A 72,089-nucleotide genomic window follows, 5' to 3' on the forward strand; every position below is an offset into this window, starting at 1 on the left:
AGTATGTCGCAAGAGCTATATTCAAGTTCAATCATAGTAGAGATGAAAATTAAACTTACATGAGCATATTAGTTCTAGAATCACTTTTTAAATAATTTTTTATTTTTTAAAATCTCAACATTTAAAAAAAATTTCAAACACAAAGCAAAGTTAAAACAGTTTTCCATGAAAACCTGTATACTCACCCTTAGATTCCACCATTTAATATACTATAATTGTTTATATCATATATCTATCCAGCCATCCATTTGTCCATCTTATGTTTTTGACTCACATTAAATTGTAGCCAGTATACTTCTGCCTAAATACTTCAATCTTCATATTATTAAAGTTTACAATTTCTTTACAATTTTACTTTTGCTGTAAAATTCAGCAAATGAGATGCACACATTTTAAATGTATATTTGATAAGTTTTGACAGATGAGTACATCTGGGTAACCCAAGCCTCTATGAAGTTATAGAACACTGCCATCATCCCAGAAAATTTTTCTGCAGGTCTTTCCTAGTCAATGCCACCCCCACTTTTCCAGAGGCAAAGATGTTTCTGACTTTTTTTTCATCATGGATGAGTTTTGTCTGCTCAAGAACTTCCCATAAATGAAATAATAATGTACTCTTTTACATAAGGCTTCATGTCACTCTTCTGCTTAAAATTCCTGGGTGGATCCATGATCATAGATCATGAATCTACAAATCCCATGGTACATAAAGCAAATACCTTAACTCTTCATGATCTCCAGGTTTGCTTCTTCTACATTGTCATTCTATGGTACTGTTCCTCAAATGCACCATTCTAAGTTGCTTTTGAACTTTCAGGTATAGTTTCCTCCACCTGGAGCACTTTATTGACTCCATCCCATGCCTTCACCTGATATAGAGGTTGACCGTTGCTTTTGTGGGCCCAGTGTCTCTTTTTTTCCTCTGGTGACATCAGTCCGTCCTCCACGTGTGCACTACCTCTCTATTCCCCACACGATTCTGTCGGGCTTTCAATGGCAGTTCCCTGCCTTCCTGCCCTCAGTTCCTGTCAGTTCATAGTCACTCATCCCATTAACCCTGGTAGTTCGTTAAGGGGTTGGGACATGTGACCTAAGCTGGACAAATCATAGCCTTTACAAAGATTTTATGATGAAAAAAAGTCAACTTTACAGAGAAATTGAAAAATGTGAATTTCCATTATCTAGATTCTACCATTAACTTTTGTTCTACTTGCTTTATCACATACCGTTTCCACTACCTGTCCGTTCACTCCTCTGTTATCCATCAATCAATCCATCCTATTTTTTGGTATGCATTTCCAAGGAAGCTGCAGTCATTGGTAAACTTCACTCCTAAGCAGTTCAGCATGGATCTTATGAACTATAATTCAATATTTGTTTATGGTTTTGAGGAGCAAACTTTACATACAGTAAAATGCACAAATCTTAAGTGTACCACTGGCTAAACTTTTGACAAGTTTTCAACACAAACCACTATGGAGACATGGAGGACATTGCCATCAGCTCCAAATGTCTCCTCTTGCCCCTCCCCAATCAATTCTTGCCCTCATTTCTACCTAGAGACACCACTCACTATTCTGATTTTTTTTTTTTTTTTTTTTTGAGATAGTGTCTTTCTCTGTTGCTGAGGGTGGAGTGTAGTGGCATGATCATGGCTCACTGCAACCTTGAACTCCTGGGCTCAAGGAATCCTCACACCTCAGCTTCCTGGGTAGCTGGGACTACAGGCACATGCCACCATGCCTGGCTAGTTTTTGTATTTTTTAAAAATAGATACGGGGTTTTACCATGTTGCCTAGGCTGGTCTCGAACTCCTGGGCTCAAGTGATCCACCTGCCTTGGCCTCCTAAAGTGCTGGGATTACAGGCATGAGACACCATGCCCAGCCCTGAATTTTTTTTTCAACCATAGATTAGTTTAGTTTCTTCTAGAACTTCACATAAATGGAATCAATCAGCATGTACTCATTTGTGTAAGTCCATTGTAATGTTTTGGACTTCGTAATGTTTTGGACATCGTAATGTTTTACTTGTTTTTTTTCAAGTTTTTCCAGTTTTGAGTCAATACGTTCCCTTTTAATGCTTAGACAATTTCAAGTTGGCTTCTTATGACTTACAATCTGAAGAAACCTGGCTAATCCACATAGAACACTATCACTCGTCCATCAGGCCTCGGGTTAAAGGCTATTACTTATGCCTATTAATTCAGGTTCTCCTTTCTATGTACTTTCATAGGACAAATCGTTTCTGTGATCTATTTGTTTTTTGGTTTGCCTGATAAACTGTAATCTCACTGAATGCAGAGACTTTGCCTAATTTGCCAAATATTGGCGAACTGCCATGCCACCAACCTCCTAAACAGTTTGCTTTTCTCAGCGATTGTTTAATAAATATTTGTCCAAGGAATAAATGAATGATTGACTGCTCTTAGCTCTTCTAGTGGGCATATTGTAACTCTAAGTCTGCATTCACCACAAAAAATCTAAAAAAATTACTGGTCAAACAACTCAAAAATTAGGTTTATAAAATGATGATTTCCTTCACCTTTCATTTGCCATTCCTACTCATTTTTCTTTTGATGGCTTCTTGCTTTCTTAGAAATATGTTTTCTTGACTTCTGAACTGAAAGACAATATACTTTCTTTTGCCCTTTATATCTTAGGACACTTACTCTTTTATACAAGATTTGCTAATACGTTCTGACATTCTGATGTATTAATGACTGCTCATCAATAAGTGTATTTATCTTTGTATTTTACTACAGTAGGATTCTTTTGTGGCAATGCATTAGCTTAAAGATGTGACACCCAGGTTACACCTTTTTTTTTTTTTTTTTTTTTTTTGAGATGGAGTCTTGCTCTGTTGCCTAGGCTAGAGTGTAGTGGTGTGATCTCCACTTACTGCAACCTCCACCTCCTGGGTTCAAGTGATTCTTCTGCCTCAGCCTCCTGAGTAGCTGGGATGGGATTACAGGCACCCACTACCACCCCTGGCTAACTTTTTTGTATTTTTAGTAGAGATGGGGTTTCGCCATGTTGGCCAGGCTGGTTTTGAACTCCTGACCTCAAGTGATCCACTTGCCTTGGCCTCCCAAAGTGCTGGGATTACAGGTGCGAGCCGCCGTGCCTGGCCCCAGGTTACATCTTTAAGATGTAATGATTTCTCATTGATAGGGTTGCTCTTTGGGATCAGGGGCTCTACTTTGCTTCAGTTTTACATATTTCATTCCTTAATTTCCTCATCCACAGGAAATCTCCCAAAAATAAAGTTAAAAAAGATAGATGAATCAGACACATGAGTTTTCCTTATGTTGTGGTAAAAAAATAGCCCTAAGATCTCATTGGCTTAAAACAACATTTATTTCTTGCTCATATAAAGTCTTCCATGGTTTGCATGACTTTTTTTTTTTTTTTTTTTTTTAAATTCCAACTTTTATTTTAGAGTTGGGGGTACATGTGCAGGTTTGTTACATGGGTGTATTCAAGGCAGCATTTCATCACTCTGCATTACGCCTCTCAATCAGTGGGTGCTTCCTCACTCGTACGGGCTGGAGAAGAGGATGCTGTACCTTGTGTGCTGCCCTTTAAATGCGTTTGCTCACATTTCACTGGTCAAAGCAGTCAAATGGGCACACTTAGTTTCCAGGTGGCAGGAAAGTATTCATCCTATCAGATGTTTGGAAGGAAGCGAAATTGAAATATTGGGGAACAGAACCAATGGCTATGGTTCTGAGTCTCTTGCATTATGGTTGGTTGAAATGGGATATGAGTATTGTGTTTTAGGTACTTTGGACTCTCAATAGTTGAACTCTACGTGGGACTTGAAGTGGAATTCATTCAGAGGAGGATTTTTGAAGGCCTGCTTTCCTTTTCTTTTTAAGCACTTACCTACAAAGCAACTGTGTTAAATAGGACATCAACTTCAGTTCTCAGCAGAAAAAATTTATTCTCTCCCCCAGGTAATTTCAGTTTAAGTCAAGCATTTCAATGCCAGCATGATATTGTAGAAATTTAGGGATTTTTTAGATTTTTTGAGAGAATGAATCATGGAGGGAAAGCCCTTGGGTAAGCCCAGGTTTTAGCTGTTTATCTTTTGAGAAATGTTGATTGCTGTGCAGTAAAAAGTTGGACTCTTGTGTTCACAAAAAAAGAAAGAACAAGTTAAAAGGAGCTGCTTTTGCTTTTGGTTTAAGAGTCTTTCTTAATAAGGAACAATGAACATCAACACCCAGTTATTCAGTAAACCAATTAAATTAAATTAGCACAGCCAGGAAACAAAGGAACAATCCTTCAACTCTTCCATTTATACCATAGACTCAGCAGTCACAATACAAGAAAGAGGAGTAACAATACAGTCTGTAAAGGCAATTAATATTAATTTTTCATTTTTTTCTCCAGCTAACATACTTAAAATGCTTCCCTGCCCCCCCAAAAGACAGCTCTCGTATATTATTTCTCTTTTCTTTTCATTCACAATACAATTGAGATAAAATTAGCTTTTTTGCATCTTTCCCATTACTGGTTTACATTCAACGTTGTGTCTTTGAAACAGTTTTAACCAATCTCCTCTGGGGACTTTCCCGTCGCTTACCCTGGTTAGTCTGTAACAAGGATGGGCTATCCCAGTACAGTAAAGAATGCTGGCTTTAGAGAATGGTCTTAGGTCAAGAATTATTATTGCTCAAGGCCTTCGAGATCTAGTTATGGGTTTCTGCAAACCCTGTGGGCTCTTATGATAATGCTTTTCTCCACTATTATTGTTATAAGGCATTAAATCAGTCAGATTCATGAGCAACAAGAGGTCAATGTCTGATTGAAATTCATAAGGTCAAAAAGGAAACTAAAAATCAATTTATAAGATATGAAGATTTAGGTTCAAACTATATCCATGAGCAATAAAATTTCACATCCATAAATGTAAGAAAATCAGTTATTAAACTTGAGGGGGGAAAGAAGACTTATTAAGTTTTACACACACATAAGGCAGCTAACACATAATTTTATCAGACATTACTGAAATCCTGTGTGTAATATAAGGGATGATGGGATAAAATGCTAAATGGTTTAGCACTAAATTATTAAGTGATGTATCCCTAAGGTATTAAACAGATAGAAAATGCAGAGCAGGTGTCTCTCCTAGCAAGACTTGATCACCAGTTTAAGTGCATATTGATAACAAATGCACTTCAGAGAGAAAATAGTATTAGTAATATTTTTGCTGCGTGAAAGCCTGGTGTCAGGATGACTAAAAGCTTCTCCCTGACAAAGAAATGTTCATTTCTTCTTCTTCTTCTTTTTTTTTTTTAAAAAAAATTAATCATGTTAAATGTTAGGTCCCTATGGAGCAAAAGGGGAATTCTAGAGGGATTTGAGTGTTTCCTTATCTCTTTCCTTCCATCATTTCTGCATGCAAAAAATAGAATGAGTGGAAGAGAAGATCTATCTACATAATGTAGTAAAAATGGAAAACATGAACACAGTTAGTGTGGCAAAATAAAAAGATAATTTTGCCAGGATGAGAGTAAAGAAAAGTTTATGAAAGCAAATATTGGCATTAAAAAAATCCAACTTAGAGCCACAGTGCAGTTAATAGCTTAACTCTGTTCTTGGCTTGATGTCCGTTTTATTCCACTGATAAAAGGAAAATAGAATCTTTCTGGTCTACTTGGTAATCAGAGGCTCTGGCTGAAAATTAAATAGTGAAAATATGTGTTTGTAAGTGAGTTGGAAGGCATTTCTCTTTTTTCTCCGTAGATCCCATATAAATCTAAGCATAGTTCCTGATAGGTTTATGGAAACACGATGTTAGCTAGTTTTCTGTGGCCCTTGGGAGCTCCGTAAGATTGGCTCAAACCTGGCTCCATGCACTATGGAAGCCCTGAACGCTGTCCTCAAATTGCGAAAATTCTCATGAGGCTAAAATGCTTTTGTTACCTATCATCCTTGGATCTGAGTGCTATGTTTGCTGCATTAGTTTGGTTTATGAATCTTTTCACTATTCCACTTTGTTTTGACCTATGATGGCCCATGTGTTGAATTGAACCCTTTCTTGAATTATACATATTCTGTCTCTCTCTTATACACACACTCACACCCTTCACTCAGAGAAGTCGTGTAGACATGTAAGTTCAGTTGGTGTAAAATTGTACATGTAATCCTCATTTCACAGCTATGGGACGGAGGCTTTGAGAATTTTAGTAACTTGCTTGAGGCTCTGGAGCCTTGCGCATGGAGTTGGGCCTCCAACATAGACGACTGACTCTAAGTCCCTCGTCTTCTCTACTCTTCTGTCCTAGGCTTGAAATCCCCTGTTGGTATAGACAGAGGCCAGCAAACTATGCCACAAGGCCAAATCTAGTCCTCCATCTGTTCTTATCAATAAAGTTTTATTGGAACACAGCCACGCTTATTTGTTTACATGCACTCTACAGCCGCCTTCTCACTACAGTGGCGAAGTTGATTAGTTGTGACAAAGACTGCATGGCCCACAAAGCCTAAACTTTATTCTCTGGCCCTTTACCAGAGAACAGTTTGCAGACCCCTATTGTAGATGATAGATTAGTATGTACTTCATGAACAACTGGGCTCATGAATATTAACAGGCATGACATGATTTTTTAAAAGGGTGTTCTGTGATCTAATAAGTTAAGGAAGTGCTGGTTCAAATGAAGTTAAAGAGACCCCTCCCCAGAGCCTTTACTATATTGATAGGTGCAGTTTCTCTTCGAGAAGATGAAGAGATTTTGCGTAACTTGAACCCAGAACTCTGTGTGTGTGTGTATGTGTGTGTGTGTGTGTATGTACGTGGTGTAAGTAATGATTTATAAGACACATTTGGGAAAGCCTGGATTGGGTAATAATTTGGGGAATATACTTCCTAAAGGGTGGCATTTGAATTCCTAAGTCTTCCTTGGGAAGGTAGCTAGAGAAGAGTAGAATTTTCCATTTGTAATATCAGATTGATTAATTTAATGTAATCTCTAATATTACCTTAGAAAAAGGTTCTCAGTCTGTGGTCCAAAGGATCACTGGGATTTTCTATGACCTGGGCAGAAGCTAATCTCTTTTGACTTTGTAGGCAAAAATAACCCACCAGATAGAATTTTGTTCATTTTATTTTCCTCCCCGTACATTTTTCTTGAGCCTGTCTGTGAGTACCAGCTATAGGTGACCGGTGGATAAACAAGAATCAAATGATTATTAATAAAAAATTGGAAATGACAGACCTTATTTAGTTTGATAATTTTTTTAAAAAGGTGCATTTATGGTTGCTACATGGTACATGTGTCATGTAGTTATTTTCTGCTGAATGGGTTGCTCTTTGTATGTATGGTAAAATTATGTATCATGTATTTCGTGATACTCTGCATATAGCACACAGGGTTTCCAGGGGCTCTCGCTGGCTTTGGGAGGTTGGAACAGCAGTGTTCAGTGCTGGGAGATTATATTACTCACAACTTATTTGGTTGTGGATGACAAAAATCCAATTCAAATTTGATAAGTAATTGACTTGTATAACAAGAGCAACAGTGGATGTAGCTCCAGACATGGCCGTTTCCAGGAGTTCAAATGACATCACCAAAACTTTGTTTCTCTTTATTGTTTTATTCTCACTTCCTCCAGTTGATTTATTTTCATGGAGTGTCTAAGGTTATTGGCATTGCTAGCTTACATTGTTTCTATAGGTAGAGATCCCAGATTTTCTTAAACAGCCTTCTATTAGTTCCCAAGAATGTCTTTGCTTGGTCCTGCCTGGCTCATTTGTCCAACACTGGAGCATTCCCTATGTCCAGGGTGAGGTATTCTGATTGGCCAGATTGGATGTCATGATCAGATGTGTGACCAGCAAGGGACATTTCATGTTTGACAGTCCCCCAGGAGCTAGAAGGGGAGGTTCCTAAAAGAGAAAAGAAGAATGTATTGTCTGAAGAAAAAGGAAGGGATATCAAAGGTCTGTTCACAGATTTAGGAGGCAGAGACATTGGCTTGGGGCAGAAAGAATATCAATTTGGGAAATAGGGGACCACACTAGAATGCAAGCTTCATGAGGCCAGAGTTTTCATTTATTCACTACTTCTAAAATAGGGCTTGGCACAAAGTAAACACTCATGAATTGAGTGAATGAAATATTCAGATGGACCATGGGAATTCAGGATTTAATAGAAAATATCATGAATATCCTGGGGGTGATATGGTAGATTATAAAATGCCCACAATTGTTCACTCTTTCTATAAAGAAGTGGAGTCTATTTCCCCATCCTTGCATCTGAGTTGGGAACAACCAACTTTGGACAATGAGACATTAGCAAACATCACTGGAGCAGAAGCTTGAGACTCACTCATGCATGCAGGACATGCCAGGCTTGTCCTCCTGCAGCTCTTGGATCTCTGCCACCATTTGAATGAGCCAGAACTAGCCTGCTGGAGGATGAGGGACTGTGTAGAAGAGAGCTGAGGCACCCAAGCCAACAGCCACCCAGCCTCCCAGCTAATCCAGAAACCAATCACAAACTCACTAGTGAGTCTCAGTCAAGGTCAGACAACCCTGGCCATGATAAGCAGCATCTCCCAACCCCAATTGCCAGTTTGCAGACACATGAACTAAATAGTAGTTAATGTTTTAAACCACCGAATTTTGAGGGAGATTTGTTATGCAACACATGCTAACTGATATAGGTACTTAGGTTCTTGCCTGAAGAGAAATACTGTCAGAGTCCAATTCTCTGATGAACAGTTTTTTCCTTGTTATCATTCTTACTTTCAAGCCCGGAGGTTTTAAAGTCCTCAAGTTCATGCCTCGGTTTTTCCTTCCCTTGGTGTGCAAATATATGCCTAACATTTGCATTTTTATCAGTCTTTCTATATTTCCTTGCCAGATTTTCACGAGAGTGTTTTATAATTATTAGTATTATTTTATTGTCACATATATATCTCAGTTAATGCCGACATGATTGTTCTTGCTGTTGTAACCTGAATTAGGAATTTTCACAGTCGGGTATTGATCATTCATGTAATTGTATGATGAAGGAAATACAATTCCCTCTCTGCCTTTGAGAAATCAAAACAGTGAGGAGAAAGGATGAGGCAAATAAAAAATCAAAACATGTGTGGTATTTTAAGAGGCACTGTCCTTATATTTTTTTCCTTAAAAAGAGAAGCTATTATTGTTTAGGGAGTTTCTATTATAATAAATATCAACAAAATGGTTTGTTTGGGAGTTCAAAAAATACGTGCTTACTTGAAATGATTTCCAGGTAAAGTTTTATAAAATTACTCTTGCTTTATTATATTATGTACATTTTTATTGTATTAAAATATAAATTATATTACATAGCATTATAAATTGTTATTAAAATGATCTGCAGCGTAACTAGCAGGGAACTTACATATAACTGTAAAAACTGAAATAAAAATCTATTAATGCAATAAACCTACTTAATAAAAGTTACTTTCATATTCAAAAACAAAATATTAAGGCATGCTTCAGATCTGAAAGTCAAAAATGAGGGAATAAATTAGTGAAGGTTAAGAACCTTGTAGCAGCTGACTAACAAAGCTCTAGGGGATTATAAAATTTCATGCTCTTGTAATAAAAAGGATAAAGGATTGGCCAGAAGACTACTAAAAGTTAAAATAAATGAACATAAAGGAGATGAAAAAGTCTGACATGAGTGAGACCACTAATGTGTAAAGACTAAAGAGATGGTATTAAAGTGTTAGAGGCTGGAATTAAATGCAAAATGAATTCTGGTGGTAGATTAATAGAAAATTATAAAGGTAAATGAATTCGGTTTCATGGTTTCAGAAAACTTTATATATCTCATTATTTTTCTTAGCACTTAAGAAGAAGCAGGGTAAGACAAATTAAAATTTGGCATAAACCATATTGAAGTGAGTGGAAGCGCCAATTATCCCCCAGTGTTATTCCCTGCGTATTCCCCGTGATTGACCTTTGCTTGTTAAGCGGCACATGGCAGCCCCAAACAAAGCAATTTTTCCCATCTCTCCTGTTCATAAGTGAGACCATGAATCTAAGTTCTCATTCAGTTAGTCTTAAGAGGAAGTGACAGCTTCCGGGAAATATGTTCAAAAGGAGGTCGTGGGTGCTTTTTTGTCTCTGGCTCTTCCTTTCTGATGGCTGGAATGTCGATATAATGTATGGTACTCCAGCAGTAATTTTGGACTATGAGGTGATCATAGGGATGGGAGCTGTACATGGGGAAGCAACAAGGCAGAGGGAGCCTGGAACCCTGCCCCTCTGTCCACCATGTCAACTTGGGCCTCCTAGTGCCAGACTTAGGAAACATCACCCACTGTTATTTTGGGTTTTCTATCCTTGCAGTGAAATACTAATCTTAATAAAGACAGAGTGGACTTCTACCATCTCCAGACCTGCAGCGAAACACAGGATATAACAATACCAGCTCCCATGTCAGGGTTGGTGTTGGAGGAGGGGCTCTGAGGATGTGACCACTGTGTTGATTGGTGCTGATGCTGGAAATTAGTATTCCACTATAAATCAGGGTCTGCTCCAAAATTCAGAACAAGAGATACTGAGAGAGAGCAACCTGGTGGTGGTGATGGCATTTGTTTCAAAGCTGAATTTACATTGATAGAACAAAGAATTTAGGTTGCATTGCAGATCAATATAAACAGCTATTTGGAAAGGTTGCTTTTCATCACATTTTCTTAAGATCGAGAAAATGTCAATTAATGAAAACAGAGATGCTTTACTACTGCTTATTTGTGGTGACTTTTGAGGAAGAATAATGGATTTTATGTGGTGGAGGCAGGCTCAAGCCCTCCATGAACTCCACCCACCCCACATCTTGACCCCTCCACAACTATAAGCATTTTTCCTCTTTGCCTTGACCTTTCCCAAGTCAACCTAGCAGAACAGTTGAAATGGCACTTCGTTGCTCTTAAGGAAACACCCCATACCTTTGCTATAGGTAGCATTTGCCCTTGATCCAGAGTAGATTGCCAAACCATTAGAACAACTGCTGACCTGTATAGAAATTCTTATGGTCTGAAATTAATAATGGTGAAACTTTCTCAGGGCTGTTAGGAAAAGTATCTTTTGGCTTTTCTTTTCATGTGTTCTCTAAGAAGCCATCATACATTGTACCTCACCCTCTGCAACCCCTGCACCTGCTCTGGGTGTTCATAGCACACTCTTGACTAATGCTTACCTCTGTCTTTGCATGCACCGGTCTGCATTCCAGTCCCTCCCTTCCACGCTCCCTCCCTTTCTTTCTTCTTTCCTTCTACAATATTTACTTAGTGTCTACAATATTTATTTAGGCATTTTCTAAGCACTAGAAAGATGGCTGGCAACAAGACACATTAAAACAGTATGTTCCTTCCTAGTTTCACTAAGTTTTGGCCCTCGAATGCCCTTAAGGAAGAGTCATTTATGACTTTAGCTAAGGTTTAATTTTAATATATTAAAATGAGGTCAGGATGCAGAAGGGGAGCCCCTTTGTCAACTCGAATCCAGATTTTACATGATCCTTGACCTTATTCCTCTCATATACCTGGAAATGCTTGTGAAAGTAACAACAACAATAACAAAACAACTACAAATTTGCTTGTGGTGACAAATATGATATGAACAAGAAAAACCTACAGGTGATGAAAGTTGAAGGACAAGTGGAGATTTAAAAAAGGTGGTTTTTAGTTAGAAAATAGAGCTTTTAAATAAATTGAGGAGTGGAAGAAAGTATTCAAATGATGTCTTGCGTCTATGACTTTGTTTCTATAAATGAATATAGATAAAATATTTGGAAAACCCAGCCCAGTCAGGGAAGACATTAGATTTTAAAACAGAGATAGATAACTAAAGACTCAAAGAATGGAGGATCCATGGGGCATCTGGAAGGTGGAAGTTCACAAAGGACATACCCTTTATCAACATAGGATGGATATCCTTCAGGATGGGCTAGGAAGCAGCAGTAACTAACGACCCCAAGTATCAGTGCCTTAACACACTAAAGCTTATTTCTTGGTTGTGCCATAAATGCAGCAGGCTATCTAGGTGGAGTGGGGGAAACACTCTGCTGATAGCAGTCACCCATGTACCTAAGTTGAAAGAAGCAGCACTTCAACAGTGACCCTCATCACTGCAACAGAGGACCAGAATATGGTAAATCACTCAACGCCTCTTAAAGCTTCCACCTGGAAGGAACACCTGTAACTTTTGTTTACATTTCATTGGCTAACGCAAACCACATGGCCATGCCTTCCCTTGGAGTGGGCAGGGGTTACCATCGTACCACGTACCTGCCAAGCAGAGCGTCAGAATTCATTGTTGAGCCGCACCAATGTCTATAGCGGTGTGTGCACTTAACCCCAAGGATGCCAGTCTCCCACTGCACAGGCAGCTCCTTGAAGCAGAAACCCCTCATACAGCTCCTCAATCACCCCGTTCAGCCAAGGGCTTGGCACATAGGAGGTTTTCAGTAAATGTTTGTTGTACTGAATTGATCTCCATTCCACGTACTTCCCGAAACCTCTCATGATTTATTGGTAAAATTTTCACCCTTAATTAGTGAAAAAAGAAACTCTTTCTATGAGTTTATAAATTATTTACCTTACAAAGCCCTTCTGAGCTCTTTGAGCACACTGTAAATAATTTATGTTCATACTTATGTGATTTCAAATTTGTTTATTAATGTTATCTTGGAGATAGAAAACAAGCTAAGTGAAACCACCCTAACTTATTTTACAGATCACTTGGAACAAGAAAAAGTGCTTTTCTTCTCATGTGGAAATGTTATTTACCCACCATTAGAGGGTGTGAAGGCCCAGTTCTTTCCCAATGTTAAGCAAATATTTCTGCTGGCCTAAGCCATGACATTCATGCCCATTTAGTGAATTCCTACTCTATCCAGGTAATGAACTAACACTTTAAGTCTATAGTACTCAATATATCCAGCCCTGGATCCTTCTCCTGAACCTCAGCCTGTTTCTCCAACTGCCCTCTCCATATTTCCACGGGGATGTATCTCATTAACACTGCAAACTTAATGTGTCCAAAACAGAGCCTTTAATTTCCAGCCTCCTACCTCACAGCTCCCGAAGTCTTTTCCCATTTCAGAAACTGCAAACTCCATCCATTTTACTGCCCATGTCACAGACCTTACATATAGCTTTGACTTTGTGCCTTCTCTCATGCCCCATATCTAATCTTCTGAAATATTGTTGGTGCCACCTTCAAAATATATTCAGACTCCAGTCGCCTTTTACCATCTCCACTGACACCACCAGAAGCCACCTTGCCTTGATTGCTTACCTGGTTTGTTTGTAGCAGTTGAAACGGGCATTCTGTTTCTACCACTGGCCCTTGCACTCAACTTCCGTGTAGCATCCAAAGGAAGCCTTTTGAAATGAAGTCACTTCTCTGCTCAAAACTCCCCAGTGCCCTCTGTTTGTCAAGCCATGGAAAAGTCAAAGTCCTCCAGTGGCCGATAAGGGCCTACGTGGTTTGCATCCCATGCCCCCAACTGCTCCTACCATCCCGTGTCTCCGTCTTCCCCTCACACACTCTGTCCCAACTATGGAAACCTCTTAGGGTTTATGTGAACCTTCTGTGAACATTCCAGCCCTGCTACAGCTTTAAGACTTTTGTGTTTGCTGTTTCCTCTGACTTAAATGGTTTCCCTTCGGAGAGCCACATCTCTCCTTCTGCCCATGCCTCTAAGTCTCTGCTCAAATGTCACCTTGACACTGAGGCCTGCCCAGACCCGCCTACCTATGGGGCAACCCTTTCCCCCCTCTCACAAACATGTCCTGTCTCCTTCACATTGCTCTCTCTTTCTCCGTAACACCTGTGTATTTACTTGTTTATTTATACAATGCCCCCCATGCCCTTTCTAGAATGTAAAAATAGTGCGGGCTGGGCTTTGATCATTTATTTCAATGCTTTCTCCCAGCCATCAAATAGAGATAGCCCGTAGTAGAAGCTCAATAAAGACTTGCTGAAAAAAAAATATAATATGTAATTTTATTGTTCATGAGTTATTTCTCGTCATTAAGTATTAGTTTTCCAACTAAACTACAGCGTCTTTTCAGCAGAGACTAACATGGATTCCTTGTAATTCTCTTTGTTTCCAAATGCAAAATTGTCAGGGAATAGATTGCTGATAGTTGGGTGATGTCTTCCACTTTTCCAAGAGGGTTGACTCTTCTTGCAGAACATTCGTCACCAGAGATTGTCTTTAAACCAAAGTGTCTATGGCTTAGAATCTTGTTATGCAAAGTTAGAAATACAGATTCTCAGGCCTCATCCCAGACCAGTGACATTTGAATCTGCATTTTAACATGATGGAGGCCAGTGCCTGCTCCCTTCACGTTCGTATCCACAGGAATCACCTGGGGATCTGATGAAAATGCAGATTCTGCATTTCTTACCGACTGTTTCCCAGGTGAGCCTATCGCAGCTGCCTCTGAGTGCACTCTGAGCAGCGAGGGCTTGAGAGTCTGGGAAAAGCTTTACCCGCACTTAGACATTCACAGGGTGTGTCCATGTCTTGGGCTCTGAGAAGTCCTGCATTCGTGGCATTAGAAAAAAATCTAGTTGGCCAGGTGCAGTGGCTCACGCCTGTAATCCCAGCACTTTGGGAGGCAGAGGTAGGCGGATCACCTGAGATCAGGAGTTTGAGACCAGCCTGGCTAACATGGTGAAACCCTGTCTCTACTAAAAATACAAAAATTAGCCAGGCATGGTGGCAGGCGTCTGTAATCTCAGCTACTCAGGAGGCTGAGGCAGGAGAATCGCTTGAACCTGGGAGGAGGTGGAGGTTGCAGTGAGCCGAGATTGCACGATTGCACTCCAGCTTGGGCAACACGAGCGAAACTCCATCTCAAAAAAAAAAGAAAGAAAAAGAAAAAAAACTAGTCTAGTGTTTCCCAAACATATTTGGTGACATCAGTGAACATCATGAGGACCAGTGTTTCTGAGCACAGGTTTTGAGAATCCTCTTCCCGTTCTTTATTCCCGGGTCTCCTCTCCTGGCCTCTAGGTGCCGTGTTGATTTTTTTTTTTTTAATTTAAATTTAAAGATATCTCTTCCAGTATAGCTTTCGAGCTGAGCCTGGAGACATCTCCAGCCTCACCCCACTTCACTTCGCCCTTGAATCGATCCTCTGGCAGCACCAGCTGCTCCCTTGGCTGCGCGGTTCTTTCCTGTTTTATTTCACACAGACAGATCTTTCCTCTTTAGGGTGCTCTCTTCTCATCTTGGTTTTTCCAGCCTTCTGCAGTTCCTTCAGTTCAGCTTGGGTGCCCTGTCCTCCATGAAGCCTGCCCAGATTTCTCGGATGGACTAAGTGCCCCTTTGCTTTCACTCCCTGGCGGGGAGTGGGGCAGTTGGACCTCTGCGGAGCACTCACCGTGCTCCCTGTGACCGTCTACTTTGGTTTCTGTCCCTGCTCAGGATCCTGAGGGCTCCTCCTTGAGGGCAAGCTCAAGGTCTTCTCATTTATCCTCAGAACTTTGGACCTTCCAAAGTACGTATTAGGTAATTATCTGCATGGACCTTTAAAACTGAAGCTGAAAACATACACCAAATCCACCCTTAAGAACCCCCCCTCCCGCTGCCTTAAGGACTTGGAGGCAACACCAGTAAAAACAAGTAAAAAACGGAGCAGGGTTTATTTAAAAAAAAAAAAAAAATAGTTGGTGTGAAGAGCTCAAAGAAACATCAAAAGTCAATTTTTCAACGATGTGCAACTCTTCAAGTCAGAAAAATTTAATTTTAGGAAGAATAAGGCCAGGATGGATTGAAAATGGAATGATTTGAAAATGGAATGTTTTGGCTCCAGGGGACGTAATAAACAGAGGACAGAGACTCCAAAGGATAGAGTGCCGAGCATTCACAGAAGCAGGGGATGTGTAACATTGGAGCTTTTATCCAGTACCAGGATGTGCATTCTTGGTTTTAGTAATATGTATGTATTTTAATGAGTATTAGAAAAAAAATTGGATTTTCCTATTTATGGTCACACCGTCATAAGTTTCCTGACTCAATGCTTTTGTTTGATTCAGGTCAAAGAAAAAAGTATAAAGAAAAATTAGGATAGGTGGTATGTAGGTGGCTGATATACCAGTGACTGATGCTGGGAAAATATTTTAAGAAACTGGACTGGTGATTGAGAAACCAGTTTTCATGCCCTTTGGATACACATACTTGCTTTGCTGTTCCTGTTGAGGAATGTTTGAATTAAGTGATGCTGCTCCTTCATCGTAGCTGATTGGATCAAGGGTGTTCTCCTGGCCTAAGTTGGGCCAATCTGATTCTCCTTTTCAGGAGTTTAGCTTTGGGACCCAGGGAGACCTGATGAGAATTCTGAGTATGGTGTGGTGACTTGGTTGTCCTGTGGTTGCCATATTTTGCTATGTGAACTGAGAAGCTTAGACAGCTATGAGATATAGAAGGGAGAGAGGGATACAGGGAAAGAGAAATAAAACAGATGCACAGAGAAAAGCAGAAATGACAGGCAGAGGCCCTGGTCACAGTTCTTTTCCAGATTCGAGTTCCTCCCTCGTCTGGCTGCAATCTTACCATTGGGTTTTCTGAGACACACTACCATGCTGATAACAAATCTCCACCTACCAACGCACTTCACCCCCAGCACTTGCCTCTTAGGCTTCTTTGAGTCACTACTGTTCCTTGCAGAAAAAATCCATTATCAATGACTATCAAACAGGTAACTTACCTTCTGTGGACCTCAGTTACTTCATCTGGAAATGGCAGAAGCTAGCTAGTTTTCCCGAAAGGCAGGTCACACACCACTGGAGTAAATTGAGAAGATTTTAGGTGATATTTAGGTCCAACGCCAAATATTATTGAATTGCATAGTGATTCCATTTCTAAATGTCTTTCAGTCCTTCTGATTATATGTCAAGGAGAAGTTCAGTTTTATTCTAGTAGGTTTTCTTAAATGCTTTTCTATTGCTTTTTCTCCTTTTAACAAAGAGAAATGAGACTTCAGATCGGGAGTTTTAAAGGCTATAATAGCCAGTTAGAAATTGGAATTTTTTTCATGGAATTCATTTTTTACTGTTATTATTTATCATAAAATTGTTTTAATTCTGGTTTTTCATTTATGGTAGTGAGATACAACTTCCTTTAAAAATAACTTTAAGATGGGGAGAGAAAAACCAGCTATTCCTTACAGTGGAATTCCAATTATAAATTCTGAATGACAGAAATAGGAAATCACCATTTGGCCAACACCACAGTAATTATTATTGCAGGCAAGGATCATCAGTGAATACTAAAATTAGTGGGTAAAATTAAGGTGAGAAACAGGATATTTGCATAGTCTCATAGTCTAAAAGAATCTCCCCACAAGGCACTATTTAGTACAAAGGAAGAAATAATACCTTTACAGTGGAGAAGAGGCTGACACTGCTTTCACCAAGAGACCAAAGTTAATAGTACGTTAAACACCCCTGATATGAGGCACTGAGAAGGCGCAGCACCACTGTCAAAAATTGTTGACTTCAGGCTAATCATGAGTAAACATCAGACAAACATAAACTGAGAGATATTTTACAAAGTAGCTGGTCAGTGCTCTTTGATCATGTTGAGGTCCTGAGAGACAAAGGAAGACTGAGAATCTGTCACAGATTGGAGGAGACTAAGGAGGCATGACAACTGCACACAATCCTGGCGTGGATGTGTTTTGAATCCTGGGTGGGGTCTTGGTTTGGATCCTGGGTTGGGTCTTGGTTTAGGTCCTGGGTTGGGTCTTGGTTTAGGTCCTGGGTTGGGTCTTGGTTTGGGTCCTGGGTTGGGTCTTGGTTTAGGTCCTGGGTTGGGTCTTGGTTTAGGTCCTGGGTTGGGTCTTGGTTTGGGTCCTGGGTTGGGTCTTGGTTTAGGTCCTGGGTTGGGTCTTGGTTTGGGTCCTGGGTGGGGTCTTGGTGTGGATCCTGGGTTGGGTGTTGGTTTTGATCCTGGGTTGGGTCTTGGTTTGGATCCTGGGTGGGGTCTTGGTGTGGATCCTGGGTTGGGTGTTGGTTTTGATCCTGGGTTGGGTCTTGGTTTGGATCCCTGGTTGAGTCTTGGTTTGGGTCCTGGGTTGGGTCTTGGTTTGGATCCTGGATTGAGTCTTAGACCGGAAATGACATTGATGGGCATTTGGTTATATTTGAGTAACATCTGTAAATTACTGAACAGTATTATATTTATGTTAATTTCCTGCTTTTTAATAATTGGACTATAGTTATGTGAAATGGAAGCATTTTGGGAATCTGGAATCTGGGTGAAGAGTGTACAGGTATACTAGTTTTGCAACTTTTTTCCCTCTAAGTCTGAAATTATTTCAACATGAAAAACTAAAACAAACTGTAAAAATTTCATTTCTTCCTAGACCAATGGTTCCCATGTGGATCAATTATGCCTTTTGGGGGACATTTGGCAATGTCTGGAGAAATCTCTGGCCATTGCAACTAGTGGGTAGAGGCTAGGGATGCTGCTACACATCCTACGGTGCACTGGGTGCCCCCAACAACAAAGAACCATCGGGCTCAAATATCAATGCTGAGATTGACAAATTATTCTAGAACAACTGTTCTAGAACAAATATATTTTTTAAAAATAATATAAACACAAGGGATGTTAAGAGAATAATAATATAGGAGTTGTGGGACTATACTGCAGCTGCTATACAAGTGTCTGAACCTCATTAGAATTGATTCTGCATTTCTACCTGGGACTAACATTTTGGAGTCTGTGAATTCAGGGGCAGTGTCATTCAAGGTTAGAGGTGCCAGGTGGGAAGCTTTGTGACCGCTCACTGCAAGTGGCCATCATTAGTAAACTATTTTCTTTCTTTCGCCTGGTCCAAAGCGAGTACATCAATCTGACCATTTCTAATGAGGTATAGGATAATACTGCGTGGACAAGACTTGCTGTCTGCCACTGCCTGGTGGGCTTAGAGAAAGAAACGATCCTTCATTAATTAACCTTCACTTTCTATGTAGATTCACTCATTGAGATGCAGGTAATTAAACCAAGGTCATTTCAAGGACTGACAGGAGGAAAAAAAACCCAGCCGTTGGAAGGTGGTGCAGTTTTTTTGGATAGAGGACTTGGAATTCTATTTTTATCTTGTGCAGAATTGTGGAATCATCTTTTCTTTTCTTTTAAATAATCTAACCTTGTTTTAGTGGGAGATTCTTAAATTCATCTCAAAACTGTATCTCAGAAATTTTTAAAGATTTAGATTATTGTAGGTTATAGATAACCTCCTGTGGGTTTCAGGAATACATGTTAGGGCAAAAATTTAATTTAGGGGAGCTAAACCATGTAAAGGAAGGGAAATAGAATTATGTTTGAGAGACGAAGACCCATTTTATTGGAGGGAGGAGAGGAGTGCGATTGCTATTCTCTCAGTTTGAATTCTGCAGTTCTTGATTTTTATTGCTTGTAATATTGGGCCTGTAGGATATATTATAGTGGTTAAGAACACGATTTAGAGTTGGGTAGATATGATTTCACATTTTAGCTCTACCATAGACTTGGACCCTGGGTAATTCATTTCACTTATTTAGCTTTGGCTTCCTCATCTGTTAAATGGGTCTAATGCTGGTCCTTACTCTCAGGGTTCTTGGCAGGATGCACTGTAATAGCTAGAAAAGGACCCGTTCTCAGGGTGCATATAGGGATGATAGTTACCTCTTAAGAAATGTTTGCTATGTGCCATGCGGTATTCCAAGGACTTTACTGCCTTCCATCAACCTTCTGAGTTAGGTTCTGTTATTGTATGTTTTATAGATGAGGAAACTAAGACACAGAGAGGACAAATAATTTGCCCAAGACACCACAGCCATTAAGTAGCAGAGTTGGGAGTTGAACCTAGTTGGGTGGTTGATCTTTACACCCACACTGTACCATCTAAAGTGCGTAAACTGTTGGCTCTTATTATTAGTATCATCCCTCATTATGCCTTAAAAATACATTGCTAAAGCAAATCCACTCAGGAATACTTTTCTCTCGGGGAAAAAGGTGGTTCTTGGGTGGTAGAATGAATGAGTTCCTTGAGGCCTACAATAGTCATATCACAAATTTAAGAGAATGCCCATTTTGCTTATTAATAAAAAATATGTAGTTGCCATTGGGGCTTATCGCCACCTCGTGGCAGGCTGAGGCATGACAAGACAGCCTTGGCTGCCCTGTTGGCATTCCTGCAAATTTCCTTTTCTATCCGGGCCCCGAAAATGTGCTTTGAAAAAAGATGTCTGCCATGTCACAGTCTCAAAGCCACTTCACCGTCTGAAGGGAATGTATTTGGAATTGAGGTGTTACATTAAAGTTCCAGTATTACAATAGAAGCCAGTGACATTTGGCTTATCAGTGTCCCTTAAAGGAGATTGTGTGAATTTCTTGGCGTGCCTGGCTAAGCACTTTACCTTTAATCATAAAGGCGAAATGCTTAATTTGTTAAACATATACAGAATCAGAAGTAGGGCCATTCACTGTAGCTAATATCGCTTGCAGTTATGAAAGTCAGTTTTTATCTGTTTAAACAGGTCATAAAAAAGTAAAATCTGAAATAAAAGACTAACTCCCTCCTTCCTATAATATTTAATACATATTCAAAATTCCGATTAAGAATCAGTGCAAACCAGAAGAGAGAGAATAGCTTAAAAGGCAGAAGTAAAGTTTCAGTTTAACCACTATTTGTGTTCTAATTAAGGCCGGCCAACCTATAAATGATGCAGTGTTTTTCGTTAACTCACATGAAAATCATATCAAATCAGAATTCTTCCCCCACTACACCCCAACACATTCTTTGGTGTTTTATAAAACAGCAGGCTCATTTCTATCCTGTCTTGACTACTCCCAACCATATGTAAGCTGAGGAAATGCCTCTAATTTACCACACTTTTGTTTCTCTTATTTTTTTTGTTATTCTTACTCTTTTTTTCCATTTTATGATATCACAAGGTTCAAACAATCCTGCATGTTAGAAGCGAACATTACTCTGTGTGCAGTCTTTGGCTCTTGTAACATAAGTGTAAACTGCTTGTCTTATGGCAGAAATACCTCTTAACCCTTCAATATTAATTTATTTTATTAATGTAACAATTACAAAGAGGGCTACTGCATGATTTTGTAATACTTCATGAAGACATGTATAGAAACCTCTGTCCTTCCACTTCCAATGATATGGGAACACCAGTGTTAAGAGCTTAATGTATGTGGGTCTCTATTGTTGCCTGTGCCCATACAAAGACACACAGCATATATACACACATTTAACCTCTCTGTGCCCTGGCACCTGTGAGGGATAATAATATAGATCTGAGAGTGAGGGATAATAATATAGATCCCTCACCTGAGAGTGAGGGATAATAATATAGATCTCCAATCTTTTTTCATACTTTTGAAACCTAAAAATCTCTGAAAATCAAGTTTTTTATAACTCATTTGGAAGCAAAACCTGCCTAAACTGACATAAGGCTATTTATAGTCATTATTTATGGCAGCTAGTGAGAATGTTCAGATCTTTTAATGCAGAAATAGTAATGTTTTTGATATGCTTTTGCTATTCCAGACCCCACTGCAGGATTAGATAATCCATGGTAAGTGCTTCTGGGGTAAGCAGCCTCCAAGATGACCCCTGATGATCCCCTCTTCCTGGTATTTATGCCCTTGTACATAACTCTCCCTGTGAATGTGGGCTGGACGTGTTGGCTTTCTCCCAATGAACAGAATATGGCAGAAGTGATGGAATGGCACTTTGAAGATTAGATTAGATGGGATGTAATTTCCATCTTGGATGCCTTCTCTCATCCTCTCTTGAATTGCTTGCCCTGGGGGAAGCTGGCTGCCATATTCTGAGGTAACTCTGTAGAAAAGTTCAAGTGGTGAAGAATTAAGGTGAGCTACAGCTCAGTGAGATTGAAAGCAGATGCTCCCAGCCCCAGTCAAGCCTTCAGATGAGACCACAGCCCTCGGTGGCATCCTGACTGTAACCAAGGTCAAGAACTCTTGAGATGGAGGCAGCTAGCTAAGCTGCTAAGCCTTGTCCAGATTCCTGACCCTTAGGAACTGTGAGATAACACATTTTTTTTTTTGTTGTTATTTTAAGCTGCTAAGTTTTGGGCATTTTGTTATAGCAATAGATAACTAATACAGCACTATATTACTTTCTAAAATTCAAAGCATCTGACTTACAAAACATATCTGGCCCCAAGACTCAGATGGCTCTGTAGTACCTACTTCATAGGGCAATACTTGTTAATTGCTTAAAATCATGCATGGTACATTGTAGTAGTCAATAAATATTAGTTACTTTTAATCTTACCAAGATTTTTTTCTATTGATTTATTAAATGAGATTGTACCACTTCTTTGGTTTTTGGTATTATCACTTACCAACACATTATTCTGCAACTTGCTTTCCCCCACAACCCCCCCAACCCCATTTACTAGTATTTTACAGAGTCTTCCAGGTCAATGTAGATATAGATTTTAGTCATTTAAAAAATCAGTCAAATTCCTTACTGATCAGCATTTATGGTTTTTTTTTAGTTTTTTTTTCTTTCTCATTATTCCAGTTATTTTTTTCTTTGTTTTGGTCACTTTAGACAATACTGCAAAAACTGTTGTGAGAATATTTTCAACTCAGCTGAGTAGTCCCAATTCAACTTTTTAAAGTAAGGTTTATAGAGGTATGATTTACACACAGTAAAATTCAGGTCTTTTAAAAGTGTACAGTTCTATGTGTTTTGACAAATGTACACAGTCATATAGACTACCACTGTCATCAAGCTATGTAACAATTCCATCATCCCCAAATTCAATTTTGTTTAATATCTTTTGTTTTAAAAAGGTAGCAACTACAGAACAATATCAGCGCAACATTGTAGGCTATAACCATGTAAACTACCCTCCCTCTACTCCAACGTTAAAAGAAAAATCCAGCCAAACTGAAATGGCTCTTCAATTACTCTCAAGTTTTTAAACCTTTGCCAAAAGTGTTTGAGCTTAATTAAGTTAAAATATTTCAAAGGGAGCCCAGTTGTAATAATTTGTTTATAATACAAACTTCCCTTTGATCATGAATGTTCACTTTTATAGAAACCCTGTTATCATTCTTGGGATAAGGGATAAAGTAAATTAACTTTGCGTTGGAGAAAAAAAACACAGGAAATTAAAGAAGTACCTGAGGTGAACTGCCTTATTAATAACAGAAAGATGTGACTTTATTGAGCCATTGGGCCAGTGGAGTGGAAACATAGAGTCTGTGGGGGAATAGTGTGAATTGCTTAGATATTATGGATACAGTTTATTAAAAAGATAGCTTTAAAAAATGCGCTTAATATCCCTCTTTCTGGTCCCAGTGTGAACCTTCCTGGTTCTTGCAAAAGACAAACATTGCCTTGAGAAAGTTAGCAAACAATGGCGCAGCACTCTTTCTTAATTTGGCTGGAAGTAGCTGGGGAAGGATTTTACATCTGTGCTGGTGGGCGTCCCAGGACAGAAGAAATTCAGTGCCACTTTTCCACTCCTTCCTTCTTACTTGCTTTGAAGAGAAGGTATATATATTTACTCTAATCGTATTTAAAATTCTGCTTTCAGGCTCTCCCTTTCCCTCCTACTATTTCCTTCCTTTTCTCAGCTTAATTTTGTTTTCTTTTGACAAATAGTCCGAATTAAAAAAAAAAGATCTCTGTATTAACTTTAACTAGAGAATAGCTGAGGTGCTGAGAGCGTTCTGAGCTGGACTGGACTATAATTTGCATTAAGATACTGGCAATGAGATGTAGAAAGAACAGGAGATTTAAAACATATTTTTGCTAGAGACCTGGTTTCTGATGCCAGCTCTACCACTTAAAAGCTGTGAGCATTTAGAGACTTTACTTACCCTCTCTGTAACTCAGTTGACTTTATTCATGGGATTATTAGAAATGTCAAGAGAATTAAGGTGTGTGAAAAGACTTTGAAAACCATTAATTACCTGTACAGAATAAATGATAGAAGAAGCGTTTGTGGAATTTAAGTGATAGGACTTGGGTTGTTTCCTGGGTCTGCCCCCTCATGACCTACTTAATTTCTGCCAGTCTCGTATTCTTCTTCTTCTTCTTCTTCTTCTTTTTTTTTTTTTTTTTTTGAGATGGAGTCTCACTTTGTTGCCCAGGCTGGAGTGCAATGGCATGATCTTGGCTCACTGCAACCTCTGCCTCCCAGGTTCAAGTAATTCTCTTGCCTCAGCTCCCTGAGTAGCTGGGATTACAGGTATCCACCACCATGCCCAGCTAATTTTTTTTTTTTTTTGTATTTTTAGTAGAGGTGGGGTTTCACCATGTTGGTCAGGCTGGTCTCAAACTCCTGACCTGAGGTGATCCACCTGCCTCGGCCTCCCAAAGTGTTGGGAGCCACCGTGCCCGGCCCAGTGTCGTATTCTTTACAGGTGAAACAGGGAGGATACCTTCTCATGAGGCTGCTGTGGCTTTTACAGTTAATGTAAGCTCAAGTGTTCTGTAAACTCTAAGCAAGAGTTGGGAAACTTTCTGAATATAAATACTAAATGTTTGAGGCCTTGAAGGCTGTATGTTTCTGTTGCAACTGTTTAATTCTACCACTGCAGTACAAAAGAAGCCACAGACAATACATAAATGAGTCGGTGTGGCTGTGTTCCAATAAAACTTGATTCACAAAACGAGTGGCAGACCGGATCTGGCCTCACCTGCCACAGTTTGCTGGCTCCTGTTCTGAAGCATTTGATGCAGTTTCATCGAATTGTCATAGTGGGTTTGAAGGCTGTCTGTAACTACTGTTCTGCATTTAGCCTCTCAGGTTGCCACAGAGAAAATGGGGTGGTGATTATGAGCTAGTGGTGTGTGATGTCAAAATGGTGGGAAGTGTGAACTGCGCCATAAGCAGTGTGGAGGCTCTGAAGGAAAAATTTAGTGGCCTCCATACCTCAAATCTGTATACCAAGAGAAATTACAAATGAATGAATGAATAATGAAATTACAAATGAATGGATAATGAAATTACAAAGGAATGAACGAATGAGTGAAGGAATGAATCAAAACTGAATTAATGGCCAGGTGCGGTGGCTCATGCCTGTAATCCCAGCACTTTGGGAGGCCAAGGCAGGCGGATAACCTGAGGTCAGGAGTTCGAGACCAGCCTGACCAACATGGTGAAACACCATCTGTACTAAAAAATACAAAAGTTATCTGGGTGTGATGGTGCCTGTAATCCCAGCTACTCGAGAAGCTGAGGCAGGGAGAATTGCTTGATCGTGGGAGGCAGAAGTCACAATGAGGTGAGATCGCGCTACTGCACTCCAGTCTGGGGACAGAGCGAGACTCCGTCTCAAACACACACACACACACACACACACGCACACACACACGCAAACAAAACAAAACAAAACAAAAAACTGAATTAACTTTTAAATGTTAAGAAAATAAAGCCATAAAAGCACTAGAAGAAACCATGAGATCATTTCTTGGTAACCTTGGCCTGAGAGCCGACATTTTCCATGTGACTCAAAATCTAGAAACCATAAAACAACCCCAATAAATTCAAGCATATTATTAAAAATATGTGTGATCAAAAATACCAAAAGCAAAACAAAATGTCAAATGATAAACTGGGTAATAGTGCAACTTATATCACAGACAAGAAGTTAACCTTTTACTGTGCAAAGGCCTCCTAGAATTTGATAAGAAAATGACCAAAAATCTAAAAAGAAAACAGTTAAAGGATAATAACAGATGATCCACAGGAAGGGGAACCATAAAGGAGAAACCAAGAGAACAGAAACCAACAAAAGCCCTGAGGTGGTTGAGCCACTGAATTACCTGGCTTTGGAAGTACTTACTTCGAAACTTATTGTTATGAGATAAAAATGCATTTTATGTGAACGATTTTGATTCTGCCATTGTGTTATTTACAGCCCAAAGCATCCTAATTGATACAGAAATGAATGGCCGGGAGACCCTTTCTCCAATAGTAGGAGAGTAAATAAAGTCCCTGGAACTTAGATTCCTGCTCTCCCCTAGAGAGAAAGGAGAAAAAATAGAGAATTCGGAAGTAACCGAGGTTCAACACTAAAATGGCAGATTAGTCACCAATTTAAATGCGTTTTCTTAGAAGGAATCTGTTGGTTATTCACAAATTACTTCCAAAGTTAGCAGCTTGAAACAAAAAATATTTATTATCACTCAGTTTCTGAGAATCAGGAATTGAGTAGTGGCTCAGTGGAATGGTTCTGGCTTAGTGATTCTCATGAGGTTGTAGTAAAAATGCTGGCCAGGACTGTAGTCATCTGCCAGTGTGACAGGGACGTGGGGACAGAGGACCTGCTTCCATGATGGCTCACTCATGTGGCTGTGGTGCAATCTCTCAGTTCCTAGAATGTGGACTCCCCGACTCCCCCCATCAAGCCATATGCTACTTGAGTGTCCACATAACATGCTATCTGGCTTCCAGGACAGACAAAGCAGAAATTGCAAGCATCTTAGGACCTAGTCTCAGAAGTCACACACCTTCATTTAAACAATATCTTCTAGGTCAGGGGTCCCCAACCCCAGGGCCACAGACTGATACTGGCCCCGTGGCCTGTTGGGAACTGGGCTGCAGAGCAGGAGGTGAGTGGTGGATGAGAGAGAGAAGCTTCATCTGTACTTATAACCACTCCCCATCACTCACGTGAACTGCACATGTTAGGGATCTAGGTTGCCTGCTCCTCATGAGAATCTAATGCCTGATGATCTGTCACTGTCTTCCATCACCCTCAGATGGGACTGTCTAGTTGCAGGAAAACAAGCACAGGGCTCCCACTGATTCCACAATATGGTGAGTTGTATAATTATTTTATTATATGTTACAGTGTAATAATAATAGAAATAAAGTGCACAATAAATGTAATGCGCTTGCATCATCCTGAAATCATCACCTCCTCCATCCCCTGGTCCGTGGAAAAATTGTTTTCCATAACACTGGTCCCTGGTGCCAAAAAGGTTGGGAACACTGTTCTAGGTCACACAGGTCAGCCCTATTCAGTATGAGAGGGGACTACCTAAGCTAGGAATACAAGAAGGCAAAGATCACTGAGGCCATCATGGCAGCTGGTTACCACAAACAACTAGATTAGGGTTTTCTCTTATTGCTCTTGGTTAAGTTCAATATAAGAAAATAAAGAAAATTACATTTATATCTGCTATTGTAAGGTTTATATAATGAATATCTCTCAATAGGCTTGGGATGAGAGCTGGGTTATAGATAATTAGACAGTGAGTACGTCTTCTAATGAGATTCTGCTGTGAAAGTTCTGTATGTTTTTGTGATGACTGGATTCATATATTTTGCTAGGTAAGCAAGGATACATTTTGCATCGTGTTTATGTATTTTCAGAGCTTATTCTATCAGACTATCTCACTATTTTATAAATATGGGCCTTAGAATCTATAAGCAAAGACAGAACCCTGCTCATCATAATTTCTGGCACCATCTCTACAAATAAATGATTGATCAATTAACTCCTGAAATTCCCATATTATAGAGCTGGGCCCAGGTAATTTATCTTGAAAAATTTTCACCACAGGTGTTACTGTCACCCAGTGCAGCAGTTGTAAAAAATCTCAATGATGCATTTGTGAATCATTTGGGTTTAAGCAATGAGCATCACAGTGAACTCACGGGAAAATATTAATTGCAAAATGTGCCCCCAAGTAGCTAAGTAAATTAACTTGCTGCATGGGATTATAGGTGTTAAACCAATTAAAGTTTAGAGAGCATCTGCTACAAATAATGATTTTTCTTTTCAAAGTAGTTAATATTGAGGCATTTCTAAAAGTAGCTAAACAGCTGGACTAATAGTCTATTTAGATGGATTCAAACTTGTGTCAAGAAATTACCATCAAAGGGTTTAGAAGACCCTTGTCCTCATCTGTACTGTAGCATTTATTCATTCTTCCAACCAATATTTATTGAGGACTCACCACGTGTCAGGCATTGCACACAGGAGTATTGATATGGTCTGGAGTTGTGTCCCCTCCCAAAGCTCAGGTTGACTTGCCATCCCCAGTGTTGGAGGAGGGGCCTGGTGAAAGGTGATTGGATCATGGGGGTGGATTTCCCCCTTGCTGTTACCGTGACAGTGAGTTCTCACAAGATCTGCTTGTTGAAAGTGTGTGGCACCTTCCCCTACTCTCTCTTCCTTCTGCTCTGGCCACGTAAGATGTGCCTGATTCCCATTTGTCTTCTGCCATGTTTGTAAGTTTCCTGAGGCCTCCCCAGCCATGCTTCCTATACATAGCCTACAAAACTGTGGGCCAATTAAACCTCTTTTCCTTACAAATTATCCAGTTTCAGGTGTTTCTTTATAGCAGTGCAAGAACAGACTAATACAAGTATGCATACAGAGTCCTAAAATAACTTCATATAATTAGAATAATTGGGACAAAATTTATTTTAAAATAAGAGGGTAGCAGGAGTATGGAAGAGAGCTGTAACAAAACTCTTTTCTTTTAAACTGCTTGACATTATTTGGTTCAACATGAACCCACTCCTGATAATTCTTTCTATTAGTTTTTAGGAAAATGCAAACCTACCTACATACATACAAGTGTGTGTGTTTATAGTGTCTCTTCCAGATTGCCGTGAGCATGCATGCATTAGTTTTGTGAAATATTAGAAAAATAGAAAAAAATTAGAAAGACTACAAGAATATTTACCCATAATATCACCATATAGCCATTGTTAACATTTTATTTTATCTCTATTACAGGTTTTTTCTATCTCCATAGAAATGCATAACATTTAATGAAATTGGCATCATACTAAATTTATTACTTCGTGAGCTGTTTTTAAAATCAATAGCCATGATAATTCTCCAGTGTCATTAAATAGACTTAGGATATTTTAAATGTTCTCATTCGCTAATTTTGTTGGTTGTTGCCAGGTCCTCACTGTTATAAGTAATACTGCAATAAATGTTTTTGGAAGTAATCCTTGCTTGTGTTGGACACACATAAGTTTCTAGGAGTGGATATTAATATTTTAATATGTTTTAAGAACAGTGATAATTCTGATTCCAATTTATACTTCCATCAGCAGAGCATGAGTGCCTGTCTCATAGTGACACCCTCACCAATAATAAATATCATCTTTTATCTTCATACTTGCCAATTTTATTCACATTCTTTTACTTCACAATTATTGAGTATAAAGTTGAACTTTTTTTTCATTTTTATTGGCCACATATTTTTTCTATTATAAAGCGTCTGCTCATGTTCTTTGCTCATTTTTCAAAGGGAGGCATTCTTTTACTTATTAATGATTAATAAGAATATCTTTTTTGATAAGATCATAACTTTTATCACATATATTGCAATATCAGGTAATACCTGGCCACTTGCCTTTTATTTTTACTTATGGTATTTTTGACATATATGTAATTAAACATGTTTAACTAAGTTATACAATTGTATATCTAAAAATAAACATAACTTAATTAAATTATAAGTAAAAAAATTCAACTTTATTTTGTTGCATGGATCTAACTTGAAATTGTCTCTTCTTCCCAACTCCTCCAGACCCATTTATTGAATGATTTATAATTTCACATGGACTTAATTGTTGCCTCATTGTACCCCATAAACTGTTACCTTGAATTAGTCTTTGTGCTCACTTATCAGTTTTCTATTTAAAAAAATGTCCAGTCTTTGCTTATTTGCTTATTCTTTTAGTCTGTTTTCACTGGGCTCAGAGACCTACTCAGATTAAGCCAGAAAGGAGGAATTTATTAGCAGAATGAATATGGTTTGATGTTGGAACTGAATGGGTCTGGACCACTCTTCTGTTTCTCTTGTGGGATCGTGGTCCATCTTTTGACTCCATAGCCCTTACCTCTGCCTATGGTTTGCCTGCTCACTCACAATATTTGCTGTTTCTCAGCTTATAAAGAGGCACCATCTTGACCTATATTGGATTGGAGAACTGATAGCAACAGGAGAGGGAGTGGTGAGATGTATCAGGAGTTTATTACAGCTTCTGGAAGGAGATGACCATGCGTTGGACCAGATGGCAGCCATAGAGAGAAGTGCTGGCAGGATTTGAGATGTATTTTGAAATTTGAAACTTGAGGCATATCCTGGCGAGGCTTGCTGAGAGATACTACATGGAGGTTGAGGGAAAGGGATGGATTAAGATCTTTAAAAATTCTAAAAGTAATGTCTATTCATTGTAGAAAATTGGAAAATATAATGAAAGCACAAAATTTTTATAAATCTCTAATCCCATTATAAACGTCTCAAGCTTTGATATATCAATGGAAATAGAATTACCTTTCTACCTCTTGGCCTGGATTAATTTAAACCAAATATGGAGGGTGGATTTAGGGTGACTTCCCTTACAATACAAGATACATACCATTTACAAAACCCACTTTTGAAAGACAACTTGAAAAAGCAGGTGATCATTCTGTAAGAGGTTGAAACTAAGGTAGAATGTGGAGCTAAAGGTGCACCAGGAGAGATCTATGTACTTATGAAGATACTGTGGCCAGAAGAAATGAGTTTTCAAATATGGATCCATGGTTGAAGGTTTCAGTTGTATATGCACCTATGCCCTGTGTTGATTGTTTTGATGAAACTTTTCTTACCTGGGCTGCTCTATAGAAAGCTCACAAGTGAATGGCAACCAGGATTTCTTTTTTTTTTTTTTTTTTTTGTTGAGACAGAGTCTCGCTCTGTCACCCAGGGTGGAGTGCAGTGGCGTGATCTCAGCTCACTGCAACCTCCGCCTCCCGAGTTCAAGTGATTCTCTTGCCTCAGCCTCCCAAGTAGCTGTGACTACAGGTGCATGCCTCCATGCCGGGCTAATTTTTTGTCTTTTTAGTAGAGACGGGGTTTCACGTGTTAGCCAGGATGGTCTCGATCTCCTGACCTCATAATCCTCCCACCTCAGCCTCCCAAAGTGCTGGGATTACAGGCGTGAAGGATTTCTTAATTTAATGTTGTTTGGCTAACACTAATGAGGTTAAGTAATTTACTTACATCTATCTCTGTATCTTTCTATACATTTCTATTTCAATATTAATATAATTGTGTGTGCATGTGTGTGTGTGTGTGTATGTGTGTGTTAAAGCCAGCATTTCTCATCAACATTATATCACAAGTATTTTCTAGCCAGCATTTCTCATCAATATTATATCACAGATATTTTCTAACTGATCGTTTCTGGCATATTCTCAACATTTATTCTGTATCCAGTCAATTTACTAAACTTTCATTTCTAACTTTTTTAATTGATCCTTTTGAATTTTCTAGAGAATAGTCATATAATCTGCCAATACTTTCATCTTCTACTTTCAAATAATTATGCTTATCATTATTTTCTAATCTAACTTTAGTAGCCACATTTCAGAAAAAAATGTTTAATAATATTATTAAGAAGAGATCCTTTTTTTGGGGTCCTGCTTCTGGTTTTAATGGAACTGCTGTTAGAGTTTTAAAAGTATGGTCTTGTCTGTTGATTTGAGATAGATATTCTTATGTTTTAGAAGTTGACTTTTATCTCAAGCTTATTAGGAGTGTTTTGTTATTATTAAATCAGAGATTTATCTTGAATTTTATCTAATACTTTTCAGATTAAGATGAGTAAGATTATGATGTTTTTCTGGTTTACAGTCATATTTTAGATTTATTTTGAGCTCCAATAAGAAGGCTTTTTGGAAAGTAATAATTTTTATTTTAAGTACATAAATTTATTTGTAAAATATTAATTGACTATGTTTTACACTTCAGACCTTGTGGTGAGTACCTAGAATACAATAGTGAATGAAGTAAACATTATTCCTTCCCTAATGGATTTAATAATCTAGAGGGGAAAACAGGGGAATAAAGGTATAATTTTTGAGTTTGCTGCTTTCTTAGACATGATTTCCGGTGGTCAAAATTCTTTTAAGAATAGAGTTCTAATTTTAAAATGGGAGACAGTGGGGCTGATAAGATTTAACGCAGAGAATCTTGCTTTTAAAGCAAGTGGTTTTAGGAATGAACTCATCTTATGATGGAAAATACCTATTTAAATTTAAATTAAACATTTTCAGAAACATATTTATGACTCTAGGAAAGGCAATGCAATCCAAAGCTCATTATTTCAATGATGTTCAAGGCTCATTGATTTCAACCAAGTTAGCATTCCTGTTTTGATGCTTTGGCTAACTCTGCTTATGATCCTGTTGAAAGTAGACATATCTCAAGAAAAAGAGGTTTTAGTATTTTTAATGCAAGTGATTTTTCCATTAAGATATGACTCTCATTCCTAGATCCTACTATGACAGACACTGATGGTTGCCTGGACATTACCCATGTTTCCTTCTTATATACTAATAAAATTCTAATTGTCTTTGGAGAGGAAATATACTCAACTAAAATACTCAAATCTAATACTTCCTTGCAGCTAGGGATGGCCAATTAACCCAGTTTTATCTAATGAGCTGTAAGCAGAAGGGCTTCTAAGAAAAATTTTGAAGAAAATATTTAGACTTGGATGGCACATCATTTTGGCCGCTTGCCTTTCCCGTTGTTTTCTTTCTTTTCCTAGAAGACAAAACACTATGCTCAGAGGTTCAGCAGCCATATTGTGATCCTAAGAATAAAACATTCACTCTACTAATGAAAAACTGGGGTGTAGAAGAACCTTGATCTTTGCCGATTCACATATGCAGCTAAAGCAGCTCAGAATTGCTTATCTCTGGATTTCTTGTTACTCGAAAAAGGTGGACCCATATGTTATTTGAGCTTTTTGATACTTGAAGCCAAACATGTCTTAACCAACACACAGGTAGTGTTTAAAAATAAAAGGAAGAAAAATGTCCTGCCACAGGATGGAACTAGCTCCATCAGGACAAATTTTGTTAACTAAATTGACAGTACAGCAGTCCTTCCTTATCCAAAGAGGATACATTCCAAGACCCCAAGTGGATGTGTGAGACCACAGGTAGTACTAAAGCCTAGAGAGTCTATGGTTTTTGATCTGATAACTGAGATGGCTACGAAGTGACTAAAGGGTGGAATACACTGGACAAAGGGATGGTTCACATCACAGGTGGAACAGAATGGGAAGGTCAGAGATTTCATCATGCTATTGAGCATGACATACAACTTAAAATTGATGAATTATTTATTTCTGGAATTTTCCATTTAATATTTTTGGGTCAAGGTTGATCACAGATAACTGAAACCGTGGAAAGTAAAACTAGGGATGAAGGGGAACTGCTGTTTAAGAGCACAGATTTTCAAAGTGCATGCTCCTGGCACTCTTTGTAACGTTTTGAGGAATATTGGGAGGAAATAGAAGGAACCCTAGGGATCTATGCCATTATTTGAAAACAGAAACTCATCTGGCCCGAGATGAAGGGGCAAGGTTAACATGATGCTTTGTACTTAGTGCCTTATGAATAAACTTCTACTGCTGATCATACGAGCAGTTCACCTGTAAGTCCTAATAACCCCAGCTTCAAAGGCTCGTCCCATTGAAAAGGAATTTCCCCGCCTCTGCAATTCAAATGAAGTAAATACTCACTGAACTGTAGACACCTCCTGCTGCTTTTGACTTTCATCTTAAAAAAAGCAGGAGACAGTATTATGCATTGTAGATCTAAAAATTCATTTGTGAAAGGAGAATCTTCCTTTTAAAAGGTGACTGTTATTAATTGCAGTTTTATAATTGATCCTTTAAGGAACACAAATGAGTTTTAAATGTTCTCTTTCAGTGCACCTCAATGGGTGGAAGGCTGTATTGTCTGGGATATCACAGGTAGAACCTTAAGTCTTGGCCTTGTAGAAATCAGGCCAAGATGAAACTGTCTTTTGTGACAAAATTCAACAGTCTGCCTTAGACAAAAATCAAACAAATCATGAATTATTGCTGATTTGGATGTTTGTCCCCTCCAAATCTCATGTTGAAATGTGGTTCCCAGTGTTGGAGGTGGGACCTGGTGGGAAGTGATTGGATGATGGGGGTGGATCCCTCATGAATGGTTTAGTGCCATCCCCTTGGTGATAAGTGAGTTCTCGCTCAGTTCGTGTGAGACCTGGTTGTTTCAATGAGTCTGAAAAGAGTGGGGCCTCCCATGTGTTTCTCTTGTTCCAGGTCTCACCATGTGATACATTGGCTCCCAGTCACCTTCTGCCATGATTGTAAGCTTCCTGAGGCCCTCACCAGAAGGTGAACAGATGCTGGCACTATGTTTCCTGTACAACCTGTAGAACTATGAGCTGATAAAACCACTTTTATTTACAAATTACCTAGCCTCAGGTATTTCTTTCCTTTGCTTTTTTTTTTTTTTTTTTTGAGACGGGATCTCACTCTGTTGCCTAGGTTGGAGTGCAGTGGTGTGATCTTGGCTCACTGTAGCCTCCACCTCCTGAGTTCAAGCAATTCTTCCACATCAGCCTCCCGAGTAGCTGGGATTACAGGTGCCTACCACCACACCTGGCTAACTTTTGCATTTTTAGTAGAGATGGGGTTTCACCATGTTGGCCAGGCTGGTCTTGAACTCCTGACCTCAGGTGATCCACCCGCCTCGGCCTCCCAAAGTGCTGCAATTATAGGCGTGAGCCACTGTGCCTGGCCAGGTATTTCTTCATAGTAGTGCAAGAATGGACTAATACAATTACTAAGTCAGCTTCTTATAATTCTTAACAATTGCTCTTGGTTTTCATGGTCATGAAACCGACTTTCTTTCCTTTTTTTTTTTTTTTTTTTTAGACGGAGTCTCACTCTGTCGCCCAGACTGGAGTGTAGTGGCGCCATCTCGGCTCACTGCAAGCTCTGCCTCCTGGGTTCATGCCGTTCTCCTGCCTCAGGCTCCCGACTTCCTTAATTCTTCCTTCCTATGAAGAGGAGACTGACAGTTTGCTCAGTCCTGGGCTACATGGCCATTCTGTCCATAGCATGCATCTAGGATAGAGTGAGCACCAGCAAAAAATGTCTTAGCTGAACATCTCTTTCAGTCAAATTAAAAAGTTTCTTATAAACAAAATGTAACCATGGCCATGAGAATCTCCTTAGCAGTTCTTTATCTTTCTATGGGCAGAGACAGGATAATTTTTACAAGAAAGATGAAAGAGATCCAGATGTTCTCTCCCCAGAATAGTGTCTTATAAAAATGAGTTTTCAGGCTGTTTAGATTATTAGCATGTCGTAGTGGAACTAAAAATCTCTTAACTCATCACAAGGGCCAGACCTTCAGGATGATACTGGGAATTTCTCAATGTTATTGGCAAGAAAAGCATTCAGTGAAAATAAAGGTTTACAAAGTAAGAAAGGGAACTCCTAGTTGTTGGGCACTTGCCCTGTTATAGGCACTCAGTAACATGCTTTCAGCTATTTATCCACACAACAACACTGTGAAAAAGGTAAGGTGTCACTCTTTAATAATGGCAACATGGGCCGGGCATGGTGGCTCATGCCTGTAATCCCAACACTCTGGGAGGCCGAGCCAGGTGGATCATGAGGTTAGGAGATCGAGACCATCCTGGCTAACACGGTGAAACCCCGTCTCTACTAAAAAATACAAAAAATTAGCTGGGCGTGGTGGCAGGTGCCTGTAGTCACAGCTACTTGGGAGGCTGAGGCAGGAGAATGGTGTGAACCTGGGAGCTTGCAGTGAGCCGAGATCATGCCACTGCACTCCAGCCTGGGCGATAGAATGAGACTCCGTCTCAAAAAAAAAAAAAAAAAAAAAAAATAATGGCAACATGGAAGCTCAGGGTCACAGCTAGTACACAGCTGAGTTCATGTCCAAAGGTGGGTGTGATTACAAAATCACATTCTTCCATCAAGCCTTCTTGGCTTAGTCTCATTGTAGACATCGCAGCCTAGTTGGAGATATGCATATAAACATATGAAATGTCAAATAACAACATAAAAACAAGGATATTATGTTGCAGCATGTGATTAATTGGCAAATGAGTGTTAGGAATTGTGAGTTTGTCATGAACTACAGTAACCTAGAAAGGCCTGGCCTCTGTGTAGGACTTAGATAGGTTAAAATGAAAACCAGACAGTCATAAAGGTGTGAATCCTGCATATAGTAAGGAAAATATGTGATCAATGTATTGTTAGTGGATCAGTTTGGCTTTAAAAAGTTTATGACGGAGCTCAAAGGTAGACTTCAGCCTTGAATTTCAGGCTCTCTAGACCCTCATTCAGTAGGTCAGTGTTACTCTTACTGAGGTCAGTGGACTGCCCTTCCTAACATCTTGGGGGTCCTAGCACTTATTGTCAGGACTCCTAAGTTCTCTATGAAACTTTGCTTTAAAATTTTTGATAAAAATTAGAAAACATTATGAGCATACTATGGAAATCAACCCTGTAACTGTGCAGTATCGTGTGGTGGTCTTACCAAGTGAAGGCTAAATGATATCCCGGCAGATGAATGCATAAAGATCTCACCATTGTTTACACAGAGAAAACGTGTGCAAATTGAACCTGCTCATATCATCCATTAGGCTGGATATACTAGACCTCCTCTGTACAGTGAATGTCCATCCATGTGAGTGGATCTCGTGACTTGAAGCCCTGCAGTGTCAGAAAGGGTAGCTGTTAGTGCCCAATAGAGAAATAATCTGCTTCTGGGACAGATACTGTTCGTGTCCCCTCCACCCCACCCTACTGGCACCAACTATTCTTGTATGTGGCTCTGCATCCACCTGCAAGCCCCTCTGATTCTTCACCTAGGGGCTTTCTCTTGGTAGGCATGTGTTTGGGGCAGGCCAGATGTGTTAATTTTGGGAGCATCCATTCACCAATGACAAATGGGAGTTGGAGAAAAAATACCCCAGCTTCCTCGCCTCTTGGGTGGGTGAATTCTGCGGCATGCTCACATTGTCTTCCAAAGTTCTCAGGAGCACTGAGTCCCAGTGGCCTGGAGCTGTCACTTGCTTATTAATGCATGCTGCATTGGCCTTTCTTTCTTGATATTGCTTCCTCACATTGCTTAGCAGTATGAACATTATTTCCCAGATAAAACCCTCTATCCAAGTATTTGTCTCAGGTTTGCTTTTGAGGAAACCTAGCCTAAAAGCCTTCCAAATATTCATTTGGTAAAGATTTGTATAACACAATGCCAGCCTTATCTTTATGTGAACAAAACAGTTGTGCAGTGTTATCAATGGATGCCTCAATACAACTGGCATGCAAGGATTATTCCCAGACAGACTTTTGGTTCTGATGATCCTGAATTAGAAAAAATGCAGTGATTAATACAATCTTATACAGCATGCTTGTGAGAGTGGCTATTCCTTACATTAGCATTATTAAAACTGAAATACAGAACCAGATTGAGTATTCAAACAAACTTGAGACTATATTCTTCCTCTATTAAGCCAAATATCAGTGATTTTGTTCCAGCAAAATAACATCATCTGTCACATTAAATTAATGTTGGGAATTTAAATTTTATTGGTTCTGTAGTTGTCCTTGGATATAATTTAAAAATTTATTCTAGATTTATAGTTATATCAAAGCTGTCAGAATAAAGAGTTTATGACTAGTTTTATATTTATACATATTGAAATTAAATTACAATGAATTTTTAACATTACATTGAGGGTCCATAAAATATACGTGTGTGTGTGTGTGTGTGTATGTATCTATATACAAATATATATATTTACACATATATACACACACACATATACATATATGCACACACACACACATATATATCTTTTAACCTCTTTAATAAGAGAAACTCCTCAGGCCTAAAGAAAAACTTCTTTAGGTGACTGGGAGACACTGAAAGGTTTCCGTCACTGAGGTGACCTCATGAAAGTGGTGTTTCAGGACAAATTAATGGAAAATGAATTTAAATCAAGATCTTAGAATATAGTAGACAGACAATACTATTTGCTGAATAAATGAATTAAATAAAAGTAAACTGAGTTAGAATTCTGTTGCAGCAAACTATAAAATAGAACATACGTATGTAACCTAGAGTGCTGGAATTAGAAAACAGAGACTTAGAGAACCTTGTGATTATATACGGGACATGCATTGTTTCCAGCTCTGTCAAAGCAGAACTCTGAGACAAGGGTTCATGTACAAGTAACTTATTAGGCATGTGACTCCAGGAGAAACCGATAAAATGTCAGCCAGGTGTGGTGGCTCATTCCTGTAATCCTGGCACTTTGGGAGGCTGAGGTAGAAGGATTGCTTGAGCCCAGGAGTTCAAGGCCAGCTTGGGCAATGTAGCGAGACACTGCCTCTACAAAAAATTTAAAAAGTTAGCTGGAAATGGTGGCACACACCTGTAGGCTGAGGCTGAAGGATTGCTTCAGCCCAGGAATTCAAAGCTGCAGTGAGCGATGATGGTGCTATTGCACTCCAGCCTAGGCAACAGAGTGAGACTCTTTCTCTAAACAACAACAACAACAACAACAAAACAACAACAAGTGAGTGAAGCAGACAGGGAGGGGGAGGAGGCCAAGCAAAGGTGTGATTTTAGGCAAAGTTCCCAGAGAGTAGCTTAAGCCTAATCCTGCAGAGAAACTCAAATGGAGGTGATACCTCCAAGTCGATCCCAGCTTGAGCCAAGGGAGCTGGGCTTTCCTACCCCTGCACCAGCCAGTCACTGGCCAAGGGCTGCCATGTGAGGTACAAACTTCCAGGGCTTCCAGCTTTCTGTAGTCAGAGAGCAGTCTTACAGAGAGAGAGTAGCAGGTGACAGCCTAGCAGCAGAAGCACCCATAAGCTGGGGGAAGCGTGCACAGGAATGATAAAAGCAGCAGTATGGAGTATGGAGTGGTATGGAGTATGGAGACACAACAGTGTTGACCATCAAAACTAAGCAGTCGAAGGTGATTTGAGGGCTCTGACCTGTGATGTGGCCAGTGGATGTCTCCATTAACAGAAGAAAGGAATTTGATCAAAACCACAACATAATACCATCTTATCCCCCCAAGAATGGCCATAATAAAAAATAAAAAAAAAATAGATGTTGGCATGGATGTGGTAAAAAGGGAACACTTCTACACTGCTGGTGGGAATGTAAACTAGTACAACCACTATGGAAAACAGTGTGGAGATTCTTTAAAGAACTAAAAGTAGACGTACCATTTGATCCAGCAATCCCACTCCTGGGTCTCTACCCAGAGGAAAAGAAATCGTTATATGAAAAAGATACTTGCACGTGCATGTTTATAGCAGTACAATTTGCAATTGCAAAAATATGGAACCAGCCCAAATGCCTATCAAACAATGAGTGGATAAAAAACTGTGGTATATATACATGATGGAATACTACTCAGCCATAAAAGGGAATTAATGGCATTCGCAGCAACCTGGATGGGATTGGAGACTATTATTCTAGGCGAAGTAATTCAGGAATGGAAAACCAAACATCGTATGTTCTCACTCATAAGTGGAAGCTAAGCTATGAGGATGCAGAGGCATAAGAATGATACAATGGACTTTGGGGACTCGGGGAAAAGGGCAGGAGGGGGTGAGGGATAAAAGGCTACAAATTAGGTTCAGCGTACACTGCTCAGGTGATGGGTGCACCATAATCCCACGAATCACTACTGAAGAACTTACTCATGTAACCAAACACGACCTGTTCCCCCAAAACCTATGGAAATTAGAAAAAAGAAGAAGAAAGGAATTTGAGAGGGGATTTGGGAAGGAGATGGAGAGTCACAGCCTTTGGATTTTTTTCGGGGAGTGAAACATCCTCTGGATCTATCTCCATGGCTGCAGCTCGTCTTCAAGCTGCCCTCCTGTGTTAGCCAGATCACAGTAACAGCTTCCTGTGTTTTCCTCAGCTTTGATGTTGTTGGGCCCTCCTGCCTTGTCTGTACACTACAGCTAGAATCATCTTCTTAAACCTCCAATCACATGATATTACTTCCTTGCTTTGAAATCCTTCAGCAACTTCCAGTTTCACCTTGAAGATCCCGAGTCACCATCAGCCTCTTCCACTCGGTTCTAGCCTCACTGGCTTTCTTTCTGCTCCCAAAAGAGGCCAAGTTCATCTCTGTGCCAGGGTCTTTGTACTTGCTTTTCCCTCTGACTGGAATGCTTTCCTGTTAGCCTCGCAAATGCCTGGTCTCTGCACATCCTTCGCTCAAACCTTCTCTTCTTGGAGAGGCTTTTTATGGGGGTTGTCAGTGCTGCTCACCATGCTTCTTTTCTGCATCGTCTGGGCATACAGTGGGGTAGACCTGCTGGCTCCCTTGTGTCCGGGTGGGGCTGGATGTCTGCTTCTGGCCAATGAGCTCTGAGTGCAAGTGACATGTATTAGTTTCAGGTTAGAGCATTTAACTGCTTGTGTGAGACCCTCCAGAGTTTTTTGCTTCTGCCTCAGGACAATACTGTGAGGTCCTGTAATAGCTACTGTGCCAGCCTGGGTCACTGTATCAGTCAAGAGTTTGATCTGGGAAGTAGAACCAGTTGGGTCATGTGGAGTAAGGGATTTATTAGAGGGATTAGAGCTTACACAGTTGTGGAAGTTGGTCAAGACATCTCTGGAAGATGGTTGCTTCTGTGAATGGGTTTGGGCCTGAAGTTTGTTGTAGGTGCATGAAGAAAAGCTGGATGTAAAGTGGGGAAGAACAGAGATAATTGGATGCTCTGAGGATGGCCTGGAACCCATGTCTGTCTCTCACCACCTCCATGCTCAGTGATACTGGTGACCTGCAGAAGGAGCTGGTCTCCAGTGCCGTGGCGCTGCAGGTGCATCTGGTTCAGGACCCTAAAAATGCTGAATAAGGACACTCAGTGGGTTCCTCACATCTGCTGTCTAGATTTCACATGTTTGCCTGTGGCCAGCTGTAATCTGCAACTACACACACAAAAAAACTCTAAGAAATGTAGTTCCAGATAAAATAATTTGCAGAGTACAAAACTACGATAGTCTCGAGTGACTACAATGAGTAGAGTTTCCCTAACAACTTCGGATGGGCATGTAGCATGAAGGAAAGACCAACCTTTGCTGTTTTCAGCCTCTCATACCAGGGGGCTGTTTGTTACCACAGGATAACCTGGCAATTCTGACTATTACATCTTTCCTGGGCATTGTATGTAAAGAAGTGTATCATCCTCTCAAGTTGGTCTAGACTATGCCAAGCAGCTTCTTTCTTTCTTACTACTTACTTATTACTATCCAAAATTATCTTACTTATTTGTTTGCTTTTTAAAAAAAATGTCTTCTTCTCTTCAGTAGGCTCCATGAGGATAGGGACTGATGTGTCTTACTCACTGTTGCATCCCCAGTCCCTAGGATAGTACCTGGTTTCTAACAGGTGCTCAATAAATATTTGTGGGGTGAATGAATGAATCTAGAATGGTCTGTGCTTTTCCCTTGTACATAATGGGATGTTCTGTTTGTCTGTCTCTGTTGAAACATGAGCTCTTTAAATGCTGGAGCCTGTCTCCAGTGGATGTCTGATTCCTTCTACATAGAAGGATCTCATCTTTGTTGAAATTAACTTGAGGAAAAACAGAAAGGCTAGAGATGTAGATGCACAAATTATGCAAATGGAGGTGACAATGAAAACCATGGGGATTGTTGTGACTTTCAAGTTGCAGACATGATCAGAGGACTTAGGAACTCTTTTAAGGAATGCTTCAGCTTCTGTATAGAAGCCTGCCACCATGAGTGTCTGTGAACCTGATTTTTCTCTCCAGAAAACAAGCATTGCCAAATTGATGATGGAAAACTAAACATTTCAAGCTTTAACCTTCCAAACTCAAAGAGTTTTACACAATTGTTTACTTTTATGATAAAACTGAAGAAGTTAATTTTAAAATAGTACTACAAAATCCACGTAGCACCAAATATGGCCATGATAAAAAACAGAAATAATTTCTAAGTCCGAAAAGCAAGGATAATATTACCCCCCAGGCATATTGCCAGGTTTGTTATGGAGTTTCTCATGTTTTGACCTTTCCTTTTGCAGCTCATTGTAAGCCGATAAATACTTTATTGGCTAGTATTCAAGTACCCAAGAATACTTCTTCACTATGAATTACAAACAGGCTGGGTGCGGTGGCTCACACCTGTAATCCCAGCATTTTAGGAGGCTGAAGTGGGCAGATCACTTGAGGTCAGGAGTTCGAGACCAGCCTAGCCAACATGGTGAAACCCCCGTCTCTACTAAAAATACAAAAATTAGCGAAGTGTGGTGGTGCGCACCTGTAATCCCAGCTGCTTGGGAGGCTGAGGCAAGAGAATAACTTGGACCCAGGAGGCGGAGGTTGCAGTGAGCCGAAATTGCACCACTGTACTCCAGCCTGGGTGACAGAGTGAGACTGAGACTCCATCTAAAAAAATAATAATAATTAGGAGCAATGTTTTAGTTGCTATTTGCAATCAGCTTTTAACATATCTGGTCTAACTTTTCCCTGTTTCTCAAAGCAGTCTGCCTCTATTAAACACTTATATGTCTTTCATTGAAGTCTTTCCTCTAAAGCTCTGTATGCTGGTTTTTCCTGAGCAATCCTACTTTTTTAGTTCTCTTCAGAAGCATCATACCCTATCAGCATGTCTTTCTGTAATATTTTCAAACCAATATCCACTCATTGTCTCCCCTTAATTATTGTAACTATACTTTGATTTTTCTTTGGGGAACCACCTTCAGTTCACATTGCTTCTATTTTCTATTTTCTTTTTTTGGTGGAGGAGACAGGGTCTTCCTCTGTCACCCAGGTTGGAGTGCAGTGCTGTGTTCGTAACTCACTGCAGCCTTAACCTCCTGAGCTCAAGCAATCCTCCTGCCTCAGCCTCTTGAGTAACTGGGACCACAGGCATGCACCATCATTCCTGGCTAATTAAAAAAAGTTTTTTTTGTAGAGATGGAGTCTCGACATGTTGCCACATGCATGCAACTTGGTTCAAGTCTCTCAGATCATCATACTCCTCTGGCCACAACAATTGCTGTAAACATGGGCATCTGCTGCTCCTGATCAGAGACAATGAATTATGGTGTGATAAAGCCTATCTGGATACTTCTGGGAAAGGGACTTTGTTATTCCCTCAGCTATGCACTTGTGACGACATGCGCGGCTGTAGTCATCTTGTAGACATGAGAAGAGACCTTGCCTCAGAGTGGAGCCCCAAGGCAGACCTTTCCTTTTGCAGCTCATTCTAAGCTCATTCTCTCGCCATCTAAAGGTAGAGAGAGAGGTATCGGCACTTGGTACCATTATTTATGTCTTGATCAAATCATGCCTGAAGTTCCTACTTCTGGACTTTGCAGTAATATGGACCGATAAATTCCCATTATATTGAAGCCAGTTGGGTTGAGTTTCTGTTATTTGCAACCAAAGAATTCCTAAGTGATACACTGCTTAAGCAGTCAACCTTAGTTTTTACAGTGTAACCCAACATACGTAGGACACAATCAGCTCATCACAGGTGTGAGAATGAGTGGTGAGAAAATGGAAACTGAAAGCCAAGATGTGCAGTTGAAGAAAGGAAGAGAAATTTCAGATAGAAACCAAAGGAAGAAATAGGATCAGTGAAGACAGTGATTCTCAAACCAGGTTGTACATTGGAATAGCCCAAGGGTTTTTCATAACATTCCGGTCTGCATCCCATTCCCACGGATCGTGATTACATTGGTCTGGAGTGCAGCCTGGGCATCAGGAATTTTAAAAGTGACTGCAATGTTCAGGCAAAGTTGAGAAGCTCTGCTCTAGGAGATACTTGTGTCTGTTTTTAGGAAAAACATAAGAAGCCAGGGGAAAGGTAACAGCTGAAGAGGCAGTAGAAGGGCTAAGGAAGCTCGATTATGTAATTACCCAAATTTGTGCTGAAAAATACTGCAGTACTGAAATATTGAGCACCATATTGGTCACTGGTAGAAAAAGTAACTTGTATGCCTTGTGTTTTCTGAGGGCTATGCCAGTGAGCTTTTATCTTTGAGAATTCTATCACTGGACCCAGTCTTAAAAGAAACTCATATCCTAGTTAGAATGATTTGATCATTCTACCATTTTGCACACTTTTTTTCTCCTTTTATGCAATGAACAATCTTGAGTGATGGATTTTAAAAATAAAATGAGCAAAATCATGATCATTAGATTGAAGATTTAATAATAGACTCTAAAAAAGTCTTCTTGCTTTATTTTTAAATTCAGTGTTAGCTTTTTTCTTTAATCAGTGTTTTTGTAAGTCTTAAATTAGTCTCAGAATGTGTTTGAATTTATAAGACAATATCCACGTAAGCTGATCTAAACACAAGTGATTGATTTTGGGGTATAGACCATAACAACTCCCTTCCCTAAAGCTCTAAGGAGACAAAGATTCCTTGTTAGAATTAAAGAAGCAATTATTTTTAAAATAATAAAATAATAAAAGAATATATTTTCTGTGGAAAATACACAAAATTTTGATTAGTAAAAAGAAGAAAAATAATCGACCTAATCTCTAGCTCTTGAAAAATACCATAATGTAATACTATTTTTAACTTGCCTTTTCTGATTAATAATAGAGAACATACTTCTAGGTTACTTTCTATTTTGTAATGATTTTGCTGTTTTAAAAATGTTTTAGGTCTTTTTGTATATGGAAGAAAATTTTATACATGGAATTGAGAGAAAAGAACAAGGACAAAGGTAAAAATCACCTATAATTCCATCATACAAATAAATCACTTGGAAGTATAGAGAGTAATTTTTTTAGCATTATTTTTATTTTCTTCTGTAAAACAGGGATTGTTTGTACATCTTTTTTAGCATCCTGTATCTTTAACTTAACAATATATTGTGAACATGTTTCCAGGTTAAAATATTCTTTTTTATCAAATTTTAAAATTGAATGTGTATTATAGATGGGCCATAATTTTATTTACCCAATATCTGTCATTAAACATTTGGTTCTTTTCAGTATTTTGCCATTTAGTGTAATGTTGGAAATGAATATGTTTATAGTTAAGTAATTGTGCCCATTCAGTATAATTCCTTGTATGCATCCCAGAGGTGAAATTGCTGTATCAGAGGATTCAAAGGGGAAATTCTTTGACTTTGATGTGCAATTGTAGATTAGGCAAATAAGATGGTGAAGAGATTATCAACAGTGGAGATCATCAAAGGAGAAATGACGTATTTGTAACCTCTCAAATTAAGGGCATTTCCTCAGTATCATCAACTTCTTCCCATCCTTGGTTACCACATTGAGCTTACAGACCCCGAATCGATAGGCCCTAGCCCACTAACTTGCTTTCTTTTGCCCAAATATACCATGTATGTGTTTAGACCTCTGTGCTACTTTATTCCACCTCTGAGAGATAGCTTTTTCACTCTTTTTCATCCTTTTCATCTTTCAACACTCATTTCATGTATTATCTTTTCTGTGAAGCCCAGGCTAAAGTTAGTCAATAGCTCCATTGTCTTCTCACAGTTCTTGGCTCTCAGTTAGCAGAGCTCTTAGAATTCCATACTGTATATCTATTCATGTCTGTCTCTTCTAGAAAACATGAACTATGTCTTATTTTTTCTTGTCTCTGATGTGCCCATCAGTGATTAGGACTTTGCTTTCAATTGTGATCTTCAGTCTTTATTAGCTGCAACCCACAGTAAGAAACACATTTTACATCATGATATGTTATGTATGTTTAACACACACACACACACACACACACAACAAAAGTTTCATGGAATAAAATTTGCCATGACAGGATGTCATGCACTCATATTTTCTATTCTATTTGTCATTAAAAATGTTCTGGTCACAGTTCACCAAATCAGTTTACCTACTAATGAGTCATGATTCTCAGTTTGCAAAATTCTACTTAACATAAGCTCAAGTACTGTTTGTTAATCTGAATTGCAAAAACATTGGCTTATTTTGCAGCAAATCTCAGACATTATGTAATTTTATCTATACTCAATAGTGTTAAATGTATTAACATTGTTATGCAACAGATTTTTAGAGCTTTTCGTTTTGCAAAACTGAAACTCTATACACATTAACCACTACTTCCCCTTCCCCTCCCCTAGCCCTTGGCAACTACTTTTCTACTTTCTGGTTCTATGATTTTGACTACTTTAAATATTTCATATCAGTGGAATCATGTAGCATTTGTCCTTTTGTGACTGGGATTTCACTTAGAATAATGTCCTTGAGTTTCATCCATGTTGCAGCATGTGACCGGATTTCCTTCATATTTAAGGTTGCATAATATTCCATTGTATGTTTATAGCACATTTTCTTTATTCATCTATTGATGGACATTTGGGTTGCTTCCATTTCTTGGCTGTTGTGAATGCTGCTGCCGTGAACACGGGTGTACAAATATCTTTTCAAGATCCTCTTTTGAATTCTTTTGAGTATATCACCAGAAGTGGGATTACTGGATCATATGGTAATTCTGTTTTTAATTTTTTGAGGAACCTCTTTACTGTTCTCCATGATGACTACACCATTTTCCATTTCCACTCACAATGCACAAGGGTTTCAGTTTCTCTGCAACATCGCCAACACTTATGTTCTGTTCTTTTGACAGTGACCATCCTAATGGATGTGAGGTGATGTCTCACTGTGATTTTGATTTGCGTTCCTCTTATGATTAATGACGTGGAACATGTTTTCCTATGCTTATTGGCCATTTCTGTATCTTTGGAGAATTGTCTATTTATGTCCTTGACCCATTTTTAAATTGGGTTATTTTTGTTGTTTTCTCCTTGTTTCTTGATATATGTTCTAAATTGAATTATTAAACTGTGATTCAAGCATCTTACTTTGGCCTGTGAACCATTGTATTCTGTGACCTCTGGGTTAGCTTGCCTGGCAGTTTTCTTGGAGGTTTCTCTTGCATCACGGTAATTGCCCACACATCTTCTTCTTTTTTTGTTTTTTTAACTTTTAGATTCAAGGGTACATGTGCAGGTTTGTCATATAGGTACATCGCATGTCATGGAAGTTTGGTGTACAGATTATTTCATCACCCAGGTAATAGCATAGTACCTAATAGGTAGTTATTTGATCCTCTCCCTCCTCCCACCCTCCACCTTCAAGTAGGCCCTAGTGTCTGTTGTTCTCTTCTTTGTGTACACGTGTATTCAGTGTTTAGCTCTGACTTGTAAGTGAGAACAAGCAGTATTTGGTTTTCTGTTCCTGCATTAGTTCGCTTAGGATAATGGCCTCCAGCTCCATCCATGTTGTTGCAAAGGACATGATCTTGTTTTTTTTATGGCTATGTAGTATTCCATGGTGTATATGTACTACGTTGTCTTTATCCAGTCTACCATTGATGGACATTTAGGTTGATTCCATGTCTTTGCTGTTGTCCACACATCTGAGATGCAACCTAATTTTAAGATCATGCTTGTAACTTTTTTTTTTTTTTTAAATGCACTAATTCTGGACTCTGTCAGTTACTGGACTAATTTCCTCCCCACACCCACCTCTACTTCCCTTCTAAAACAATGCTAATTTTGTTCAGATGTCCATGCCTTCCACATTTGCTCAGTTGCCTCAAGGGAAGCCAACCCCACTCCAGTTTTTCAGTACACCCTGATTGGTGTTAAGAATTCCCATTCAGATTCCCCTTGCCAGTGACTGGCTTGGGGAAATGACCACTTGGTAAATCCTGGCTAATGAGTTGTGGAGGGAGATCTGCTGGGATTGGGGTTTTCTGGGAAAGTGTTGAGAAGAGAGACTGCACAGTAAGAGGAAGTCTCCCTTCTTTCCCTATGTATTGGGCCAGGAAGTGATGCATGCAGTTGCTACAGCCATCTTGCCAATAGCTCCAGGAGGATGTAGGGGGAGGACAGAGTCTACCTCGCTAATATAGACATCCCTAAGCTACTGAATCTACTACCCCAGAGCCCCCATTACCTCTTATCTTTGTGATGTTAAAGTTTTTCCTTCTTGAAACCAGTTTGTCTAAGTTTTCATTTCTTGCAAACGAAAGCATCTTTCATTGAATCACTTGCCAAAAGTTATAATTTAAATCACTTTAACGGTTCTTTATTTCTTTCTTTTTTTCTTTTTTTTTTTTGAGACGGAGTCTTGCTCTGTCTCCCAGGCTGGAGTGCAGTGGCACGATCTCAGCTTACTGCAACCTCTGCCTCCCGGGTTCAAGCAATTTTCCTGCCTCAGCCTCCTGAGTAGCTGGGACTACAGGCACATGCCACCATGTCTGGCCAATTTTTTGTATTTTTAGTAGAGACGGGGTTTCACCATGTTGGCTAGGATGGTCTTGATCTCTTGACCTCGTGAGCCACCCTCCTCAGCCTCCCAAAGTGCTGGGGTGCTGGGGGTTACAGGCATGAGCCACTGTGCCCGGCCTTAACTGGTTATTTCTTAATATGATTATAGACTATCAGCAATAGAATCACATTGGGAGCTTCTTAAAATACACTTTCTGAGGCCCCATTGCAAATCTATTGAATCAGAATTTTAGTGGGGCACTACATTCCTATACACACAAAGACAGCAGAAATAATAGTGAAAACTTGATGAAATGATTAAAAAAATTATCCAAAACTTGCAAATAAAGCTGAGAATGAGTCCCTGTCCTTTCAGGGTGAGTGTTGAAAAAATTCACCCAAGATTGATTATATAGAAGAATGCACCTGTGTTTAGCTGCAATTTGCTATTTGGTTAGAACCAGATACTTTAAGTTGTTATGTTAACTATGTTTTCTGTCTTGAAGAAAAATAACTCCTTATGGTGATAGTTTAGTGACCCTCTAGAACATTACCCAGTTTTGACTCTGTTAGCCTATTTATTTCTGCATCCTTTTGGCCAACTTATGATATAAATCCTCATTCCTCAATTTCTTCTTTTAACCAACCTTACCATTATATTTGTTTCTTCATTAATTAATGAATTAAATAAAATTTTTGACATGTATTCATTCTATGTTTGTAGGAGAGTCATGCTTTTTTAAAATTGAAGATTATACTTTAATGGGATTCTTAGTTCCTTTGCTCATTTTTCCCCTCCCAAGGAGCTGTGGCATGGTTCCTTCCTCATTACCAATAATAGCTACTTATCTTGTTACCTGCAGATAAAAGGTAAGGAAAGGACTAAGTTTTCCCTTTTGTACCAGTGGCTATTTGTGTGTTTCTAAAACAAGCATGACTGAGGTTGCTTTTACCTTTGGCCACTGTTCTTGGCAATTATAAACAGTGTCTCAAATGCATTTAGGTGCTGAGCTAATTTTCTGTTTTATTGATCAAATGATGTTTCTGTTCTCTGGAACACATTTAGAGCACTCAAGGTAGGTGTGACCCAGAGTTTTAATTAGATACTAGTTAAAATCTAATTTCTAGCAGCTTGTATGATCATTTGGGGCAAGTTTCTTTGAGGACAGAATAGCCTAGTGGAAGCCGTCAGCCAGGCAGTCCTGGGTTTGAATCCCAGCCCGTGATCACCAAATGATGTTGGGCAGGTTCATTAAAGTCAGTTTTCTTTCATGTGAAGAGGGGGCAATAGCAGCTACTTCACAATGTAGTTCTTTAGGTGAGAGGGAAGAAGTTGAATGGAGCAGCTCAGAGCTTACCTCTAAGACTAGGTGCTCAGGCTGAATTCAAATTCTGCCACATAGAGGCTTGTGGTTCTGAATGAGTTACCTAATATCTTTAAGTATCATTTTCCTTACCTGAAAAGTAAATAATACTTCCTGCCTCATAGGATTACAAAGAACATCAAAGGAGCATTTGTCTCGTTCTTCAACACTAATTGTTTGAGTACCACTCTCACGTATTTTGCTATGTTTCTATCTCATCTTGTGCGCTCATCACAAATCCTGCTACGTTGGCACCATTTCTACTATCACTTACCTGATATTTTCATTTAATGAATTTCATTAGATAAATATTTATTGACAGTCTATTTTCTAGAAACTGTTGAGGTTTTGAGGGTATAGCAGTTTCCAAATAGGGCAAAAGTTCCTGCCCTCATACGGCTCATGTCTCAAGTAAATTCGTTTTAAACAGACACTGGATATCACCTCCATTACTTGGAAAACAATGTCACATGGAAAAGACGGTGACTTGAATGAAAATTGTGAAAGCAAAACAATGTTGGTTTTTACAAATTCTAGCTAGACACAGTCTCCCTTTCTTTGTTTGAAAAATAGATTTTTCACTTTTAGAGGGTGTTTGAGACATACTAGTGCCACACTGCAGCCCTCCTTGATGTTATTGGGAAAGTCAATAAAGAACCAGAAAGGGGGCAATTTTTTTCACTGTGGGATTCAGTGTTTTATTCTATGGGCCCAGTTGACTCCAAGTTGACTGCACTTATCAGCAGGTATACAGGACAGGTTCCACACTTTGGGGTCCCCACTTGGATTCACATAAAGCAGTTAGCACAGTCCCAGGCACAGAGCTCAGAGGGAGATAACTTTTGGCTCCAGCAATATTCATCATAAAAGAGGGCACATTCTTCTTTGCATCTGCATGGATAGGAAAGGTCTGGGTATCCTCTGCAGGGTTACTAATTACACATAGATTTCACATGTGTTTTCATGAGGCTGCGATTTCACGATTGCATCTTAGAATGTGCCTTCAGAGCTCTGAGAGCTCCTGGGCGTCTTGTCTTTGTATGATTTGGCTCCTCGTACTAAAAGCCACATCCTGTTATGTTTGGTTGCTAGGTGGAGAAATGTTATCATGGGCTTCAGCAATAATTTATCCACAAGCTCAAGGAGTTGTCATGTTCTCCTGACAGTGAGCTGCAGCACTTTATCAGCTTGCCTGTAAATCAGGCGTGTGTGGGTGCAAATGCCAGCACTGTTTGATCTCTCGCAGACACTGTAATAATCTGCTTTTGTCTGATTGATTCCTTCACATCACCATGCACATTGCAACAGAGAGTGGGTGCTCTCTGTTTATCTCGGCTGGTCATCTGCAGGAGGCCAACAGGGCAGAAAATGCTCTTCATGCGGAGATGTAAGAGTTTTTGGAATTAGGGCCTTTCCATCATATCCCCGAGCTGGTTTCGTTCAATAAATCAATGATAGCAGAATTGAATGCACCATAAATACCTCAAACCATATCTCTTACAAGAATGTAAGAGTAATTCATACAAACAGGAAAGGTAACTTTGTGAGAAAGAATTACGACCCCTACAAGCCACAGACATTCAGGGCTTTTAGTAAAAAGCCCTGTTCACATCTGTGTTCACATCTTACCCCTTGAACTTTGGGGGAAAAAGAATACACTGCTGGCGAGTGTTTGCCTCCAGAACGTGCAGCAGGTAAAATGGAGTAGAACAGATCCTGTCGAGACTGATCACTGCTTTTCATCTGACACCGAGCTTTCCTCAATTTCTGTTGGCTTCTGTTACATGTGGTCCGACTTCATCCCTGGTGTCAAGGGATGCATCGCATCATCATTATGGAGCAATTTGGACTCTGTCATTTGGTGGTTTATGAGTCGCCCTTTTGCCACCCCCACACCAGGCCCACCCTTACGCGAGGATTGTCAGCCTTTCTGATGCTTTAAATGTCTTCCCATCAGGCAAGCCTAGTCCCTGTTTCCTGGGCTCCTAATTGCTGACAGGTAGTTTGGGGCACATTTTGGCATCTCCAGCCCCCAGGAGTTGGGCTGAAATCCGTGAGCTGATTACTGCCTTGAGCGTGGCAGCAGCTTGCTGTGCTGTGACCCAGGAGCCATCCCCAGCGTCCACGCCTGCCCCAGTTGAAAGCAGAGGTCAAGCTGTATTGTAGATGTGATTGACTAAAATCCCATCGGAGAGGAGGATTGTGTTGTAGCATCCCCCTCTTGGATGGCGGCAAGATGAAATTACATGAAGGAGCCTTTCAGCTCAGAAATGAATGTAGCTCTAAAAAAAATAAAAAATAGACAGCTTAAGTTGACTGTTTAGTGCAATCAAAGGCATGCAGTTGTTCTTATTTTCATAACGGCAGTCAATAATTTAATGATTATTTATTCCACTCCTATTGTGTGCTCAGACATATTTCAGTCACCTGATAGACATTATTAGAAACAGTCTACATTAGTGGTTAGAGCACAAGTAGGCAAACCACAGCCAGTGGGCCAAATCCAGCCAGCCACCTGTTTTTGTCAGTAAAGTTTTATTAGAACACATCCACACTCATTTATTTAGATATCATCTATGACTGCTTTTCCCTACAACAGCAGAATTGAATATTTGTAACAGAGACTGTGTGGCCTGCAAAGGTGAAAATACTTACTATCTGGCGACCATTTAAAAAAACATTTCTTGTTGACACTTGAGTTAGAGGATTGCTTTGGTGCCAGATTGCCTGTTGAAACCGTGGCTTTACCACTTAACAGCTGTGAGACATTGGGCAAGCGACATAACCTCTTTAAACCTTGGTTTTCTTTCATGTAAAATGGAGATTATAATAATGTTGGCCAGGCACGGTGGCTCACGCCTGTAATCCTAGCACTTTGGGAGGCTGAGGTGGACAGATTGCCTGAGCTCAGCAGTTCGAGACCAGCCTGGGCAACATGGTGAAACTGTCTCTGCTAAAATACAAAAAACTAGCCAGGTGTAATGGTGTGTGCCTGTAATCCCCGTTACTGAGGAGGCTGAGACAGGAGAATCACTTGAACCTGGGTGGCGGAGGTTGCAGTGAGCTGAGATTGCACCACTGCACTCCAACCTGGGTGACAGAGTGAGACCCCTGTCTCCAAAATAAATAAATAAATAAATAAATGAATAAAAATAATGTTTATCTCATTGAGTTGTTGTTGGTATAACGAGCACTGCTGTGGTTTGAATGTGTCTCTCAGAAGTTCGTGCGTTGGAAACCTAATCCCCAAATTTATGTTGATAGTATTTGGAGGCAGGGCCTTTGGAAGGTAATTAGGATTAGATGAGGTTATCAGGGTGGGGCCCCACTGAGAGGACTAGCAGCTTTATAAGAAGAGGAAGAGAGACCTGGGCTGACATACTCTTGCCCTCTTGTTGTGCGATGCCCTCCACCATGTTATGACACAGTAAGAAGGGCCTCACTAGATGCCGGTGACATGCTCTTACACTTCCCAGCCTCCAGAAACATAAGCCATATAGACTTCTATTCTTTATAAATCACCCACTCTGTAGTATTCTGTTATAGCAACAGAAAATGGACTAAGACAAATACGTTAGCCATAACTCAACTGGTAACAATATTCTCTCTGAACATCCTATTATTTGTTCTCTTGTGCCCTCTCTGAGCAGATACATCTCTTCTTCGCCTGGCATTTAGGTGCTGATGTCTTGCATGTTTTGCACCTGTGCATTTGCTTACATGAATTTATGGGAGTGGACATGTGCAGCCCAGAACATTTGAGAAAGATCAGGGCAGAGTTACAGGCTTCACAAACCATGATGCTTTTACAGGTACTTTGAATATATTCCCAATGTTAGTTGAAGGGTTCATTCCAAAGTCTGCACAAAATCCTCTTAGTCTGGCTGTTCAAATTAGAATGATAGTGGCCTCAGTGGTGTTACAGGATGATTTACAACATATTTGAGGGTACATATTTGCTCTTTACAATTTTAAGAGGGCTTAGACCTAGTTTTAAAAAATTGAAGGTTAAGTCGCCTATGTGAAACCTTCAACTTCTGAAAACTGGATTTTGAAATCCATGATTTTATACTCTATCATAGGAGTCACAACATTTTTCTGTATAGGGCCAGAGAGTACCTGTTTTAGACTTGCATCTGTTCAACTCTGACACTGTAGCACAAATCAGCCATAGACAATATGCACACAAGTGGTTTAGTGTTGCTGTAACAGAATATCTGAGGCTGGGTAATTTATAAAGAAAAGAGGTTTATTTGGCACACAATTCTGGTGACTGGAAGCTTCAAGATTGGGCAGCTGCATCTGGTGAAGACTCTTACTGCTTCCACTCATGGTGGAAAGAGGTAGGGGAGCAGGTGTGTGCAAAGAGATGACACGGTAAGAGAAGAAGCTAGAGAGAGAGCAAGGCTCTTTTTTTTTGAGACGGAGTCTCACTCTGTCGCCCAGGCTGGAGTGCAGTGGCACGATCTGGGCTCACTGTAAGCTTTGCCTCCCGGGTTCACGCCATTCTCCTGCCTCAGCCTCCCAAGTAGCTGGGACTACCAGCACCCGCCACCACACCCGGCTAATTTTTTTGTATTTTTAGTAGAGACGGGGTTTCACCATGTTAGCCAGGATGGTCTCGATCTCCTGACCTTGTGATCCGCCCGTCTCAGCCTCCCAAAGTGCTGGGATTACAGGCATGAGCCACCACACCTGGCCAAGCCAGGCTCTTTTTAACAACCCAGTCTTGGAGAAACTAGTCCATTCCTGTGAGAGCGAGAGCTCACTCACCCCTATGGGAGGGCATCATGTGAGCTCCATTGACATAACCCCAACACCTCTCACTACTTCCCACCTCCCAGCACTGCTGCATTGGGGATCACATGTCATCATGAGTTTTGGTGGGGATCAGACCACATCTAAACCACAGCAAATGAGTGTTCCTATAAAACTTTGCTTACAAAACAGGTGATGGGCTGTTGGCCCAATCAGCCAATCTTGCTCTACCACCTCTATCTTTAAAAGCTCACATTTAGTACTTGTCCTCAGTTCCTTATGGGTATTAATTTATTAATCCCAACAAGGATCTTAGGTGGTAGGTATGTTGATAGCTTCATCATTGGCTTTTATAGGTGAAAAGTTGAGGGATAAGGAGGTTAAATAATTTGCCCAAGATCAACAGAGCTTGAACTCAGCCTATCTGGTCCCAGAGCTAGTACATTGAGGCACCATTCTATACTGTTTCCTTTAGTCTTAGTGTACATAGTGCCATTCTTTATATGAAAATTGTCGTTGCTTTTTTTTTGTTTTGTTTTTTGAGATGAAGTCTCGCTCTGTCACCCAGGCTGGAGTGCAGTGGCGCGATCTCGGCACACTGCAAGCTCCGCCTTCCGGGTTCACGCCATTCTCCTGCCTCAGCCTCCCGAGTAGCTGGGACTACAGGCGCCCGCCACCATGCCTGGCTAATTTTTTTTGTATTTTTAGTAGAGACAGGGTTTCACCGTGTTAACCAGGATGGTCTCTATCTCCTGATCTCGTGATCCGCCCGCCTCAGCCTCCCAAAGTGTTGGGATTACAGGCGTGAGCCACCGTGCCCAGCCGAAAATTGTCCTTGCTTTTAAATTTCGTTTGTGTGCCTGTAAGGGCTCCTTTATGGAAGACAGTTTTAAAACAATTTCTCCCATCCCTAGTTGTGTTTGTAACCAAAAGAGAGAACACTCTATCTTTATGGATACTAATGGGTTGGGGTCACTATTTTTCAATGAATGGGTACTTGAGTCCCCCAAATCCCTGCCACTCAAAATGTGGTCAGCTTTTGTGAGCTTGCAACCAGCTCAGAGTCCTGCACTTGGAAGTGGCTGCATGTTTGGGGTTTAATGCTCTGTGATTGCCACCTTGAGATTCGTAATTCTATGTTTATTTGTGTTTTGTAAGTGACATCGAAAGGGACATTACTTGTGCCCGGAACTTGGAGCCTCAGCTCACGTTAGTTCCTGCCTTCTGCCCCCGTCCACTCCCTGGATGGCTTCTTGGCTCCCCACTTCCTAGCACTATCCAGTGACGGCTGTTGCCCTCTGTCTTGATGGGGCCTCACTCCAGTGAACTTACCTCATGAGCATCCCTGTGTCCAAGAAAGAACAACATTAAAAAGCAAATTTGAAAACACCAAGGCAGATGGAGAGAGAGACTACAAAGAAACATTTCTAAAAATTGCTTTTTGAATAAAGGGGCCAGCATTTTTTAGTCTATACTGAGCCTCACAAATTTTGTAGTCGGTCCTGGCTGACTCTCAACAGCAGTATTACCTGGAAGCTTGTTAAAAATGCAGAATCTCAGGCTGCACCCCAGACCTGCTGAATCAGAATCTGCATTTTTTCCAGGATCCCCAGGTGATTCCTGTGCACATAAAATTTTGAGAAGCATAGCCCAAAAGACGGCTTCCAAATGGACCAGATGATTGGATGCTTAAAAGGCATCCCAGGCAATTCTGGAGCTCAGCCACTTCTGGGATCCATAGTCCCATATGGATGTTTCCCAGCCTTACCTGATGATCAGAAACCTGAGGCAAGTTTATAACAGCAGGAGCTCCCAGGCTCTCTGCCCCAATCTCTGCATCAGACTCTCTGAAGGAGGGTCCTGGGAATACATATTTTTAATAGGCGCTCCAGATGACCCTTCTTAGGCAGTAAGTTTGGAAAACTCAACTCTTTATAAATGACACACTAGGACCTAGAAGCATCCCTAAACATCTAACTTGTATCCATATCTATCACTTACCTGTAGAACCTGGCTTAACCTCAGTTGTAATTTATAAGTATTTTAACTAGAGCTACTTCATCTCAATCATCTGTGTGTTTGCAGGTCACAGTAAAGATCTATTTCAGTGCAATGAAAATGGAACCCAGGGTATTTGGGAGTTTTGACATCCAAGCCTAGTATCATAAAGACACCAAGGTAAAGCAAGACAACCAGGCCCCTGGAGGTTATGTCTTTGGGCAACTGCTGTCAATGTTAGAGAGACTGGGGGGAAGAGAAGGAGCAATGCTTCTATCCATCAGTAGTTATTCTGTGTGCACAGGTTGCTCTCAAAGACCTTGGACCACTGCGTGGTGGTGGCCCGGAAGGTCAGCAGTGTATTAGGTGACATCAGGGATGAACCGAGAAATGGTAGGGTCTCAGCCTTGTACGAAACAGCAGAGTATTTGGATCTGGGTTGCTGAGTGCTGTGTCTGACTGTACTCCCAGGTAGACATAAAGGGGTGGAAATAAGTCTGCAAGAAATGGGTCCTTTTTGTGGGAGGTACAAAGTATAGTCACCACCCAAAGTCAGACTAAAGTAGCTGGAACTTTTCTGTCCCATGCATAGACTGTGAAAGAGCAATATAGCCAAGAAACCTTATAGAAGTATGGTTTCCAAATGGACCATGCTGGTTGTGAACTCCTGAGGGAGGGAGGCCAGAGGAAGGCAAGACGAGCTGTGACCTATCCCCTCTAAAGGGGATGAGTGCCAACTCCAGCCAGTTATGCATATGTTTATGTGTATACTTATACATATATGCACGTACATGTACACATATATGTAAATGTGTTATACTTTTAGTGTACACCATTATGGCTGTACCATTCACAGCTTTTACCTGCTTTGCTCGACCAAGGACCATGCAATGCCAGTTGTTAGAATTTGTGTATACACGTATAGAGAATAATTAGCTATGTTACTGTATACTTATATGTGAGTATATAAATTGTATGTATTACATTATATTATACAACATTATATTATGTCATATTGTACATATCTAAACATGTCCCATGTCCTTCCAAATGTCAGACTGTGGCCAAAGGGCTTGACCAACTCTGGACCACCCAACAAAAAAATTCCAATTTTTTGTTGAGTAAGCAATAAATGTCCTTATGTTTTATACTTGTGCTATTCAAAGTGTGGTTCTTGGATCAGCTGCATTGATATTCCCTGGGAGCCTGTTAGAAATGCAGACTCTTAGGCTCCACCCCAGACCTGTTGAATCAGAATCACCATCTTAACAATCATCCCAGGTCAAACATGTGCACATTAAAATATGAGAAGTGGTCTGGGCGTGGTGGCTCACACCTGTAATCCCAGCACTTTGGGAGGCGAAGGTGGGCAGATCACGAGGTCAAGAGATTGGGACCATCCTGGCCAACATGGTGAAACCCTATCTCTACTAAAAATACAAAAAAATTAGCTGGGCGTGGTGGCACACGCCTGTAGTCCCAGCTCCTTGGGAGGCTAAGGCAGGAGAATTGCTTGAACCCGGGAGGTGGAAGTTGCAGTGAGGCAAGATCGCGCCACTGCACTCCAGCCTGGCAACAGAGCAAGACTCAGTCTCAAAAAAAAAAACACACACACACAAAAAAGTGCTTAAGTAGACTAAGCCTTGTTCTTTTATTTGGGGCCTTTTCTGATGCTGTTCCTTTTCCCTGAAAACACTTATCTAGCATCCTTTGCTTTGTGCCGGAATCTAGATGCTGCAAGTTCACTCCCGCTGTTGAAGGATTTAATGTCTAGTGGGCCTCTTGACTTGCAAGTCAGTGCTTTTTCTTTTATTCTTAGGTAAGTATCGTAGCTCTTTGTGTTGGTTATCTATTACTGTGTAACAGATTACCCCCGAAATGTAGCAGCTTAAAATAACGCATATTTATTATCTCATATTTATTATGGGTCAGGGATCTGGGCACCTCTTAGTTGGATTGTCTGCTTCATGGTCTTTCCTGAGACTGCAGTCAAGGTGTTAGCCAGAGATGGGGTCTCTTCTGAAGGCTCAGCTGGGAAGGCCCCCTTCCAAGCTCAGTCTCATGGCTTTTGGCAGGAGTCAGTTCCTCAAGACTTGTGACACTAAGGCCTCATTTCTTCACTGGCTGGCTGGTTGCTGGCCAGAAGCCACCCTCAGTTTCTTGCTAGGTGAACCCCTTCAACATGGTAGCTTGTTTTATGAAAGTCAGCAAGGGAGAGAGTCAGTAAGCAAGATAGAAGTTACAGCTTTTTAAATCAAATCACAACAGTCAGTCATGTCTCTTTAGTGCTGTCATATTCTATTGGTAGAAGCAAGTTACTGTATGAGGGGGAATCCCACAATGCCATGAATACCAGGAAGCAGTTATCATTGAGGCTGTCCTAGAGTCTGTCTGCCACACCTCTCTGTGTCTCCATTTTCTTATTTACAAAATGGGAGAAATAATAAAACCCACTTTGTAAAGATTGAATTAAATGTGTGGTTTAAATGAGATGATTTCTCATAAAGCCCTTTGAATTGTTCCTGGTCTGTACTAAGTGTTCAAAAATGTTAGTTGTGCTGCTCTTGTTATATTTGGCGTTTTTAGCATCACCCTGCTGATTACTATTATTGTTGTTAATGACAATAATTACACAGACAAAGAGCTCAGTAGATATATATGCAAGATATTATGCCAAATATTTTACATATGCTTTCAAATTTAACCTTAATGACAACCATGTGAGGTGGTGGCTAATTTATTAATTTCACCCTTCCTATAATTGACTAAACCAGTGTTCATAAACAACAAACCCAGAAGATTGCCCAAGATCATACTGCTTATAAATGGCTAAGTTAGGATTAAAATCCGTGTTATTAGTCTCTAGATTTAGACTTTTTTTAACCATTATGTATTAGCTTATGTTTAATATGGACATTTTCTCACTATCTTGTAAGATTTTTTTTTTTGCCATTACTTAGGAGTCCTTGACATAGGCAACAAGGAATAGAAGTATGATAGTCCTACCAGTTAATGACTGACATGCTAAACTTTAGGGGGAAAGACATTATGTAGTTGCTATGGTTTGAATGGGTCCCCCAAAGGTGATATGTTAGAAACTTATTTGTTAATGCAACAATAGTAAGAGGTGGGGCATTTAAAAGGTGATTGAGTAATGAGGGCACACCTCTCAAATATGGATTAATGCCATTATCAAAGGAGTGAGTTCTAGAGAAGTTAATCTCAAGATTAAATGTTGAGATTAATGCCATTATTTAACGAGTGAGTTAGTTTTCAAAAGTGGGTTGTTGTAAAAGTGAGGTTGGCTCACTTTTGCAATCTTTTTCACAAGCACTCACTTGCTCTTCTACTTTTCCACCATGTTATGATGTAGTATGAGGCTCTCACCAGAAGCTGCTGCCATGTCCTTGAACTTCCCAGCCTCCAGAACCATGAGCCAAATAAACCTCTTTTCTTTACGAACTACCTAGTCTCTGGTATTATATTATAGTAACAGTATCTTTCCCCCATTTTTGGGGAAAGATAAGTTTCTTTCTTAAATAAGTGTGAAAATTCATTATTTGTTTCTTTTCCTTACACGATGGGATGCTGTTATGGTCTGAATATATGTGTCCCCCAAAATTTATATGTTGGAACCTGTTTACCCAATGTGATAGTATTGAGAGGTAGGGACTTTAGTAGGTGGTTGGGTTATGAGGGTGGAGCCCTCATGAATGGGATTAGTGCCCTTGTAAAAGAGGCTTGAAGGAGCCTCCTCAGTATACCCTTCTACTATGTGAGGATATAGCTAGAAGGTACCATCTTTTAAGGAGAGAGAACCAGTCCTTGGCAGACACTGAGTCTTCTGGCACCTTGATCTTCCCAGCCTCCAGAACTGTGAGCAATAAATTTCTGTTGTTTATAAATCACCCAGTTTAAGGGATTTTGTTATAGCAGCCCTCATGGTTTGAGTTAGGCACCTACAATGTAAGAGGCATCCCTAAGCATCAGCCCTTGAGGCTACTAGGTGAGTATAAAGCATTGTTCTTGTTCTTCCTCAGTGTCCAGTCTTATGACTATGCTGTCCACTGCCAGTTGGGCTGCCTGAGATAGAGATATGTAGTTGTCCTCAACATCCATCATTCCCTTGATCCTTTACTAATAAGGCCTGTAATTGTATTTGGAAACATGATGGCCCAGCTGAAGACTGCATTTTCCAGCCTCTTTTGAGCTGGAGCTGGGCAACAGAATGTGAGAAGAAGTGATAATCAGATCTTTAAAGGGTGAAGGCATTTCCTCTAGTCTTCTGTCTTTGAGCTGCCCTTTCTTCCTCTTTACGTAATGTGGCTGGGACTGATTACATCCTTGCTCCAGGGACCTGTAGCCTGGTCAGTCAGATCATCAGCTTCTTCCTGGTCATTGTGATGTGCCCATATCACGTCCACCCAGGCCTGACCAGTTGAGTATCCCATTTCTCCCTGTCTCAGTGACTGGTTCAGGCGTATGTGTAGATGACCCTAAATCTAGGCCAGTGGAACACAACTTTGGAACTTTCATCACAACATTGGGAAGAGAAAAGTGGCTACCTTCCTGCTGAGCCTACAGTGGTTGGACTATGTATAACCCAAGAACTGCTGGGTATACCATGTGGCTAGAATGTGGCTGAGAGGGAAGGTGATATTGATGAAACAGAACTACGAGAGGGACAGAAAGAGATCTCACACTATTGTCTGAGGCTCCCCCTTCATCCCTGCCAAAGCCCGTTGTACACTGGGACTTTTCATTTTTGTGAGATAATAATTTCTGTGCCCTTAAAAGTAATTTTTAAAAGCATTTATTTATTTATTTATTTTAAGTAAACTAGTTTATATGGAAGTCCAGTCCCTTGAATCTGAAAAAAAAAATTCGTTTCTGATATCATAATAGTTCTTACACTTTGTGATTGGGGATTGTTGGGAAAATTAAATGAGATGATTCATGTGAAACCCTTAACACAGTGCCAAGATAGTGTCTGATTAATGCTAGCTATTCTCGTTCTTACTAGTGGAAAGAGAAAATGTAGACTCATGTTACGTTTTGGGCATTGAAACTTACTTTAAAAGGGTTTATGATGACTACATAGATTTGTAGACCTGCCACATCGGTGGACCCCTGTTTTTCAGGGCTTTTGCTATGGGGGACATAGCAAGTTACAGGCCTACCCTGAGGCTGTTATAGGGTAGGCAGGGGGAAGCCGTGGCTAACAGCATGGATCCTGGAGCCATATAAGCTCCAGATTCTCCTTCCATCACTCATTAGCTGTGTGATTTAAGTCAGCAAATTTCACCTCTATGCCTCTGTTTCCTCTTCTGTGAGATAAAGATGATACCTGTTTGAAGTTAAAGGGGTGAATGTGTGTGTTAATGAGCCCAGTGTCTGGTATTGAGCAAGTTGCCAATTAAAGGAAGCCATCACTTCCCATAAAAGTTTTAAAAATATCATTGATCATATTATATTACCTCATAATATAAATTCCTAGCTTGCGGACTGTCTTGTAACAAAAATCTTATCTGTATTTTTTTCATTTATCTCTAGATCCCAGCTCAGTGCTTGGCACAGAATAAAATATGATTGAGGTTTTCTGTACCAACCTTTTTTCTTTATCAAATCCTTTTTGACTCAAGGTCTACAGATAACCTCCTGACTGGGTGCCCTGCATCCAGCCCTGCCCCTGCCTTTGGCCCATTCACTGTGAATTCATTTGTGAGCACTTGATCACTGAGTGTCCACTAGGGGCCAGGCACATAGACAAGTGGACAAGATAGTCACCAGCAGCGGACAAGACAGTCAATCCACCTTTGTGGGGCTCAGAGTCTAGTAAAAAAGATGGATGAACAAATGAATATATATTATAGTAGCAGGAAGGGATGAGGACTCTGGAGAAACATAGACCAAGATACAGGATAGAAGGTGGCAGTAGATGTTTCTTTAGATCAGTTCCTCAGAGAAGACTTATTGGAAGAGGGGACATTTGAGCAGAAATCTGAATGAAATTACTGGGTGAATGAAGCAATGTGGTCTGCTGGAGATGGGGGGTGGGAAGGAAAAGCAAATGCAAAGGCATTGGGGCTGGAGCTTGCTTGCCGTGTTTAAGGAATGGCCAGGGGCCAGTGTAACTGAGCTTAGCGAGTGTGGTTGGAGAGATGACGTCGAAAAGGCAATTCTTCATATTTTAGAAATGTGTTTTTAAAATCCTGCATTTGATTTTCACATTAGTAATCACATCACATCAGTAGTCACAACTTTCTGTGACTTCCAATTGCTCTTCAAGTAAAGTCTTGCATGGATTAAAAAAAATTCTTTATTGTTAATTTTTAATTTTTGTGGGCACATAGAGTTGTATATATTTATAGGGTACATGAGATGTTTGGATACAAGCATGCAATGTGAAATAAGCATGTCATGAAGAATGCGGTATCTATCCATCCTCCCAAGCATTTATCCATTGAGTTGCAAACAATCCGATTATACTATTTATTTTAAAATGTACAGTTATTATTGACTATAGTCACCCTGTTGTGCTATCAAATAGTAAAATAGTACATCTTATTAATTCTTTCTAACTATTTTTTGTGCCCATTAACCATCTCCACCTTCCCAACAGCTCCCTACCTCCCTTCCCAGCCTCTGGTAACCATCCTTCTACTCTGTACGTCTATGAGTTCAATTGTATTAATTTTTTGATCCCGCAGGTAAGTGAGAACATGTGATGTTTGTCTTTCTGTGCCTGGCTTATTTAACTTAATGATCTTCAGTTCCATCCATGTTGTTGCAGATGACTGGATCTCATTCTTTTTTATGGCTGAATAGTACTCCATTGTGTATATGGATGGCATTTTCTCTATCCACTTATTCGTTGGTGAACACTTAGGTTGCAAGGATTTAGAACCTCTGTGTAGCCTCTACGAGACTCACTTTCTTTTTGGTTCAGCAATGCTGGTTTTGAAAGTTTTGCAGAAAAGAACCCATCTCCATGCTGCCTCAGGGCCGTGTACATGCTGTTCTGACATTCTTTTCCTTGACCATCCAACGCCCACTTCTCTGATATGTCCTCAGAGAGCCTCCCTTGACCCTTGTCCTGAGATGTGATCGGGTTTGGTTGTGAAACATTTTCAAGAATTTTGTTTTTCTTCCTTGAGGCACTTTTAACCACTGCAAATAGCTAATAAATTGAGCACTTGATTTAATGCCTACCCCTTCTGACAGTTTGTAACCTTTCCAAGATCAGACTTCCTGTATAGATTATTTAGCAGTGTCCTGGGGTCTTGGGAAAGTTTTAGCAAACAGCACTCAAGAAGTGTTCATTTATGGAATCAATGGATAGGCATTCTGAGGCAGGACCCTTCTCTACCACCTGCACCTACCTCACTCACCTGCACCTACCAGCGCCCACCTTCACTCACCTGCACCTACCTGCGCTCACCTTCACTCACCTGCACCTACCTGCACCCACCCTCACTCACCAGTACCTACCTGCACCCACCCTCACTCACCAGTACCTACTTGCACCCACCCTTGCTCACCAGTACCTACCTGCACCCACCTTCACTCACCTGAACCTACCTGCACCCACCCTCACTCACCAGTACCTACCTGCACCCACCCTTGCTCACCAGTACCTACCTGCACCCACCTTCACTCACCTGCACCTGCCTGCACCCACCTTCACTCACCTTTGCCTACCTGCACCCACCTTCACTCACCTGTGCCTACCTGCACCTACCTTCACTCACCTGCACCTACCTGCGCCCACCTTCACTCACCTGTACCTACCTGCACCCACCTTCACTCACCTGTGCCTACCTGCGCCCACCTTCACTTACCTGTGCCTACCCACACCCACCTTCACTCACCTGTGCCTACCCGTGCCCACCTTCACTCACCTGTGCCTAACTGCACCCGCCTTCACTCACCTGTGCCTACCTGCACTTACCTTCACTCACCTGAACCTACCTGCGCCCACCTTCACTCACCTGTGCCTACCCACGCCCACCTTCACTCACCTGTGCCTACCCGTGCCCACCTTCACTCACCTGTGCCTAACTGCACCCGCCTTCACTCACCTGTGCCTACCTGCACTTACCTTCACTCACCTGAACCTACCTGCGCCCACCTTCACTCACCTGTGCCTACCCACACCCACCTTCACTCACCTGTGCCTACCCACACCCACCTTCACTCACCTGTGCCTAACTGCACCCGCCTTCACTCACCTGTGCCTACCTGCACTTACCTTCACTCACCTGCACCTACCTGCGCCCACCTTCACTCACCTGAACCTACCTGCACCCACCTTCACTCACCTGTGCCTACCTGCGCCCACCTTCACTCACCTGTGCCTACCTGCACCCGCCTTCACTCACCTGCACCTACCTGCGCCCACCTTCACTCACCTGTGCCTACCCACACCCACCTTCACTCACCTGTGCCTACCCGTGCCCACCTTCACTCACCTGTGCCTACCTGCACCCACCTTTACTCGTCTGCACATGCATATGCCCATAATATACTGTCATAGAAAATGAGTGTTATAGACAAGTTGGGGGTTAAAACATGCAGAGGCAGGAGCAGTGGGCCTTGATGGCCTATAGGGAGGGGTCAAGGGAACATTTGAGAAAGTTTTCTGGAGGTGATGTGCTTGGAGATGATACTGGGAATCATCATCAACCCGTACTCTGGGATGTAGATGAGGATCTCTTGGATTAGGGGTGAGATGGAGCTAACGTTTTAAAAATATTAAGCTTAGGAGAATCTAAACAGTGAGAAAAAAGAAACTGTTTTCCCCAAAAATGCAACTGCATTGTATGGAGCAGGGAGAGAGAAGTCATAGGCCAGCTGAAGCGACAATCAGGAGGATGTACTGGGGGTGTTGTCACCGTGTTTTCTAACAGATTACAAAGCTTCCTTGCTAAAGAACTGACCTTTTAGTTTATACCTGAGTGACACAGGCAGCAGCATTTCCCATAATGAGAAGGTGAATGGAAAAAGTATGTCTGAAGCCCTTCCTATCATGTTTAATGAGAGATGAGTTTTTCTCTACAATTTCTTAATGAAATGCTTCAAACATGACTTTTAAATCAAAAGGAAAACCTTATCATTTTGTGTACTCCTGTGGCTCTGCATCCCCTGAGCTGGGATGAGTCAACAGAAATTGTAACACGACAAGGAAGAAGTTTCCACGAGGACCCCTCCTGCAGGTTTGTGCTTACTTTGCCTGATGAAATGATGGCGTCTCCTGTTTACTCACCCTTGCAGTGTTCACGTTGTTTCCATCGCCTTGAGAGATGCTCCACGCTGGTTACATCACTCCTTGGCTGTCATCATCTGTCCGTCTTTGGGGGAAATGACAGAGTGAGGTTTAGAAAGAAATATGTCTGAAAGGATCACATATTCAATGGTCCAAGAAGAATATCAGTATTTTTAAATGATCCAAAATCATGGGCTATTGGATTTTCTGGATATGTGGTCAGTCTTTTCATATAAAGGGGAACCATCAGAAGAGTATCTGATGCCTAAAATATTTGCTTTTTCATGTGAAATTATCTAAAGACAAATTGACCAAACAAAACAAAACAAAACAAAACAAAACAAAAACAAACTTTCCCTCTTATCTGGATTTCATTAAAATAAAGTAAGACTAAAGGTGTTTTTTACTTTTTTGTCTGCGTCTTTTCTCAATTAACCTCATAAACACTTCATAAATCTTGCATCTGGGTAATATAACACTGTACAGTGCATTTTAACTGGAATATTTTGTTTTTTGAGTGCTGTGGAAGGTGGAAACCGCTGAGCCGTGGCTGGGACAGAGCCTGCCAGGCCGCATTCTGGAGTTTCTGGAGCATCGCAGGTGAATTCTTTGTCCTGTGATGGTACAGAGAAGGGGTTTCAAAGTCACGTGGAGTTACTTCCCGCTCTGACTTCTTGCTTTTCTAAATTTTCTTGGTCCTGTGAAATAAAAATGAGCTTTTTTAAGATTCATTTTTTATTTCCCTCCAGTGAAAATGTCTCTTATTTCCTCTCATTCTCCTCCTCCCTTCCCCACATACCAAGACACTTAATTGAGGGTTTAAGCTTGTTAGCTAATAGCTAATCAATGTTTTCTTTGACTTGGGAATATGGATAATGTGTTTATACTATTTGTAACCTACTTTTTCCTAAAGGGAAATGAGGTAGTACACACACACAAAAGCAGCAAGAAATGTAAAACAATAAAAATGGAAATTTGGGGTCAGGAAAGGTAGAAATTAAAGTACGAAATAAAAAATGAATAACAAAATAATCCAGTAAGTATGTAACCAAGCTTGACTACTATCAAGCTTCATAGTTTTCTCTGAGCTTCCTGCTAGCCAAAGAGAAAAAGGGGTGAATGGAACAACTGGTTCCGTAATTCTTATTTTCTCAAAGAAAATCCAAAGTATTTCTAATCCTTTTGACGAAGAATATTTTATAAACCTGAATTTTGAGCAGCATCTCACACAGGGGCAAGGGGAATAGCTAAATTAAACATCAAACAGAATGGTGATTTTCATGGGATAGTACTTGGTAGCATTGTTCAAGAAAATCCAAGCACGTGACATTAAAACAACTCAGTGAGGAGGACTCCATGCGGACATTGTGGTCCAAGAACAAGGCATATTGGTAGAGGGAATAATTAGGAGAATCTGATATACCTCATGGTTACATAGGGAAATGTCATATTACTTCTATAGAGACTGTCCCTTGTGGTGACTGACAAAAGACGTAATGAAAACCATCTGTTTAGATGGGGAAAATGTAGGTGGAGTTGCTGCATTCTCACCTGGGAACACTGAGCTCACATGTGACTCATAGGGACACATTTAACCTCTTGAGTAGATTAATGGCTTAGTTGACAGGGACTGCTTAATTTAAGAGTGATATCACGGGGGTTACCCAGGCAGAGTACTACGTGTCTGGCTGTGATTGAGACTAGGCCTCTCAGGCAGAACTTTTAATATGCCTTAGACAGAATGTTACCTTTTGTTATGCATCGATCTTTTTAATCGTTGCTAATGATGATAATAAAAATAATGACAATATTCAAGGCAGAGGCGAACAAAGAAAAGGCAATGACTTGTAGAGTGGAGTGAGGTGTTGTGGAAATGTGGGGTCTATTTCTGGCATTGGCTTAAACATGGTATATACAGGCGATTCTTTTACGTCTCCCATTTTTCTGATTTGCAAGAGAGGCTATTGTAGTGGTTCTCCAACTGTCAGCTTTTGGCCAGCAGCATTGGTATCAGCAGGGAACAAAATAAAAAATGCAAATTCTTGGGCCCCAGATCTACTGAGTCATAAACTCTGGGAATGTCCCTCAGTGATTTGTTTCTTGATTACAGGTATGAGCCACCGCACCTGGCCTAAGCAGTTTGTTTCTTAACAAGCACTCTCAGTGATTCTGATGTATGCTCAAGTTTAAGAACTATTGGGCCTTAGAGTTAAGTCTCCTTCTATGTGTGTGCTAGATTGATATAAAAATGGCCCCAATTCTCCATCCCTCTTTGTATCTATACCTTTTGGAAGCTACTCCTGTTAGGAGGTAGAGATCTTGGATATTCTTGAATATTTGAAATTTGAATTCTTGAATAGTCTCGAATATTGAACATTCTTGAATATTTACTGCCCTTGCATCTTGCTTTGGCCGATAGACTGTGGCAGAAGTGATGGGGTGCTGTTTTGAAGCCACTCAGTTCTCTTGCTCTTTGTTTCTGTTTCTGTCTCTCTTGCGCTCAATTTTTCAGAACCTTGTACAGTCCTGAGAATGAGCCTGGACCAACTTGCTAGAAGATGAGAATGGGTGTGAAAGAGAGCCGAGTCCTTCCTACACAGGACATACTAGACCAGCCACCTCCAGCCAGCCTGCTAGTTGACCAAGGTGCATAGGTCAGCTCTGCCTGATAGAAGTTGGGCCTTAGTCCAGAGGACATACTAAGCCAACCTACAGACTTGTGAACTAAAACAAATGGACATTGCTTTAAACCACTGAGTTCTGTGGTGGTTTGTGATATAGAATTATTATAGTAATAGATAACTGGTACGTGATGGAAATGCTACAATTCTGAAAATCTAAGTGTCCTGACCTTAGATTTGTGTTAGGAATCTCAAAATCACATAAAGCAATGTAACTTTATTTTTCTTCAACCAAATGTGTTTTATCTTCTGAGCCCCTATTCTATTAGGAGGTGGGAAATTATTTGTTTGTTTGTTTTTAAGACGAAGTCTTGCTCTGTCGCCCACGCTGGAGTGCAGTGGCACAATCACAGCTCACTGTAGTGTCAACCTCCTGGGCTCAAGCATTCTTCCACCTTAGCCTCCCAAGTAGCTGAGACTACAGATGCATGCCACCATGCCTGGCTAATTTTTAATTTTTTTTGTAGAGATGGGTCTCACTATGATGCTCAGGCTGTTCTCAAACTTCTGGGCTCAAGTGATCCTCCTACCTTGGCATCCCAAAGAGCTGGGAATACAGGCATGAGCCACCATGACCTGCCAGAAGTTAGTTATTTAATTTCCAGTTAACTCCAGGTAATCTAGATCGATATGTTTATGTTATCTTTATGTAAATTTTCATCAATAACTCCTGTTCTTCTCTCCCTCTGGGTGCGTGAGAAGATGGCACTTCCTCATCTCCTTGAAGTTAAGTGTGACCATATGACAGTTTTCCCCAATGCAACGTGAACAGAAATGAGTCACTTTTGGGTGGAAGCACTGAAGATTTGTATGCAATTGTCCGTGTTCTCTCTTCCTTTACCTTCGGTTGTGGAAGGATGTATTGACAGACAAATACCTCAAAATTGAAGTAGCCTCAGATGCTGTGCTGCCACATGAATGACAGATTCCCCAGAGAGTTTTCTGGGCCTAGAGATGGCTTTTTATGAACAAGAATAAGCCTTCATTTCCAGCCATTAAAGTTTGGGACTGTTTGTTACCACAGCATAGCCTAGCTTATCCTGACTGATACACCAACTTTTCTCAGTTAACTAAGGGTCTTTCTCCCCTGCTTCAAATTCTTTCTCCTAATGTATTAGTTTGCTAGGGCTGCCATAATCAAATGCCAGAGACAGAGGGTTTAAACAACAGAAATTTATTTTCTCATCGTTCTGGAGGCTAGAAGTCCAAGATCAAGGTGTTACCAGCTTGGTTTCCTCTGAGGCCTCTCTCCTTGGCTGGCAGATGGCTGCCTTTTCCCTGTGTCCTCATATGGTCTTTTGTCTGTGCATGCACCACAGCCTGGTTTCTCTCTGTATCTCCATATTTCTTTTTCTTAACTGCTCAACATCACCAATCATAAGGGAAATGCAATTCAAAACTGTAATGAGATAATATCTCACACCAGTCTGAATGGCTATTATTAAAATGTCAAAAAATAACAGATACTGGTGAGGTTGTGGAGAAAAGAGAATGCTTATACACTGCTGGTGAAAGTGGAAATTAGTTTAGCCACTGTGGAAAGCATTTTGGCAGTTTTTCAAAAAACTCAAAGTAGAATTATCATTCGACTTAGCAATCTCATTACTGGGTATATACCTAAAGGAATATAAATTGTTCTGCCATAAAGACACACACATGTGTATGTTTATTGCAGCACTATTCACCATAGCAAAGACATGAACTCAACCTAAATACCCATCAACAGTAGACTGGATAAAGAAAATGTGATATATATATATATATATATATATATATATATCACATATATATATCACATATATATATATATCTCACATATATACCATGGAATACTATGCAGCCATAAAAAAGAATGAGATCATGTCCTTTGCAGCAACATGGGTAGAGCTGGAGGCTATCATCCTAAGCACACTAACACAGGAACAGAAAACAAAACACCACATGTTCTCACTTAGGGAGCTAAACACGGAGTACATATGGGTACAAAGAAGGGAACAACAGACACTGGGGCCTACTTGAGGGTGGAGGATGGGAAGAGGGAGAGGATCAAAAAACTGGGTGATGAAATAATATGTACACCAAACACCCGTGACATGCAAATTACCTATGTAACAAATCTGCACACGTGCCCCTGAACCTAAAATAAAATAAAATTTAAGAAAAAAGAAGAAATTTCCAAAAAACTCCCAAATAATTTCTTTTTCTAATAAGTCTAATAGTCAAATTGGATTAGGGCCCACTCTAAGAATTTCATTTTAATATAATCATTTTTAAAAGACCCTATCTCTGAATATAGTCACATTCTGAGGTACTAGGGGCTAAGGTTTCAACATGTAAATTTTGGGGAACACAGTTCAGCTCATAACACCATGGAAAGGCATGCATGTTCTAAAGGGGTACAGGTAGGACTACTGTTGGGACAGGAATAGCAGTGACTTGAATGTCTGTCGTGTGTACTGGCTTCCAGTGGAGGGCGGTCTTGAATATTGCTACTGGGTCTCTGGCTGCACATTTCACATGTATGGCTCCTGCATTCTGCATGTCCTGACCCAGTTCATCTACCTGCTGTCTTGGTCATGTTGCATTATTTCTGGCCACACAGAGAAGGAGAGAAAGAGAGAAAAAGGCCACTCTGGGCGCACTAGTCTGGACAAGCCTTTGTATTGGGAACTTCCCCAGGCCAAGTTCTGTAACTAAGAATGTGTCCACAAACCTCACCACCTCTTTGAGTTCCACCCAGGGAGCAAGTTCCAGCATCCTTTCCTTTTGTATTCTTTGAAATTCTCTGGGGTGTCTGTCGCTCCTCTCTGTTTGGGGGCTATTCAGCATATGTATGTGTATAAGTTCTGTGAATATGTCTGTGTAGATGGGGGTCTAACATTCAGGGACCCATTCCTGGCACTCCAGGGACCTACAGTTCCACCAGCATCTAAATCTACTTGCTTTGCCTCTTCCTGTCCCAGTCTCTTATGGGATGGGAAAAAATCTTGCTCTACCTTATCATATGTTCATATATATATATATATATATAAATAAAACCTCAAAATTTTGGGCTCAAGCAATCTTCCCGCCTCAGCCTCCCAAGTACCTTGGACTACAGGCACATACCACCATGCTCAGCTTATTTGTTGTATTAGTCTGTTTTCACACTGCTATAAAGAAATGCCTGAGACTGGGTAATTTATAAAGGAAAGAGGTTTAATTGATTCACAGTTCCACATGGCTAGGGAGGCCTCAGGAACCTTGTAATCATGGCGGGAGGGGAAGCAAACACGTCCTTCTTCACGTGGTGGCAGCAAGGAGAAGTGCTGAGCAAGAGTCGGGGAAAGCACCTTATAAAGCCATCAGATCTCTTTAGAACTCACTCACTATCATGAGAACAGTATGGGGGAACTGCCCTCATGATCTAGTCACCTCCCTCCTTCAACAGGTGGGGATTACAATTTGAGATGAGATTCGGGTGGAGACACAGAGCCAAACCGTATTATTTATCTTATTTTATTTTTGTAGAGATGGAATCTTGCTGTGTTGCCCAGGCTGGTCCCAAACTCCTGGGCTCAAGCAATCCTCCCACCTCCGCCTCCCAAAATGCTGGGATTATGGCATGAGTTACTGCATCTGGTCTTGTTATATACATTTAAAAATTTTTTCTTCGATCTTGGCTTTGAAATTCAAAAGCTGAAACTTTGACACTTTTGTCCTCCAGCTCCTCTGCAATAAACCTAGCTGGGGTAAGATACACCAGTCTCTAGTCTGAATGCAGAAGATTCCCACCATGAGGTGGGAATAAATTACCAGGAATTAAACACACCTCACTTATATAAAAATACTTCCCTCCTCCATTAGAATGCACATGTTTGCCTATTAGGATTTCTTCTTCTGA

The 72,089-nt window shown here is 40.4% G+C and overlaps 2 long non-coding RNA genes across 2 annotated transcripts; one reads left to right on the forward strand and one right to left on the reverse strand.

Moving 5' to 3' along the window:
* Nucleotides 1-7,595: 7,595 nt before the first annotated feature.
* LOC129052148 (uncharacterized) lies at nucleotides 7,596-24,913 on the reverse strand. Its single transcript, XR_008516993.1, has 3 exons — nucleotides 24,703-24,913; nucleotides 16,718-16,793; nucleotides 7,596-7,895 (listed from the first exon to the last, which is right to left on the reverse strand). It is a non-coding gene; the product is annotated as an uncharacterized LOC129052148 (long non-coding RNA).
* Nucleotides 24,914-59,720, forward strand: LOC129052149 (uncharacterized). Its single transcript, XR_008516994.1, has 6 exons — nucleotides 24,914-25,290; nucleotides 26,771-26,828; nucleotides 44,542-44,603; nucleotides 56,348-56,440; nucleotides 57,965-58,079; nucleotides 59,634-59,720. It is a non-coding gene; the product is annotated as an uncharacterized LOC129052149 (long non-coding RNA).
* Nucleotides 59,721-72,089: the final 12,369 nt, after the last annotated feature.

Source organism: Pongo abelii, chromosome 21 (assembly GCF_028885655.2).
Source record: "Pongo abelii isolate AG06213 chromosome 21, NHGRI_mPonAbe1-v2.0_pri, whole genome shotgun sequence".
In the NCBI taxonomy this organism is placed as follows: domain Eukaryota; kingdom Metazoa; phylum Chordata; class Mammalia; order Primates; family Hominidae; genus Pongo; species Pongo abelii.